Here is a 72089-nt window from a genome sequence, read left to right on the forward strand (position 1 = left end):
TTGGTGGGACCAACTGTACAATAACCAAGCACCCGCAGGGAAATGCAAGTCGTAATGGTAACGGTTAGCTTTTTGAAAAATTATATGATGAGGATTTTCAACCCTACCATCCACCTGGGATGGTCCCGATCACCAAGTCACCATCTCACTGCCAGATGAATGGCTTTTCATATATCCATTCACGAACATCATCTAATGCAGAATGTGACAGGCCATATACCAAAATTCAGAAAGGTATTATACAATTTCCAGCTGTTACATTCAACCATTATAGGAAAAGCATCACATGGTTAGCTGTTTTTAAAACTATTTATTTCCTCAACCAAAAAATATCAGGTGGAACGGTGGAAATTACTGTTTGTGTCATTTTATTATTATTATTATTTGGAGAATGGCCCATTAAAGGTAAGGCCCACTCCACATTCCACATATGGTTAGCCATTTCAATGAAAAGCTGTCTAACATTAAAAAAACATATGAACACCCTCTATCCATTCAATTGATGGTAATGATGCCCACCACAGAGACTTTCTTTTATGCCACTGAAATCAATATTTTCATTCGAAATTTCAATCACGAGGAGATTATCAAATGGAAAAAAAAAAAAAAAAAAACCATCAGATTCCATTATTAATTCTTCACTGAAGATCAACAGCTTGTCAAACTTGATTGCTAGGAAATGGTCCAGGCTCAAGGAAAATTTCCTGGATATAAAAAGAAAAAAATTTCACCCGGAATTCACCGACGATATCACACGCCCGCACCACTTTCTTTTTTTTTTTTTTTTCACAGCAACCACCCCTAACCTCCAATGTAAACAAATCAGATATGGCTGGAAGCCACTCAAAACTGCAGATTCAAACCCTGCACCAACCCTCATCTGTGTTGCATTCGCTATCTGCGGCTGGTTATATTAGTTTGAAGCTTGTGTTAAAGGCCTATGCAGGGCACTCGAGTCCATTCTCACCTTCACGGCACTTGTTGGCGAAGAGGCCAGGACGGTACTTGCCGTAGAAGTTGATGTAATAGAACATGGCCGAGGCACAGTCATTGGAGAGGTCGTTCAGTTCCTCCGTATAGGGGCAGGCAAAATCCTTGAAGGCCTTGCAGCAGAGATGAGCTGGGTACTTGGGCCCTTTGCATTGGCTAGTGATGATCTTGTAGTTCATCAACTCAAAGTTCACGGGGCAGCCTGTGGAGAAAGATAGACTGATGGAAGATCCAAATAGGGAGATCAAAAATCAATCCAATTTCGGACTTTTCTTGTGGGACCTCAGCTACATTTTTCTCTTAATAATCTATTCATAGGAAACGGATTGGCTACTCCCCCTGCCACCAGCCTGGTGGCTGGTGGTTGGTGCTCTGTAGGCCCTACCATGATGTATGTGTTTCATCCATTCCGTTCATCCATTTTTTAAGATCATTTTGGGGTTTAAACCCAAAAATTATAGGGATATAAATCTCAAGTGGACCACACCATGGGAAAATAATAGTGATTGGATATCCACCATTAAAATCGTCCTAAGGCCCACTGTACTGTTTATTTGACATCCAATCTTTTGATTAGGTCATCCAGGCCTAGAGCTAAAAACAAAAATAATCTTGATCCAAAACTTTTATGGCCCCAAAATGTTTGTAATGGTCGACGCTCATTCAACACTGTTTCCTGTAATGTGGTCTACTTGAGATTTTTATATAGCTCATTTTTGGTCTTTTAATATAAAATGATTTGTAAAAATAGATGGACAGCATGGATGAGGTGTTTTGTGGGGCCATCATTATATATGTGTTTCATCCATGCTGTCCATTTATTTTTCTAGATCATTTTATGGTATGAGACCAAAAATAAGTTATATCCCAATCTCAAGTGGACCACATTACAGAAAACATGGTTGAATGAATGTCGACCAGTGAAAACTTTTTAGGGGCCATAAAAGCTCTGGATCAAGCTGAAATTTGTTTTTTCCCTTCAACTGGGTCTGTATGATATAATCAACATATTTGGATGTCAAATAAACAGTACAGTGGACCTTAGTAGCATTTAAATGGTGGATATCCAATCACTGTTGTTTTCCAGTGGTGTGGTCCACCTGAGGTTTATATCCCTCTAATTTTTGGGATAAAGCCCTAAAATTATATGTAAAAATGGATGAAATAAATACATCATGATGGGGCCCACAGAGCACCGAAGTAGCCAATCCGTTTCCGATCGAAGGTTTGGAATCTCTCTCTGTGTGATTTTGATAGGTCCCCAATCAAATCACAGTACGGATCACAACTGATGATAAGTCCTCACCAAATAACAGAAATCAGGAAAATCAAAATCAAGAAATACCCTCGATTCCTTCCATCAAATTCTTCACTTTCCATAAAAATTAAGAATAAAGAACCAGATCTCAAAATTCAAATCGAATTGAGAGAAATCCCATAATTTTCGAAAAAAGAAATTCAAAAGAAAATCAGGACATACTCTTTACGGCATCGAGAAGGCTGCGACCACTCGTTCGATGGGAGTCCAAGACGTCGTCTGAAACAGAATCCGAGAAATAGATCATAAAACACGAAAAAAACAAGGGGATTCTTCAATTTCTCATGATATTCAAGAAATATAGGATGTGGGTTTTTTGGAATTTCACGTGAAATGAAGTCGGAAGCTGCTACCAAGCCCGTCGTAAGGAAGAAGAACAAGAGTCTCGTAAGAATGTATCGACCCGACGCCATTTCTCGCGAAAAAATTGAGAGAGGAGAGGGAGATTTTCCACCTTCGACAGAGCTCTCGAAAGCTAGATAGAAAGAGTCGGAAGGTTTTTAGATGAAAATGGGAAGAAATAGAGATCGTTGGGGAGAGAAAAACGCAGAATGAGAGGAAGAAATGGGAAGAAAGAAAGCTCGGTGGCGAGAGAAAAACGCTGAGAGAGAGAGAGAGACCGAATCGCACCGGCGACAGACGACAATGCGTTTTTGTAGGTTAGTGTACGACTGAGCTGGACCAGACTCTTGTACAACAGATGTGGTCCCCAGCAGTTAAAACGAGCCATCGCTGTAGGACCCACCATCTAAACCGTGTAACATCCATACCGTTCATTAAATTTTATACCAACTTTCATGTCTCCAAAAAAAAAAAAAAATCAGCTATACTACAGCACGTGGGAGATTTAAATTCACTGCTAAAATATATAAATTCTGTTTGTGTGGTCTACCTAGATTTTAATCAGAATATTTTCTTATAATTTTCATTAATCCGTGTATTAAAAACCGGATTAACGGTTCAGATGGAATATAAACTCTATTCTGGGTTCCATGTAGCATCTGAAAGTTTTCACCGTGTGTATCCACATCTCTATTATTTCTTGTGGTGAGGCCTATTTTAGATGTAGAACAATCTTATATATTTAAAAATAATCTAAACCTAGAGGATTCACTTGATGGACGGAATGGATTTTTAAAATATACGTAGTAGGTCCCACATAGGTCGGGTGCTGTATCTGACAATTACAACACCCGTGATACAGGCTTATGGCCAAACTTAGATGTGGGTCTACCAGTTTCGGTGAGGACATGGGCGTGGGGCTCACGTTGATTTTATTTTATTTTTTATCCATGCCGTCCATACATTTTTTCTAGATATTTTTAATCATGAGCCAAATATTAAGAAGATCCAAAGTTCACGTGGACCACACCACAAGAAACATTGGTGATTGATCATCCACCATTAAAAACCCCCCAGGGCCCACCGTCAGATTTATTTTCCATCCAACCTGTTTATAAGTTCAGATAAAACCAGATGAAGGTAAAATAAAAATATAAGCTTGATCCAAAATTTTGTGTCCCAAGAGAAGTTTTTAAGGGTAAGCATTACGTTGCCATTGTTTCCACGTAGGGGAGTACGATAATCGAGTTAGCTGGGTTAGCTCACTCGACTCAACTCCAAGAAGCTCGATTCGGCTCGGTTCACTGGAGCCTCATCAGGTTGATTTTTTTGAACTCGAAAAAAATTCAAACAGAGTTCAAACTCGTCGAAGCTGGACTCCACTCAGATTGAACCCCAACTCAAATCAAACTCAGATCAAACTCATTCGGTGACTCGGTTACTTTGGTATTGATGTTGCTCACTAAGTGTTTGATGAAATGACCTAACGAAGTGCCGACTAGTGGCAAAGAAGGTATGTATACGAAGTAAATATAATTTTTTCTTGATTTTGATGTTGCCTATAAGGTATTTGATGAAATACTTGTAAACATATATATAGTGGGGTCTACGGCCTCACATACAATATAATGGGACTCACACAAGAGCTTAATATACATCACGATGGGCCTCACTTATGGGTCATATATACATCACATTGGGCCTCACCAAATGGGCTTCTCATACATCATAATGGGCCTCACCAAATGGGCCACAAATACATCATAATGGGTCTCACAAAAGCACCTCACATACATCACGATGGGCCACAACCCATGGGCCTCAAATGCATCACGATGGGCCCTACATCACATAGGCCACATGGATGGACGGCCTGAATGAAACAGATAGATCAGTGGGTCCCGCGTCCGACCTTTGGACGACGCGAATATAACACGTACATCATGTGTGTCCAGCACTGTCCCAAACGGCTAGACGGTGTGGATGAAATATATAAATCATAGTAGGGTCCACGTCTAATGGACTGGACGGTGGGTAAAACACCACATCAAGGTGGGATCCACGTCCAATGGACTGGACAGTGGATAAAACACCACATCAGATGAGACCCACCGAACTTGCTGACGTCCATATAGATGGACAGTTGGAATAACACATACATCATGGGGTCCATGTGATGGATGGCTGAGATAAAACACATATACCAAGGTGGGCCCCACCATCCAGCAACTGCTAGACGGTGCTGATAAGACCCATACATCAAGGCAGGCCCCACGTAGCACTGTCCAGAAGTGGACAATATGGATATAGAATACGTACATCAAGGTGGGTCCCATCCCACACGTGTTGCACGTGTGGGGTGAGCCCCACACCACTGCCAAGTGGATGGACGGTATGGACAGAACACCTACCTCGTGATCATACTACAGAATTTGCTAACGTTAATGCAGTAGCTATGTTGCCGGGACCCACCGTCCCTCCCACGGACAACGTGAATACAAAACGCATACATCAATGTGGGCCCCACCCCCACACGTGCAGCACATGTGGGGTGGGTCCCACATCCTACCAAAAACGAGGATGGTATGGATATACACATACCTCATGGTCCATAGAACTTGCTGACGTTAATCCAGCAGCTATATAGCTGCTGGGCGGCGCGGATTGCATGGATGAAATATATATATTGGGGGGTCCACACGTGTGGGACCCACCAGATATAGGGTACAGCTGATATTTGTATTTTCCCTTCGTCCATGGCTGGCCTAAAAACGGGCAAGAAGGTGGACCCAAATGTGGATAGCGGGTTGGCCTGCTTAATGGACAGCGTGGATCATCATGCAATATCAATAGTGGGCCATCAAGTCAAGGGGGGAGAGAGAGGGAGAGAGAGAGAGAGAGAGAGAGAGAGAGAGAGAATCGAGTGGTGAAGGGAGCTTCGCTGCTATGAGCTCCCTTTATAAGATGCAACATGCATCAAATGGGTCCCACACAAGTGGACCCTCAAATCATACAAACCCATGGTGAAAATCCTAGATTACTCACCGATTGTTAATCTTCTAGGCTCCTTTGAATGCTAAGCTCCTTTACTTCAACTTTGATAGTGGAAGATGAGAATTGAAGGGTTGGATTGAGAGGTTTGAGGGTAGGAAGTATGCCACACCTAGGTTCTTTTTCTCTCCTTAGAGCTTGGATGGTCACTCTTTTTGAGTTGCTTGGGAGTGAAGAGAGAAATGAGAGAGGAGAAGGTGTTATAAGAGGAGGTGACATGGAGCGTATGGGTTGCCTTGACTTTTTGGTAAGAAATGAATGGGATAGGTATGGATTCATTAGACTTGGTGAAGAGAGAGGTATGGGTGAATGATGGGTTGTACTTGATTGATTGATTGATGTTTGGTATAGATTCTCTTAGATTTTGCAATGCACGGCATTTTTTCACGAAATAAACTCGGGCCCACAACTCCTGACCTGAGTATTGCATTAGTGCGCAAGACGCAGCGTTGGAACTGCGGCGACGGCGCGGTCGAAATGATACAAGTCTCGGGTTGAGTCGACTCAGATCGACAAAATGCGACTCAGGGTCGTGCGCAAATGCTATCTAAGCGTCACGGGTTGCCAGAATTCGACCAGGAAGACCGAGGGATCCTAAGAAACAGTAGGACTAGTTTACGGGCCTTGCAAAAATAAAATTTTAAGTATGGTTAATTTTAGGATATGTGGACAAATGTCCAAAAATCAATAGTTTCAAATAGATATTATTTCTGAAATTTTAATAATTTCTTTACAACTCAAAATGAAATAAAATTAGTAGGATGACTTTAAACTTAATGATAAACCGTCATGAAAATTTTAAAAATATTTCAGTAACTAAAAGTATGAAAAATGTTACGAGGAATAGAGACATTTTAGAATCATATAGAAAATCATTGTTTTGGATAGGTGATATTTCTGAAATTTTCATAACTTTTATGAAACTTCAAATGAAATGAAATTTGGTTAAATAAAGGTCAAATTAATATATATATATATATAATAAAATAAAATAAAATAAAATTATAGTAACTAAAAGTGACAAAAGATGTTACAAACAATAGACAAGTTGGACATGAATTAAAATGAGAATTTTCTTTAACTAACACCGAAAGACAACCTTATAAATGTAAAACTCGAACTTTTTAATAGATGTTGATATTCCCCAAATGTCTAGAATAATCGGACTACGAAATTATGGAACCATACACCTGCGAAGCTTTCGCGGCTTAACCCGATTATGAATCCTAGGCGACTACCAATGGATTAAATGCTTAGACCGAGCAGAAAATCAGGACTAGTAAGGGATACAACGAGCCTTCTACCTTGGTTAAGTAGATGATCAATGTATCAGGTTCAAGCCCACTACAACTGTCTCTCTGTATTGGTCGAACACTGAAAACATATATTTTTACTCTAAATAGATAGAAACCATCGTGAGGAATCCAAATCTTTTAAACAATTGTAGTAAACTATTAGGGTGAAAAGGTTTTATGGGAGGTAGACTACAATAAGTCAGACTCGCATACTTAGTATGCACCCTACCATACATATGAACGTGAAATTTATGAAACTTAGACGTGCGAAATTAGAATATCTTTACTTAATTATTTTTAAGGGGAGTAAATTGTAACGTCCTGGATTTTTGTCATTTTGAATTTCCAAAAACAATCTTAAATTATTTTTATATAACTAGCCTACGTCGTCTTACTGACCCTTAAAGTTCGAGGCGAGCCTATATGTAGGTGATACCAATAAAGAACCATACGAATCCGATTAATCAATCATAGGAAGCCAACGAATCCCCCCCATCACTTAAACCTCGAGTCTAGCCTCATGAATTATTCATCTAGGGCTCAAATCTAGCCAACCTATTACTGACCAATTGAGACAACCACAACTAAATTAAAGATCTATCCAAAGCCACGACAACTAAGGGTTAGATCTTAATTAACAAATCAAACTAACCCAATTATCCGTTTAGCCTAAGAACCGAAGGTTTAAAGTAATTATGACCGAATTACTATCTTCGCTAATTACGAATAGGCCACACTATGCACTTAGCTAATACAGACCTTAACCATTGCGTACAAAAAAAATCTCCCTGCTCAATTCATTCCAAAAATGCCCTGATTATTTGAACAAGCTCTAGGCCTCTTGTTAATGGGTTACTAGTACCGAAACTATAAAATAATGTCCGACTCACTGGGCTTGACGTCCATTGCGGGTGACAAATCAAGATAGTACCAAAAACTACACAACTTGGGCCAGAGGCCGTGTGCTTGAAATGGGCAAATACCCAATGCTGAAACCTGAAACTTAAGTAAAATAAACCTCCCACTATTTCGGGAAGTTGTGGCTTTCCAATCGTTAGATCGTGACCAAACTCGAAGTATGATTAAGGATATTTCCCTACTCATATCTGTATAACTGGGACTCTTATCAAACATCAGTGGTTGTCGATCGCAAATAAAGCATCCACGGTCAATCAAGACATCCAATTGCCGCCAAATTCGGACCAATCACTCATCCAGCAATGGGGCACCTAACCCATGACGTAGATGGGTCAGGGGGCCCCTGGAATAGCCATATAGGCCAAAATTCAACCCACTATGAGCATGCATGCTAGAAGAAGGGCCCCAGGGCCATTTGGACATAAAATTTGGGCTATATAAGGCCCAGAAATTCACTCTCTCACCCCATACTAATTTCCAACTGCATGGGAGAGAGGAAATGAGGAGTTGTAGAAGGAGCACCTTGGGGGAGCGGATTTGGAAAAAAATCTCCCTTCTCGCTGCCCATAACAGACCCCGCAACCGCGCACCACCATAGAGAGCAGCCCACTGACAATAGAAAGGTAAATCCTTCAGCCCTCTTCAAATTTCAACCTTGTAGGCCATTTGCATGTGCCCTTACAAGCTAATCTCATTAGTACAAGGCTTCGATACACCTATTCACTTACCTAAATCCTAATGGTGGTGCTAGAAACCCAACGGACTATTCCTAGGTACAGACCTTACCTCTAGGTTGCCAATTATTGAACCTATGTCATAAATAATGATTGTGTAGTGAAAATTATGAATTGCATGCTAACTAGTGACTAATCATTAGGCCTATTATCCTCCATGAAGTGAAATTTTCGTTTATGGTTGTCGATTATTGATTACATGCTAGAATAGACCGGATACATTGAAATTTCATGCCCACATGTTCTATATTTTTCCCAGATACATGCGCCTAATTAGCTGATTGTGGTAAATTGTACGATGATTGAATAATGCACTTGCATACCCATTTGTTTGTCCATATTAGCTAGAATATTCTGAAATATTGTTTAGTTGATTGCATATTCTTGAATAGAATTTATTGTGACATGCTGTAAAATATTAGTCTATTGGTAATTGGGTTGGCTAGCAAACCGGAAAAATTCACAATGGGAATAGACCGGATACACTGAAATTTCATGCCCACATGTTCCATATTTTTCTCTGATACATGCACTTAATTAGCTGATTGTGGTAAATTGTACGATGATTGAATAATGCACTTTCATACTCATTTGTTTGTCCATATTAGCTAGAATATCCTGAAATATTGTTTAGTTGGTTGCATATTCTTGAATAGAATTTATTGTAACATGCTGTAAAATATTAGTCTATTGGTAATTGGGTTGGCTAGTAAACCAGAAAAATTCACAATGGTAGCCCTACTGGATCAGCTGCCCTAAATTAATCTGACCGATTCAGGCCAAAGATAGACAACCAGTAATAATTGAACTACATAGGATGCTTGCGTCCAGTGCCAATTGTGCAGTAGTTCGCCTAAGTCAGGCGAATTAGTCCACTAGTTGGTCAACTATGTATGGTCACGCCTGCCTAAATCTAAAGCACCTCATACCTTTGAGGTGCCTACTATTAGCTGTTAGTGATACGATCCCCAAGTTTCGCGATCTGGGCATGATGGTATGCGATACTATGTCTGTGCTGTCGGCTTACGCTGGGGTGACGAGCCTTCTTGTAATGACCAACGAGCATAGGAGGTGGTATGTCCTTGTTCGAACAACCCGGGCATGAATGGAATTGGGTGATGAGCCCTTCCCTGTGCTGATTTGGTTATGTGTCAAGCCCGCACCTCGAAACTAAGTGATTACACTTGGTGTTTGGGTAACGACTCATACCGAGTTGATCCTCAGACCTTTGAGTATCATACTTTAACTTTAGAATTATTAATTTGTGAGACAGATAGATGATACTTAAATTTAGATCATGAATCGTAGGCTCGGAGCTGCTACGGCCACCCTGGGCCAAGTGATCTCGATAAGGCCATTAATTAAATAGAGGTGTTTCAGCTTCCTCAATCTTGCTGGATGAACGGACTTAATTAAATACTTGGTTAACATGAATATTCATAGCATTGCATTAGTATAGGTTGGTGACTCGGCAGTTGAAGTCGCATTGAGGGAGTGTCGATCATATGCGAACATATAGATAGTGTCACTTGAGGGAGTGTTGAATGGTGAGAAAATGCATCATATCATAATACCATGCATGTGCATTAACAAGAGTATCTAGGAATCGTATGCTTAGTTGCTTCTCATTATTCGCGCCTATGGAATTAATAACTTGCATAACTGAATGTTAATAGAACCACTAAGTTGATCACTCACTCTCACTCTGGGACAGAAACACCAATCAGACCCCATCTTAAATGCAGGTAGCACAGAGCTTGATGCGTTGGATGAGGCGACCATCGCATAATTTATTTTGCTTCTAGGAATTGCTCAAATGCCAAGTAAAATAAAGTATAAAACCCGGCTTCTGCAAAGCATAAATGGCACTCAGGATATCGGGAGTCGAGTATCTACTCAACCCCCAAAATCCGAGGCGTTACACCGACCCTGCTGGACAAGTTGGATGCCATAATCATGAGACCCAGATTCGGTACCGACCCCTCCAATACTAAGCTCGGTACGGGGAAAAAACTCTGTGGGCATCACGATGTATGTGTTTTATTCACCACCATTCATTTTGCAAGCACGTTTTAGGACATGAGCACTAAAATGAGGTAGATCCAAAGCAAGTGAACCACACCACAGGTATCAATGGGAACAATGACACCCACCGTTGAAACCTTCCTAGGGCCCACCATCTCATAAAGTCACGTAAACATGTATGAGGGGAAAAAAACAAAAACCAGCTTGATCCAAAATTCCCATGATCCATTCAATCGCCGTTGTTTACTATGGAGTGGTCCACTTTAGCTCTGGATTTGCCTTATTATGTTGGATTATGACCTAAAATAACCTGAAAAAATTTATAAAACACAAACATCATGAAGCGACCAAATCCAAGAAATCGAATTCCGTACTTGCTCAGTAGGGTTTTATTGTACAGAGTAAACTGTTGGGCCCACCGTGAATACATATGGTTTATCATTTTAGGGGTTGAGCCCAAAATTGAAGCACGTCAAGAGCACAAGTGGACCACACCACAGTGAGAATAATGTTTTCCACCATTGAAACATTACCAGAGCCCAGTACACAGGCATGGATGAAGGGAAAACACGAATATCAGACTGATCTAAAACATTTGGCCCCCAAGAACTTTTCAGCGGTGGACGTTCAATTCACACTATTTTCTGTGGTGTGGTCCAGTTTTGCTTTGGATACGCAAAATGTATGGACGTAGCAGATAAAATACATAACTCACAGTGGACACCATTAGTTTACTTGGAACGCTTCCCCAATCCAAATCCATAATAGCGTGTTGGTGGGACCCACTGTACAATAACCAAGGACTGGCAACGGTTGGGTTTATAATCAGGATTTTCAACCCTACCATCCACCTGGTATGGTCCCGGTCACCATCTCACTGCCAGATGAATGGCTTTTCATACATACATTCACGAACATCATCTAATGCATAATGTGATAGGCCATATATCAAAATTCAGTTAAGGGATCACACAATTCCAGCTGTTAGATTCAACCATTGTAGGAAAAGTATCATATGGTTGGCTGTTTTTAAAACCGTTTATTACCTTAACCAAAAGACCTCCAGTGGAACGGTGGAAATTACAGTTTGTGTTATTTTTTTGGAGAATAGCCCATTAAAGGTAGAGCCCACTCCACATTCCACGGATCCTTTAGCCATTTCTATGAAAAGCTGTCGAACGTTAAAACACACTTGAACATCATCTATCCATTCAATTCATGGTAATTATGTCACTGAAATCAATATTTACCTTGAAAATTCCATCATGAGGAGATTATCGAATTCGAGAAAATGCAAGAAACCATCAGATACCATTATTCTTCGCCGAAGATCAACAACTCGTTAGACTTGACTGCAAGGACCGGTCCAGGCTCAAGTTAAATTTTCTTGGATATAAAAAGAAAAAATTTCACCCGAAATTCACCAATGATAACACACGCACACACCACTTTTTTTTCTTTTTTTTTTTTCACATCAACCACCCTAACCTCCAATGTAAACAAATCAGATAGGCCTGGAAGCCACTCAAAACTGCAGATACAAACCCCCCACCAACCCACATCTGTGTCACATTAGCTATCTGCGGCTGGTTTCTATTAGTTTGAAGCTTGTATTAAAGCTGCTTACTGGCGATGGTGTCATCTCAAGATCCCCAGAACATCCTTCGCTGCAATAGAAATTTATACATGGTCAAAATAAGTACCTACTCTACAAAAATCAAACCATGAATTTTGAAGGATTTAGATTTTGATTGCTTTTAATTCCCTTCAAAGAGCCTTATTTGCTTTCCCACCTCAAAGCTGATTTGCAAAATCCATTGATTCTGGAGGATTTATCCACTCTACCAAAAAACCGTCAAACATAACATTACCCCTCTCCCTACTTAAGGGTGAAAGTCTTCTCCATGGTCAACAGCCTTCCATGACGCCTAGCCAATGCATGTTAACCACAATGTTGGCCAGAAATGGAAAAACAGAAGGGTTTATCCAGAACAACACAAATGGGAGTGTTATTTTGTCTTTGGGTTATTTTGTCTTTGGGCTAAAAGATAGGGTGCTGTATATCAGAACCCCAGACAGGTCTCCTAGTCAAGGTTATTCAATAACAGTAACAGTGGCTGTCACGGCCACCATAACTACCATTACAATACATGCCATAATGGCCGTGCAGCCAATTAAACCAAAAAAAAAAAAAAAAATGTATCATTGCCATAACGGCAATTACGGACCATTTTTTTCCATAACAATTAATGGTTACAACTGTTACCGTTACCTAAGGGCTCCCACCGTTACTGTTGCACAACGGCCATTAACCATTTTTTAATACCTTGCTCCTAGGTCAACACATACATTCTCTCCGCACATGAATGAGGTGCCAACCTGGCAAGTCTGTTAGACATCGAACCTGTGAAGAATACTCGATGAATTCAAAAGCAGATGCTTTTCAAACAAAAAAGGGAATGAAATTGTGTACATAATTAACAGTTTGGTACAGTGGCAATGTAAAATGCTTAGCCCTAGTTACATGTTTCCCCCCTTTCAGTGAAGCTCTGATCCAGATCATTCATCCGCTTTCACTCCACTGTGGACAGGGATGCACCAAAATTTCTTTCATCTAACCATCCCAGACATTTGACAGGTTGACTTCTTCCAAAGCCACATATATACCAAAGCCCAGAATTTTTTTAATACACCTATTTGCAAGCCAACTGCCAAATGCCTATGATGTACTATCGAAATTGTCTTTATCAATGGAGGGCCCAACCATGATACCAGCCTGGATCGCCCAAAATAACTGGCCACCTGGAACGGACATTTTATATTCCCCAACTGTTTAGTGCATGGTCACCTAAGGAACATGGAAACCAATTTCATCCCATCTCCCAAAGATGCATGTGAAGAAAAATAAGATGAATGCATATGACCATATGCAGGTGGCTTACCTGAGGTTTTGGCTCTTGTAGGCTCTCCAATGACTCTGTGATCTCTAGCTGCTTCATCACTGTCGCCTGCAACACCTGAGATCAAACAGGATCAGATCAGGGAAAATAATATCTAACAGACCTAACCTCAGGACACTTTTTTCTCATTGGGCATTTTATGCAAGACCCTGTAATACTGCTACAAGTGTAAACCATATTTATGCAATTATGCAATGAATTGGATGGCCTCTTAATTAAGTGTGAATAATTTATGTACTGAATCCAAACTCCAATTTTGTAAGAATATAAAGAAAGAAAGAAAATCCGGTCAACAACAGTGGGAAAGACCGAGTTGCAAGCCAGTTATGAGATTTCAAACGGTCTTCATTTCTTCATGTCCTAAGGCGAACAAGAGCCGAGTAGTGGCAATCGTGCTATTTTCAAAGGCTACTCGTGAAAAAATAAAAATAAAAAAATCAATAACTGGCCCCAAGAGAGATAGAGAGAGAGAAGCATACAAGCAAAGACAGGCTTACTTTCTTTGTTCTCTCAAGATCAAATTCAATGTTTTTTATCCGATCCAAGGACTCCAGGATCATATGCTCTTTATCCAAAGGAATCTCAATGGGCTTGGTACTGAGCTCGCCCACTATATTCTCAAGCCTCTGAAGGCGGTCTAAACATGGGAGGACTCTGTCTTCCCTGACAGCCTCTGCTGCAGGATGGCTGTCAGGATCGGGATCTGATGAGTTTGAGGGAAGGAGGCTATCCTTCTTACTTTCGAATGCTCCAAGTAAGATGCGGAAGAATACCAATACTTTGATCAGGAAAACAGTCAGCCACCTCAGAAGGCATGAGAAACTTTTCTCATCTGATTCGTCCTTGATGGTATTGAGTCTGCTGATGACCGAATTACCTGAACAGATCCATGAACATCAAAAGATAAATAAGTCAAGATGTAAAAGTGGCGTACACACACAGAGGTACACACAGATAAACATAAATACATATACACACATGTATGTGTGTTTGTGTGGAATGATCACATGGCAACGTGCTTTGTGGGGCCCACTGTAAATGTGCATTACGTCCCCCGACCAATGTAACTCAGGTGGGCCATGGACCACACAACGGGATACTGGTACATATGCAGCAATACTTTAAACCTTTGATGGGGATAGACACCATTCAAACTTTCCTCATAAGGTGGCCAACCTGATAGACTGTCTGTGGATGTCTGTGTTCAAGATGCTCGCATTCAAACAGTTGGACTGCATATTACCATCCAATTAGAGGATAATTTCCATTCTGTCCTATGTGTGGACTTTCCAACCCATCCGAAAAGTTGGCCCCAGCATGATCAGCTTGTGCAAAAATTGGTTCAATCCAATCATAAAGCGGACCAAGCCTGCATTTATTTCTTCATATTAGTGGCAATCCATTGCTTTCTATATTGTGGCCAACCTAATGAGTGAATAGTGCTGATTTTGGAAGTAGACGATCCTCAATGTAAGTGTGCATGCATGCATACGGACACGTAAATTTACAAATGTCCACGTGAAGCTAGTAGGGGGGCCGATTTTGCAAGTAAATTAGTTTTACAAGTTGCTAAAACTATCCATTATCAAAGACAGGGGAAGGTATTTTACTGCCATGCTCTCTAAATATGTATTTGCAACAGAACAAATAGAAACCAATACAGAAAGCAAGCATCACTGCTAATAGATGAAGATTGTAGAAGCATGATATATGGTACAACATCTGAACCTGTTCAGGTCATCATATGGAGATGGCATATGCCAGACATTGCAGATGAGCGTTACTATAAAGATATCCTGATAGTATGAACATGTAGTATCAGAACAAAGAAACCCTTGAGGAAAAAATATAAGAAAACGAGAAAATATTTGCGCGCATACTGCTTCCATCTGCATCCAACTACTTCCACACCATATTGATTTTCCAAGTGTTCAATGTCCAACATCCCGGGGCCAAATCTGATACTGACACATGGGCATGGCCAAGTTAACCTTTCCTCAGGGAGACGAATCAGAAATAGCAGGAGGACAGTTTAAGATTCTACGTGTTTCTCAAGTAACCAACAGAAATGGGTTCCAGCGCATATCCATATATAAAAGAACAAATTTCTTGATGTTCGTGTGGCTAATTGATGTACCTTCCAAACCAGACATCACACCTCTATATGGAGAGCCCTGATTTTGAGTGAAAAGTGCTGGTCTTTCTGTAGGTTCAGCTCCTCTTCGGCCATAGTCTACTGCTTTATCAACCACAGCAAAATGGTCATCACAGCTGTAGTACGCATTTGGATCTGTTACCTTGGCCTGTGTCAACTGGAAACAGAAATCAAAAGATATGCAAATATCAGGAGTCACATTGCGAGAGACGATTCCTTTTAGAATCAATACAAATACAGTGAGATGCAAAACCCTCATTCTTTCCCAAGACGTGTTAATAATCATGCATCAGTGGATTCCTTGCTGTTTTGAGCACCCAACTACTCAAGCATTGCCTCCTTGCGATACTTCCTACTTCGCAACTTATCTCGCAATTGCCATTCCATGACCTCAAAGGGCTTGCACATAATACATGGGCTGCAAATCAATACTGGGTGGGGTCATGTTGGAATGTAAGTGTCAATATGAACCTTTACCACGGGAGATTCCAAAAGACCAGCTGAAATATGAAGGTCAATGTCTTGTATCCAACCAATCGTAAATTTTTGGCCAATCAACCATATAAAAAGCCAATCCAAAACTGCTCAAAAGGCTAACACAAGGATGATGCTTATAGACATTAATATACAAACCAAAATTAAGGTGTTGGAAATTAATTAGGGTATTAACAACTATTGTTATGCACCATTCACCGGTATATGGCATATACGACATGATAAGTATCAATAAGTTATATACTTCAATTTTATATTCTTACAGCCACACTTACACAAATATTAAGGTGGTGGTGGCATATGAAATAGTTTGCAAGTTTAAGCATACTAAAGCATAAATTTCAAGTTAGCCTCAACTTCCCTTGATTTTAAAGAAATTACGACAATTTAGTTTCCTACATATTACAATGGCTGCATAATCCTCGTAGCCATATATCCCGCCATTATGAAAGGATCCTATGAGATACATCATGAGCAGGTAAACAGGTTTCCAACTGCTACATAAGCAACACAACAAGGCAAGCCAATATTTAATCATACAGTTGAAACTAAATGATAAAAGGCAGAACTCACTTCTTCACGAACAGGGGCCAATCGTGTAAACCCAGCACCCCTTAAAATAGCGGGAGAACCAAGATCATCGACGTCGGATCCTGATTCAGCTGTTGATGTATCACTACTTCTTCCCTGATAATAATTGAATTAATAGAATTAGTAAACCATAAAGCGTTGGAGAAGTAAATAATCAGCATCTTGGTATAATAGCTCGATAGAGTCTTGCCTTCAATGGTTTTAGCTTAGTATAGGAGTTGGTTCTCTGTTCTCCATCTGATATTAGTGTGACTTCCCTTACAAATGTTGCTTCCGCATTGTGTACAAGCTATGAGGAAACAGTATGCATCAGTACGTTTTCCTTTGTTAATCATGCCCAATAATTGATAGAAGTATGCATCCAATCACTCAACAGCATAACACAACTTACCTTCATAATTTCAGGATCTTTCCAAGGTCCTTTATTAGACCTAAGGCATGCTCCTTCAACAGAACAGGTGCATGACCCACCCAAGAAGTCTGGAAGTTGACTAAAAGAAGATACAATCTGAAAAATGAGAAAACATCCTACATTTTGGAAAACTCAACAGTAAAAGCACAAGGAAAAAATCAACATACCTCGAGTCAATGACTTCAAGTAATTTACTCTGGAATTTGGATCCTAACACCTGCAAATTTAGCACCCGAACATATTCACCCAAGGCGGCAGAAAGCTATAAAATCAGCAGAGTCCCCAAAGGAAGGTCTCTTACTTGTATCTTTTCCATAGTATTTGGATCAAGAAATTTCTTTACACTCATCCAAGCCATCTTGAAAGCAGTACCAGCATTAACAATGAACATCTGATGTAATGTCTGCATAAAATAAATTAATAGGTTAAATAATTCACCAAAAAACTTTTGGAGCATGAACATTCCTAGTGACACAAAGAATTAGGTACCTCAGGATAGTAATTCGAATCAATTTTCTGCATGCCAGCAAGGAGGTCCCAAGCACACTTGGTTAAATTTTTTGTCCCCTGTGTCTCACAAATGAACCCATGTGAGGTAAATGTGCCATCCATATTGATGCAAATGGACCCAAATCTCCAAGGAGACGAGAATCCCTCTAATGTAAAAGCTGACCCAAATCTCCAAGATACAAAGTGTATTCAAAATGCAAAAAGCTGACTGCAACAAAGGAACAAACATGCCACATACCAGGCCATGAACATCCAAGATCGTTGTTGTGGAATTAATGCGCCTTTTTGCCGCAATTGAACATGCAGGAAATTTCTCACGGAAGACCCTCTCATACTCCTGTACATGATACTTTAAGTAGCGATCTACTGTAGTGATGTGCATAAGCTTGTTTGGTTCAGCTTTACCAAGCCTCTCGATGTAGACAGGTCTCCCTTCTTTATCAACTCCATGGTACCCCTGAGGGTAAAAATGCAGGACTTCTTCCAGCTCTTCATACTCAAAGTCCTTATTTCAGATTAACATATCATTAGTGTCAGAAATTGAAAACTTCAATAATGTTTCTAGTGCAATAAATACAGGAACAATTGAGCTAAAAATTATAAAATAACACATGTAATTTTTATAATGCAAACATTTCTTTTCGTAAAAAAAAAATACACAAGCCAGGTGGTCTCTTCAATGTATATGGCATTTCAGATGTGCATCAAAGACAACTTACAAAAGTTGGGAGTAATGTGTTCTCAGTTTTCCTTTATGACAACATATTCTAGAATCTAGTGGTAGTAATGTGTGCTCAGATGAGCATGGCACTCAACTGACTATGCCATGGGCAGAACATGTCTAGATGTTCAAATGAGATAGCTTATTTCTGATGGTATAAAACCAGCAATGGTCATATGGCCTCACCTCAAATATTGTATCTGTTCCGAATTCTTTTCTCCACTGAAGCATTTCCACCCACATGTGAATTGCTTTCTCAACATCAAACTTTCTAGCTTTCAAGAATCTGCACCAACAAAAGGGATTGTTTATGGCCCAAAGGCACAAAAACAGTGGAAGTAATTGCAGATAAGGGGAAACTTTAATTACAGAAGTAGGAAGTAGAACTCTTGAAGAATGAAGACAATTTACAAGCCCAACCTCCATTTTAAACACCAGTGCATCAAACTTCATAGCATACTTTGAGTACTTAAATGCGAGATCGACTACATCTCAGTATCTCACTGAAACGGGCAATCAAACTAGCTGACCTTGCCATACAATGGGCTTACATGGAAATCTCTATATTTTGAAAATAATTTGAGAAACAAAATTCGAGGAATGGACAAAATGAACTGACCGCAACAATGTATGATAGTCATCATGCCTAGCCGGCAACAAATCCTTTGCAAGGAGCTCTTGGCGGAATGCATTGACAGCCCTCTCCTCTCCTGCATCTCTAATGTCCTCAATTGAAACTGAAGAAACTCGATAATCAATTTTCCTCTTTCCTCGTTTCTTGAGAGAATGTGTGAACTTGTTTGAAGCATTAATAGCTTTTTTCTTGAGAGCCCCTATTTTTGTTCGTCTTCTCTCATCTTCCGAGTTGTCAACATCTGATCTCCTCTCTTTTCTTTCGTCATGGATAACCACACCTTCAAGGCCTTCAAAAGTCCAGTATTAAAAATGAGCCTATGGTGTATCAAAGCTACAAAACAAAGAGTAACTGCAAATATTTCCTATTTCCATAGAAAAATTCCTACGTTGCCAAAAAACGCATCTGATCGCTCTCTTGCTATTTAAATTGCCCTCATTTCATTCCAAACATCAAAATTTGAAAAGACAAAAAGGAAGAGGATAAGAGTGTATCCTCTACATCCCTATCAATCCTCAATTCAAAGTAGACATACATTCTAGAAGATAAATAGAGTTACCTGACATTTCCTTCCACTGCAATCTCAAAACTCAAGCTTTGAAAGACAAACTGCGAACCAAACCATGCTCGTGGAAATCAATGGAAACTGCAATGAAAAAATCAACAGAAGCCCTCAAATTCAATCGAAACACTACGAGGTGCAAATCCCTAAGAACTCTAATGGCTGCCGAAAACATTGAAACAGTCCAAACCCACATTTCCTTCTATTTTCTAGAAAGAATTCTGGTGATCAATGGATAAAAGATACACTTCTGTTATTGATCTTTCTTCTGATGCGTTTATCCTTTTTTTCTCTTTAGAAAATAATTATAGATAATTTTCAAAAAAAAAAAAAAAATAACAGTTATCTACAACCTAAACCTCCAAATTCAGCAAAATTTTATGAATATGTCATGACAGCTGAAGGCAGTAACTAATCATAAGCTTCCACATGCAGCAAATTTATATAAAATCTACTGAATCACGAGCCTCAGTTATCATCTAGGCCAGCAGATCTGTCTGAAACCTGCATTTCTCCAAGCATTACTCGAATCAGCTCCCCATTAAATATCCAGACACAGATCCGTATCAAATATTAAAAATTCTAAAGAATGCTGACAATAAGAGTCAAGCAAAGGCATGCTTGGAAAAAACCCGGTAAACAAATTCTTGAAGCAAAAGAAATCTCCAAGGATGAACATCCCAAGCTTATTTTTCATGTAAAATGTCAAGTTTCAAAGTAAAATCTGCAGATTTTCTTCAAATAATCCTACAAAAACAGGGACGTTTTTAAAGATCTTCTAAAATATCCATAAACAGATGGTGTCAAATCTTAAAAAATCTACAGCAAAAAGTTCAGATCCGCACTGAGCGAAAGAATCAAAAGCCAAATTTGAACCGAAACCAAGAAAATCAAGAGCTATTCCTCAGAATCCAGAATCAGAGAACAGAATCACCAACTTTCAAAGCCATATCAGCAATATTACGGGCAAAAATCCTTCAAAAATGTAACGTTTAAAACCATTACTCACATTTTCCTTCACTAACAACGTCAGATTTTCTCAAAGAAAAAAAAAATCAAATCAAATCTTCTCCATCAAAAATAAAACTTCAGATCCGCATTTAACATTTCATCTCCAAAACGAAAGAATCTTCTCAGAAAGAGAATCAGAGGCTGAATTCCGAGCAGGAAAAGACAAGAACGGAAAGATTCCTCTCAGAAATCCTAATCGGACCAGCTAAAACCTCGATTTCGGAGCTGAATCTGCAACTTCTCTGCCAAACATCCTCGAAAAAACGGATATATCTCCAACCGTATAACCCCATCTACATTACCAGTAACTACATCAAATCTAACAAATACCTCTCAAAACCCGCAAAAAAATCAGCTCAGATCCGGATTTTCTCCAAATCAACGACTCCAGACGTAATATCAAGATCTCAAAACTTTAAAAAAAAATACATTGAGATCTTGAGCTGTATTTCCAGCAAAAACGACAAGATAATAGAAAAATACCTCTTGTAAACCCTAATCAGTGCACTAAAACCGTAGATTTCGGAGTGAATCTTTAACTCGCAGCAAGAAAATCGCTCGAGCTTGAAAAACGGAGATAGTCGGAGATTTTAAGAAGGAAAAATGGAAATTCTGCTTCTATATTGAGGATTCTTTTAGGTTAGGGTTTGTATTTTTTTTCTCCCCTCTTTTTTCCACTTCTCCGTTCGAACCCTTCTATCTCCGAAAGGATTCGAAGGTTCGAGCGCTGCTTCGCTTTGCTTTTGATTCTCTCTCTCTCTCTCCTCTCTTTCTCTCTCTCTCTTCGTACTGTTTTATACGCATACGTCTCCCATTTTTTCAACTAGTCGAAGTGCACCAGTGTGAGTAGTCTCTCAACAACACTTCCGAAGTGGCACACGAGTGAGAGATCGGAACCGTTCATCTTTCGGATTCAGAAAGAGAGCTAAATAAAGGTCTGATGACCTTTCCAGACCGTCTATCTGCCTTGATTCTGAATCGTTCATTTGTTTTGGCCGTTGATAGCCATGCTGATGAGCTCGAAGGCGCATTTTATGGAAAAATGATTGGCTACTCCCCCAGCCACCAGCCCCGTGGCTGGTGGTGAGTACTCTGTGGGCCCCGTCATGACGTATGTGTTTCATCCATTCCGGTCATCCATCTTTACAGATCATTTTAGGTGCTTTTCCTAAAAATGAAAGGGATATAAATCTCAGGAGTACCACACCACAGGAAAAACAATAGTGATTAGATATCCATGGTAAAATCCTCCTAAGGCCTACTCTAATGTTTATTAGACATCCAATCTATTAATTAGGTCATACATAATATACTTCATTTTTTATCTCATGCCATAAAATTATTTCGAAAATTAGATGGGCGGCCTGGATGAAAAAAAACCATCATGGTGGGTCCCAGGGAGCACCGATCACTAGCCATTGGCCGGTGGCAGGGGAGTAGCCAATCCGTTTCCTATTTTCTGGCCAAGGCATCTATCTGATGGGACACGTGTTAGCAGGTTGGATCTCTCACACGAGTGCGAATGTGACCCGTGAGAAACGAGAAGCTGAAAAGGCAACTCGCCTGTGCGTGTTTCCTTTTCTTATATTTCTACCCCTCTGCTTGCCATAACACGCCCCGACATATTGAATAGGATCCGTAGCCGTTAGATCGTTATCCATTTGTACGACTCAAACCGTTTATATGATGGGTCTCACGGATGAAAAGGACAACGAAAAACTGGAAACGGATTGGCTACTGCCCCTGCCCCGCCGATGGGTGGTCGGTGCTATGTGGCCCCACCATGATGTATGTGTTTCATCCATACCTTCCATCTATTTTCTTATATCATTTTACAGTATTAGACAAAAAATGAGGTATATCCACATCTCAAGAGGACTACATTAAAGGAAAAAGTGTTGAATGAACGTCGACGATGATATTTGTGTTTTCCATTCATATGAGTCTGTATGACTTAATCAACTGATTATTTGTGTTTTCCATTCATATGAGTCTGTATGACTTAATCAACTGATTGTATGTCAAATAAACAGTACAGTGGGCCTTAGATGATTTTAAGGGCGGAAATCAAATCACTATGTTCGTCTCATTTATTGGATCAGTGATCAGTCCCTGAAATGATCCGTAAAAATGAATGAAATACATACATCATGGTCGGCTCACAAAGCACCGACCACCAGCCACGCGGCTGGTGACGGGGGGAGTAGGGGTGGTTTTAAAAAAAAAACATCAAGCTTTCATGGGTGAGGGAAGCCGTCCATATTCAAAAAATAGAAATATTATAATTTCCCAATATCATGTTTTTGGATATCCTATCTAAGTTATGGTTCATTAAATAAACGGCCTGGATCATTTAAATTTGACCCAGATCTGATGGCAAAGGTCGCGCCGTATCCTAAAAAATACGCCTGGATGTATTGTAGCAACATCTTCCGCGGACTTGACAGCGACCGGGATCCGCGAGTTATTGGAGAAGCGACGCGCAAGTAATTAATTCAAGGAATTACATTCGTAGTGATATGACAGCTCCCTGCTCCCTATCCGTCGGTCGTTGTGAGTTACGTCCGTCGAGAGCAGATAGATGGGCGGGAGCCTTCAGAACACGTGCCTACATGAGGCACTAGAGCTAGATCTGGTCCATTCATGAGGTGGGACAGGCTTCGATCGAGCTAGATCTGGTCCTCTGAGAAAACTTGTGACTGTGATGCGGGTGCAAGTAACACTCTCCTCCCAAGGGTCCCACCTCGATGTATATGGTACATATCGGCGCATGAGGATAAAAAGAAAACATTACAACTCGATCCAAAACTATCTTGTCCTATGAAGTTTTTAACGGTGATGATACAATTCCCGTATGAAATTTGGATCTATTTTATTTTTTGATCCATGCCATGAATAATATGGGCATATAATAGATACATCAGGGACGAGCCATAATTGGCCACTATGGTGTATGTGTTTTATCCGTGTCATCCACCCATTTGGCCAACTTATTTTAGGCAGGAAATCAAAATTAAAGCATATCTAAATTTTAAGTGGACCACAATACAAATAAAAAAATGTAGCGATAATACTGCTCATTGTTAAAACATGCCCTTATACTTGGTGTTGTTTGGTAAAGTCAATGCATAGTGTATATTTTTGACAGTTAAGTAATTTTTTCTTCAAAGTTCCACCAATCATGCCAAAAACGGTTGGGGTTGGTTTTCAGCTGATACATGGTATATATTTTTTATAGTTAAGTAACTTTTCTTTTAAGATTTTACCAGCCATGCCAAAAATTATTGATGTTTGATATGAACAGTGCACAGTGAATATTATTAACAGTCAATTAGTTTTTTCTTCATATTATTACTAAGTGTGCCAAAAAACTTAAGTGGTTGTTTTTGACTATACGAATGCATGCGTACCAAAATTGAAATTACGGCTCAATTAAACAGAACGGCTATGACCCCAAGCGCCAAAATAGGTAGACACTTGGTGTATAACTGAGATCTGATGAGATCGGCCGCCGATTCAACCACTCGCTTAATGTGTAAACAGTATTTGGCGATATTAAGATGGCGGGATTCATCCTCTGATGATGGGTTATACATTTGTCTTATATATGAAAAAGATTTTTTTAATATACATAAAATGAAATGAAAAAAGGAATTCTTACCATCAGCTGCAAAGAATAACTGTAAAACACCTTCCCAATTGAAGAATTGAATCCAGCATATAGACATAGACTCAAATTACAACTAGAATTACGAGCTACTTGATTAGTGTCATGGATTACACTACAAATGTAAATAGGAAACTGAAAAGTAAAGGATTACACTATGAAATAAAAATTTAATGATAATTGAAAATTAATGTTTGGTTTAATTATGTTAGTATGGGACGTAATTTTTATGTTGAATTAATCTGCTATTTATAGCATTGATTTGACCATCTAAATATTCTCTCACATTCCTACAATTGTTATAACTGTTCATCACTATTTAGCAGATTAGTAAAAATCACACATAACCTGTTCTGATTGGATCTCATGAGAAATGATGATAATAGAGATAAACAACACTTATTTAACAAGGTTACGTATACTTGCACGGCAGTAAAATACAAATCTTAGTTCCATTCGAAACTTCTTTGGCCTGAAAGAAACTACTTGGTGGCATTTAATCTTCTTTCTTTCGCTTAGTATAGTCTAATTTAGTTTTCAATAATGCTTATTTTTAAGACTGTGACTTAAAATCAGCCGATAAAATGGGTGGACTGCATGCATCATGTATTCCGGTCACCAAAAGCATCCATGGTTGCAAGGTCACCTGACAATCCGGTAAGGGCCCGTTTGGCCGGGTGGATTGGAAGGGATTGAATGGTATTAGGGTGGATGGCATAGTTTTCTAGGTAATGATGATGTTGTCAGTGGATTGTCTTGAGATCCATGGGATTGCTATATCCCTGGATTACTATATCCAGTCTGTTTGGCACGACCGGCCAATCCCGAGATTAAACCTTCCCATACCTTCCAATCCCACAAACCAAACACGTCCCAAGAAAATTTGAACGGATGAGGGTGGATTGGATTGGGATTTAAAGGTAATGATGGTGGATTGTCTTAAGATCCATGGGATTGGGATCAAATCACGGACTATGTTTGGCACACCCGGCCAATCCCGGGATTTAACTTTCAATCCCTTCCAATACCAACCAGTCCCTTCCAATCCGACTGGCCAAACGGGCCCTAAATGGATTGGCTACTCCCCTAACACTAGCCCAGTGGCTGGTGATCAGTGCTTTGTGGGCCCCACCATGATGTATGTGTTTCATTAATGTCGTTCATCCATTTTTATAGATCATTTTTTTATAGATCATTTTATGGCTTGATCCCAAAAATGAGAGAGATATAAATCTTAGTTGGACCACACCACAAAAAAAAAACAATAGTAATTGGATATCCACCATTAAAATCCTCCTAAGGCCCATTGTACTGTTTATTTGACATCCGATCTGTTGATTAGGTTATACAAACCTAGATGAAGGGAAAAAATTAAAGATCAGTTTGACCCAAAACTTTTACGGCACTCAAAAAGTTTTTAATGGTCATCATTCTTTCAACACAGTTTCCTCTAACGTGGTCTACTTGACATTTGGATGTTATCATTTTTTTTGTCTTATATCTTAAAATGATCAAGCAAAACAGATGGAGAGCGTGAATGAAACACATACATCATGGTGAGGCCCACATAGCACCGACCACCAGCCAATGTAGCCAATCCGTTTTCGGCAATCTGCGCCGGGTGATTGCGTCTAGGTGGGACCCACCATTGTGGTGGTTCGTTGCAGTCCCGATGCCAGCAAAAACTCTCTTCGAATGCTGCTGAAGGAAACGACGAAAGAGACTGGAAGGAAACTTGTGAGAATACGAGAAATGGGCGTTCATGTGACATCCTCTGGCTAAGGTGGGCCCACCTATCTACAGGGTTAGGGAACGGACGGCAGCTTTGAGTGGCCTCAGCGATATATGGGTCTTATCAGCACCGTCTTTTTCCTATTCCTATCATTTCAATGAATAAGCCCAAGAATAAGGTAGAACCGAAGCACAAGCTCAAAAATAAGGTAGAACTTTTACTGTGGAACACTTCTTGAGAACCACGGAAATCTAAGATGGAGCCGATATTTGGAGTTTTCTCTTCATCCAAGTTATATAACTTTATTAATAAGTTATATGGCAAATAAATACCACCGTGGGCCCCAGAAAAGTTTCAACCGTGAGAATTATTATTACCACTACTTCAGTGTGGTCCACTTTAGCCTTGGATCTACCTCATTTTTGGGCGTATGTAGTAAAATGATACAAAAATGGATAGATGGTGTGAATAAGACCCGTACATCGGGCACTCAAAGTTGTTCGTTCCAAGGCAGGGGTAGGACACAATCCGGTCCACAGTTAAGGCCACAATTTCTCCATCCACGCCATTGATCAGATGGGGAATGGGGTGGCCCTATGCGGTGTTGGGTGCCATGGGGCCCACTTACATCCGTGCCGTACATTTGTTTTGCCAGCTAATTTTAAGATATCTCAAAATAAGTAAATCTAAAGCTTAAATGGACCACACCACAGACACGGTTGGGATAATAACACAAAGTTTGAAACATAGAAAACACAAATATCAGCTTCATCCAAAACTTCAGTGGCCCCACGAAGTTTCTATTGGTGTGGTCCACTTGAGCTTTCAATAGTCTTCATCCATGGGCAGATGAAAAATGAATGGATGACATAGATAAAAACACATAAACATAGTGGGCCCCACAAGTCACCACCCAATCCACTTCCCATGGACACGATCCCCAATATCTCAATGGGGCCATCCTAATCCTTTGATTACTGGGGCGCAAGTAGAAGAACCAAAAAAGCAATGACCATTACATTCCTTCTACTAGCTGTGTGGGGCCCACCGGATCAATACACATCTGCTTCTTAAACCATATTTTTCGGTTCTTGAAATTGTCAATCGAACGGTCACTAACTGATCATTCAATTTTTAGGGTTTTGGGTTGCCCCCTAATTTTCCATTGGTTGGTAGAAATACAATGATTGGATGATCCTGACCGTCCCATGGGTGGCCCACAAGCTAATGGGGAAAAGACAAATTACATTCCCGTCCAACAGCCCAAAGTAAATGGATCTTTTACAAAATTCGGAGAGCAGCATAGATAATGGCTCAAGCCAATTTTCCAATTTGGTTGCAATATCAGCATATACCTTGGAAGGCATCGGGAAGGAATCTAGGATGGTTAGGGTGGTAAGTCACTGTAATTTACTGATGGACGGCCCGGATCTCACCTCTGTTCGGATGGAAGATGTAAATTGTGTTGGTAATCTATGTGGAGCGCGCTATGGGAAGATGTGGGGCCCGTAATGCATTCATAAAATCAAACCCATCCATTATGAGTTCATCGTGAAGGAATTTTGGATGGTTAGTGTTATTGCTCGAATCTAGTTGAATCCGCGGCTTTCTAACAATATCTTTGATTTTGCCTTGATTAGCGTGATTTTCGGTGGGTATCTCATCAAATCAATCCTGGCCTAATGCGAGATTTTCTCCGGTCATTTTTATTTCGAGTTTGAGATTGGACTGTTAAGATAGCTCGGTCGAAATGACCACGTCGGTTGGTGAGTCTCATTACCGAAAATTCTGAACTTGACTAGTTTCCCTGGTTAGAGTTGTACATGACTCGAATTAGCCCGATCAATTCACTCGACTCGACTCGAAAAAGCTTAACTCGCAAGATCGTAATTGAATTTTAATTGAGTTTAGCTAGTTTTTGGAACTCGAAAAAATTTCAAGCTGAGTTCGAGCTTGCCCAAGCTCGACTTGACTCGGATCAAACCTCAACTCAATTCGACTCGGATGGAATCAACTCGGTGACTTGGTTATTTTGATATTGATGATGCTTCCCATGTGTTTGATGAAATAACTCAATGAAGTACTGTTTCGGTTGCATACATTCTCCACACAATCAGCCAGTAGAGAGGAAGTAATGGATATGAAACAAATCACCATTTTCCAGGTACCTAGATTCTCCTCATATCTTGATTTTAATGCTGCTCACTAAGTGTTCAATAAAATACATGTAGAATTTTGTTATTATTTTACATTCTCTAAGAATTTGAAGATGCAAAATGTGTCCACTTTGCCATTAGTATAGGAAAGATGTGGGCCCATGTAATGCATTAAAAAATCAAGCCCGTTCATTATATGATTCATCCCATGTTACTTCCGTGGCCCTAAAATCATTCTGATCCCTAAATTAGGTGGGCCACAATACAGGGAACTAAGTTGGGAGGGAACCTCCACTCTTGATTGGCGCAAAGTGTCCACCGTGCCCTGTATACAAAATCTAGGCCATTCAGACCCTTGATATTTCCCGGATGAAGAGTCAGGCCGAAAATTAGGCTGTTTCAAAATTCAAGTAGGCCATTGTGTAATTCAAAGGTAGCCGTCCAATGTCACATCGTGTCAGGCTGATTTTTTGGTAATGGGTAATGTAAGAAGCCACTTGGCACTGTGGATTGGAGGGGGTTTCCAATACGGTGGTTGTTTGGCAGCAAAAAGTAACCGAGGGTTTCAAATATGAGGGGTTTCCAATCCCCTCTTTGAGGGGGTCCGCAATCCACAAAGAGAGCTTAGATTATACTAAAAATTATTTTAATAATTGCAGGTGTAATATGTGTGTCATTATACATTATCATTCTATTGGGCACATGACCAACTAACAATGATCAGCACCGTCCAAACATTGTCCATGTAAATCAATGATTAAAAATCATTGGTTATCACTTAGACATGATCTTGTGCTTGTGGCCCATTCGAGACTTGGAATTTCATCATTTTCATCATCATTTTCAGCAAAGTATATATTTCAACAGGCTTATCACAATCATTATATAAAAAAATAACATTAACTAATTAGATATATTAAAGTTGATTTAGTAATTAAGTTCAAATCCCTGTAAATATACTACATAGAAGTACTTTTGGATTAAAGTTGATTCACCCTCTAGGGTGCCAAACACACTAGAAGGATTGCAAATCCAAGGGGTTTTTAATCCTAGGTTCCACATCCAGGGGTTTACAAATCCACACTCCCAAAGAGGCCCTAGTGAGTCATTCGGATGTACGAATTACATAGCCTTCGTACATCACATAGACCCCACATCTTATGGAGACCAGGAGCTTTGAGTGGCCACTGTGATGTTATGGGTCTTGTCCACACAGTCCATTCATTTTAGTGAATAAGCCTCAAAAATTAGTCCGATCCAAGGCTGGGACTACTAGATGGGGATTAAACTCTTACCTTTGAAAACCTCTTGGACCCATATAAGTTTCGGATGGAGCTAGTACTTGTGTTTTTCCATCATAAGGTTTATTTAGTTTCATGAATAGGTTGGATGGTAAATAAAAATCGCTGTGGGCCCTAGAAAAGTTTCAACGGTGAGAATCATTATCACCACTGCTTCCTGTGGTTTGGTCCACTTGAGCCTTGGATCTGCTTCATTTTTTGTCTTTTACCCTTAAATGATACGCAAAAAAATAAATTAGAAGTGTGGATAAGACCCATACATCATAGTAGCCATTCAAAGCTACTGCCATTTCTAATTGGAGAGGGACTGTAAGTAATGTTTGTGAGACACCTAGATCCATAGCTCAAGTGGCAGACTGAGTGAAAAATACCTCATTTCAACACTGAAGTATTGGTATCAATTCCACATAAGGGGTGGCCAAAAGTGAAGTGTGAACGAACAGCACGTGTCCTAACAAGCTAAACCAGGAAACCAAAAAATTAAGAAGGTAATGTTGGTAAGAAACTTATCTTTCCATCCATTCTGTGAGCTCACTTTAGTGATAAAAAATGAGTTAGACCCAATGCTCAAGTGGGCTACAAGAGGGAAAATTAGAGAAAGGAATCCCAACCATTGAAACTTTCCTTGGCTCCATCTAAATGATTATAAGCCATCCTAACCGTTTATAAGCTAATTCCCAATGGGATGAAACTTTCCTTGGCTCCATCTAAATGATTATAAGCCATCCTAACCATTTATAAGATAATTCCCAATGGGATGAAAATAGCTGTTGTCCAATCCTCGCTGTTTCCTCTCACGTGGCAAACTTTAGTCTTGAGTCAGGCTCATTTTTCTGTTGCTTGTCCCGAAATGAACACACATAACACAAACATCAGGGTGGACCCCACTTAGGTTTCCAGCTTAGGAGCGTTAAATCCGCGTCCGTATCTATTCGAGAAAAACTTTGATACTCTGCCAGACCATGATGGCTTATACACAGGCACTGGGATGAAATGTGGCATGCCACCTGTACAATTCTTCATCACCTGCAAGTAACTCCCCAAATCTGTTTTCCCATGGCCCAGCACATCGATGACATTTAAACGGTTCATTCGCCAGGCCATGTGAGATGGACGGGGATTACATACTCACCCTGCCTGTACCGATGTCCCTACTGGTGGGTGTTCTGTGGCCCCCACCATGATTATGTCTTTTATCCACGCAGTCCATTGATTTTTCCAGTACATTTTCGTGCTGGAGAACAAAAATAAAGCACATACAAATCTCAGATGGAACACACCGTAAGAAAATGTAGTGATTGAACGCCTACCGTTGAAAGCTTCTTACCGTCCACAAAAGTTTTTTTTTTTTTTTTTTTCAAGCTAATATTCGTGCTTTCCCTTCATCCAAACCTAATCAACGGACTGGATGACATGGTGAGCGACCAATCACCACTGCTTTCGTGTGGTGTGGTCAACCTAAGATTTTTATCTGACTCATTTTTGTCTGATGCACGAAAATGAGCTGGGAAAATGGATCAACGGCGTAGATACCGACATCTGTCGAATACACTGCTGGCAATATCAGCATCCGCGTCAATGCGAGATTCGAACCTTTCATTGGCCCGCCCGAATGCATGTAACACAGCGCAGATACCAGACCGTGTACAGAAAAAGGAAACGGATTGGCTAGTGACCCTGCTACTAGCCAATGGCTAGTGGTCACTGCTCTGTGAGCCCCACCATGAAGTATATTTTTCATTCATTCCGTTCATCCATTCTTTCAGATCATTCTATGTTATGATCCCAAAAATTAGGTTGACCCAAGTCTCAACTGGACCACAAGGTGTTGATTGAAATCCTACCGTTAAAAACTTCATGGGGGCCACATAAGTTTTGGATCAAGCTGATATTTGTTTTTCAGCCTTCATCCAGGTCTGTATGACCTAATCAACATGTTGGATGTCAAATAAACATTATATTGGGGTCTGTGAGGTTTTTAATGGTGGACAGTCAATCACTACATTTTTTTTTTCCCATGGTGTGGTCCACATGAGATTTATATATTCCTTATTTTTTGGTTCAGGAGCTAAAATTATCTTTCAAAATGGATGGACGGCATGGATAAAAGATATACATCATGGTGTGGTCCACATGGCACCGACCACTAGCCACCTGGCTAGTGGCAGCGTCACTACCAAACCGCGTCTAAAAACCATGGTAAGAAAAGGATAACGGGCTGGATTGAAAGTTCATGTGGTCCACTCATCATTTGTCACGCCCAACTGACGAACCGCTAGGATACTGCCACGTAGGCACGCATGAGTTGGCAGACGAGACATGCAGGTGCCATACCTACAGCTCAAAAGCCTGCTGCTTATTTCGTCTTTTTAATGGCCATTATCTGTGGCACGTGTCAACGGCTGGGATTAGAGGACTATCGTACATTGATATGTGGTCCATGGCAGGGCCCACCTGATGAACCGTCAATATCCATTCCAGGAATGACACCAGCCAACCCAGCTCGTCTGATCACCATCGAACGACGGACAGACCGGATTTATACGAGCGTGGGGTGAGACGTCGCTTTCAAGCTCATGGGGGCGTGCGCTGCTGGCCGTCCGTAACGTCGTTATCATAACGGACGGCCTCCTTTCTTTGCCCTTTTTGACGGGGGTGTCGGAATTTTTTCCGTGGTGACATTCCGACGGCTAGAGGAAAACGACAGAAGCGAGATCGTTGGAATGGACGTTTTCCCGTGATTCTCTGACGCGACTGTTTTGCGGTTTTGCGCGCGCGGGTAAAATCAGTTTTCTTCGCTTCGTCGCGATATATTAAACAGCGTTTGTCTCAGCACAATGGAGCCCACATGATGAGTGGGCCGATGATCGTGTCCGTCCATTTTGTAAAATAAATACTGTAATTTTCATTTGATAATTATAAATTATTATTATCTTAATTATCTCTAGATGAATTTTAGAAGATTTAAAAGAAAGTTTTCAAAGGCTCACATTCAACTCAAAAAATCAAAGTTAATGATCCTCACCGGAGATTAATTATTAAGGGAACATAGCTTTTTTATAATAGTAAAGAGAATATATATGGTTCAGATCATCTGATCATCTCAGCATGTGGACCCAAGTGAGTGGCGACACTCGCTTGATCTTGAGCCCCGACAGACACAAAAGAGAGCAGCGAGCGGATTGCATGTGCCCCGCAAACGAAGCAGCGGGAACGGAAACGTCCACCGTTGAAATATTCCTGAAGCTGACCATGATGTTTATACGCCATCCAAACCGTTCATATCGTTATTACCACTCAGATAAATTTCAGAACTACATATCATCCTAATACAAAATTTCTGTCACCCCCATGAATTCAATCTGCACTGTTTCATGGGATAGGGCCCACATGAGTTTTGAATATGATTGATTTTTGGAATCCTATACTATTGTGGTCTTTAAAAAGAGATGGACGGAGTGGATTTGTCACGGACATCTATTTGGGCCCCACACAACCGCTCTGAGAGGGAAAACGAACTCCACGCGAAAAGGCGGGTTATTTAATACTCTAGCTGCGTGTGACGCTTGATATGCAGTCACTTGGATGGCAAACGTAGCATACATAAACAAAAGTTAAACCGTATAAATGGCGTAGATTATTATTTCTAAGTTACTGGATAAGAATCAGATTGGTTGAATAATGGTAATCTCTGGTTCATGGAAACTTTCAAGATCATTATATGTTAACCGTCCAATAAGTGTCCATCAGTCTGACAGCTGGAAAAAGAAGTAAGCGTAATCGATTTCTCATTATGCATTTAAACTGATACACGTAATTTGGACGGTTTAAATTTAATTATAATATGATAAGTATACAAACTTAAAGGAATTTCTAAGTGCATGTGTATCGTTAACCAAGCTCTGCCAGAGTATCAAAGTTTTCTCTTAAAAAAAATATCTGCGCAGTAAGTTACCCACCTTTGACGCCTGGTTTTCGGGAGCGTCGCGTGGAAAACGGGCAATGATGTGATAGAGCAACCTTTACCGTACACGTGGCGTGAAGTCTGTGGATCGGAACCGTACATCTAATTGGTCGTTGCCTTGGACGGCCCATTGATTGAAAAAGGTAAAAGTAATCGGCCGATCCAATATATTCCTTTCATTGGACACGGTTTGGATGGTGACCCCGTCACCAGCGAGGAAGTGTCATAGATCTGTGGGCCACACCGGGATGGATGTATTTTATCCACGCCGTCCATCCATTTTTCCAGCACATTTTAGAGCGTGAACCTAAAAATGAGTCAGATGTAAAGCTCAAGTTGACCACACCACAAGAAACGGTGGAGGATTGAACTCTTACCGTTGAGAGCTTCTTATTGGCCGCGTAAGTTTTAGATCGTGATGATTTTTTATTTTTTATTTTTTCCCTTCATCAGATCTGTGTGACGTAGTGAATAGAATGGATGGCAAATAAATATGCTTTGTGGATCTTAGGAAGGTTTCAACGGTGGACGTTTTCTGTGGGGTGGTCATTTGAACTTTGGATGGCCTAATTTTTGACATGTGTGGTAAAATGAGCTGAAAAATGAATGGACGGTGTGGATGAAACAAATATACAACGGTAAGGCCTACAAGCTTTCAAACTTGCATGTGACCCCAGAGCACCCTAAGGCCCATATGAAATATAGGTCACGGATCCACTCCGTGCACATGCTTTGAAAGACAGTGATCACATGAAATTTAAAAGTTCCAATAAATCCAACCTAACAAAACAATGGGAATGTAAACTTCCAGAACCTTTTCTAAGATAACCATTGTCGCACTCCAAATTTGGAAACCGGGCTTATAAAATTTTCGATTGTTGAATCCGGCGCCGACAGCCTCTATAAAACCTCATTCTCGGCTTCCAGCGTCCACCGCCAGGTTCCGATCATGTGATGCTACGAAGAGGATTTTCAACATCAGCTTAATTCGTAATAAGCATAACTAAAGGCATAACCTACAAATAACAACAAAAAACTCTATCACATTTCCACTATGATCAAAATTTATAAGTAAAATGCGTATAAGGGAAATACAATGATAATAGACAAAAGCTCCAAAATGATCTGCTATGCACTCCTGCATCAGCGCTGCTGCGATCCAACGTCACCTGCACACAACGGTCGTGCATAAGTTTACGGAAAGCTTAGAGGGTGGTGAAAGTATATGCGCAATGTAATGATACAATTATGCAGTATTAGAGTAATGCGGAATATGCTGATAAATCCATGAATACTATTGTCCATACCAAGGCCATGCGATACAATGCATGAATGATGTCGGTCATACCAAGGCCATGCGATGCAAGATTCAATCCAAGCATACCAATCCTCATCTAAGTCCACATATCAATACAGCTTAACTCTAGAATATCACCAGGGTCTAGTACACTTCAAACCAGATTGCCGCCCCATTGCGCGCAATAAGGTGAGTAGAAGGGACCTCACTATCCGCCTGCCAATATTGGGCCCGGCTTGTCAATAGCGGACCATTCCTCGAGCTGGTCGAACTCAGTTTAGCTTTACCCCCTCCACTCGGGCGGGTAAGGCCGCACACCTTTCCAACCGACCACGACACAGTAGAAAGCGCGGTCTCTTAGTATTCGGCACTCGGCGCTCATGCATCCACTCATTCCGACGGCTAGAGGAAAACGACAGAAGCGAGATCGTTGGAATGGACGTTTTCCCGTGATTCTCTGACGCGACTGTTTTGCGGTTTTACGCGCGCGGGTAAAATCAGTTTTCTTCGCTCCGTCGCGATATATTAAACAGCGTTTGTACAAGCACAATGGAGCCCACATGATGAGTGGACCGATGATCGTGTCCGTCCATTTTGTAAAATAAATACTGTAATTTTCATTTGATAAATATAAATTATTATTATCTTAATTATCTCTAGATGAATTTTAGAAGATTTAAAAGAAAGTTTTCAAAGGCTCACATTCAACTCAAAAAATCAAAGTTAATGATCCTCACCGGAGATTAATTATTAAGGGAACATAGCTTTTTTATAATAGTAAAGAGAATATATATGGTTCAGATCATCTGATCATCTCAGCATGTGGACCCAAGTGAGTGGCGACACTCGCTTAATCTTGAGCCCCGACAGACACAAAAGAGAGCAGCGAGCGGATTGCATGTGCCCCGCAAACGAAGCAGCGGGAACGGAAACGTCCACCGTTGAAATATTCCTGAAGCTGACCATGATGTTTATACGCCATCCAAACCGTTCATATCGTTATTACCACTCAGATAAATTGCAGAACTACATATCATCCTAATACAAAATTTCTGTCACCCCCATGAATTCAATCTGCACTGTTTCATGGGATAGGGCCCACATGAGTTTTGAATATGATTGATTTTTGGAATCCTATACTATTGTGGTCTTTAAAAAGAGATGGACGGAGTGGATTTGTCACGGACATCTATTTGGGCCCCACACAACCGCTCTGAGAGGGAAAACGAACTCCACGCGAAAAGGCGGGTTATTTAATACTCTAGCTGCGTGTGACGCTTGATATGCAGTCACTTGGATGGCAAACGTAGCATACATAAACAAAAGTTAAACCGTATAAATGGCGTAGATTATTATTTCTAAGTTACTGGATAAGAATCAGATTGGTTGAATAATGGTAATCTCTGGGTCATGGAAACTTTCAAGATCATTATATGTTAACCGTCCAATAAGTGTCCATCAGTCTGACAGCTGGAAAAAGAAGTAAGCGTAATCGATTTCTCATTATGCATTTAAACTGATACACGTAATTTGGACGGTTTAAATTTAATTATAATATGATAAGTATACAAACTTAAAGGAATTTCTAAGTGCATGTGTATCGTTAACCAAGCTCTGCCAGAGTATCAAAGTTTTCTCTTAAAAAAAATATCTGCGCAGTAAGTTACCCACCTTTGACGCCTGGTTTTCGGGAGCGTCGCGTGGAAAACGGGCAATGATGTGATAGAGCAACCTTTACCGTACACGTGGCGTGAAGTCTGTGGATCGGAACCGTACATCTAATTGGTCGTTGCCTTGGACGGCCCATTGATTGAAAAAGGTAAAAGTAATCGGCCGATCCAATATATTCCTTTCATTGGACACGGTTTGGATGGTGACCCCGTCACCAGCGAGGAAGTGTCATAGATCTGTGGGCCACACCGGGATGGATGTATTTTATCCACGCCGTTCATGATTTTATATATACACACACACACATAATTTAAAACATTTAGTGTAGAGCACGTTAGTTGGACGGATCTGATTTGAGGATACAGTTCCACATTTAGTATAGGTTTCCACCTTCTCGGTTTCACCTATCTTCCTCTTATATCCACCATGACCCATTTTTAGCATCCTACCGTCCATTTGGGAACCACTGAAAGGATGAGTAGAATCCTCATTTTGTTCCACAAACCATCGACGGTGAGGGGTATCTTATCAACGGCTTGGATCACTGGATCTGTCCGACCAAACAGACCCTAAGGATCATTGGATGATGGAATTACATATATCAAAAGGCACTGTAGTGAGATATTCACTTCATCCATCCATTTTGCCAAAAAAAAATGGAGGATTAAAACTCAACTGGCCCACGCCATAGGAAAAGGTGGTGATTAAACACCCACTGTTGAAATATTTGTTAGGTTTTGGCTAAGGTGACATGTGGCACCAATTTGGGGAGATTTGAGGGTATTGGGAGTTAATAATTGTTTGACAAAGATAAATTAGAGGGTATTTTGAATTTGAAAGATTTCAATTCTTACCTTTGATATGTTAAATCCATCACAATTTTGAAATCTTTTACTTAAAATGCGGGGTGCTACATGTATCACTAGGCTAATAATCTATTATACATGTGACCCGCGATTGCCATCCCAAAACAATTAGTTATCAACTACATTACTAAAATCACATCAATAAATATAATCCGAGCAATCCAAACATTAGTCATATAAATTAATTGTTAAAAAATGTTGGTTCACGGTCATCATGATGGCACAATTGTGATAGCTTGGAAAATTCCATCATTTTTTGCTAAAGTGAATATTAAATGAATTTATTATAATCAACGCATCAAACTGATTAAGAATATTAAAATTAATTTAGTAATTAATTCAAACTCCTGTAAATATATTACGTAATTTAAGTTCATAGATATTTTTGAATTAAATGGGATTATTAATTAAGAATGTTTAACACAATCGTAAACCGGGAATTTGAAATTCAAGGTATTCCAAATTCAAGAGATTTCAAATTCAAGTATTTTCCTTCCAACTTTTTCATGCCGTGGGGTCTATTCAAGTCTTCTTTTTTGTTTTTTCTTCATATTATGTGGTCCACTTGAGTTTTCGACCAGCATTTCTCACAGCCATAGTGGTGGGCCCACCTAGCTTTTAAACTGCCTCCAATTGTACTTTGCAAGGTCCCACACTTAGATCTCAGAATCATCTATTGAGGGAGAGTCAACATGGATGGGCCAGATCCTTACTCTTGCTCCGGTGGTGGACTCTCAGGAGTTTCAACACAAAAACATGGATGGGCCAGATTGAAGTCGACTTTGATTAGGCGATGGATTCTTTACAGGTGGACAGATATTTCCATGATCCAAACCATGTATTGGATGGGTGTCCTAGAGGATTGAGGACTACCAAAAAATCTCCAACATTGTAAAAATCAAGGACCAAACGACACTAATAATTTAAATGTTCCTCCTATAATGGTCAACTTAAGCTTTGGATTGTCTCATTTTTGGAGTCGTGTTCTAAAATAATATGGAAAAATGAATGGACGGCGTGGATGAAACATATATATCATGGTGGGACCCACGTAGTCCATGGTGCCCTTAAATGCATCCAACCAAACATGCCTTTAGAACCAACGGTTCTTGATTAGACACATGTGAGTAACACATCGCGAAACTATCACTTGCAGGGCCAGCTACAAAAATTGCAAGATGACATGGATCACTTGATGTAACTAAAGCTAATAACTCTCCACACGAACGATAATTAAGGGACGGATTACATGTGCGAAACCCCACGTGGAACTGCCAAGGGAAGAAATGAGGCCCACCAGCCTAATAGTAGGGCCCACATGTCAGAGTTGTCAGACTCTGATGGTTGTTCAGGCTCTGCGTACCGTCCCATCGACCCGAGTTCCTATACAATGGCTAGGCCTGGGAACTCCTGATACAAGTAGGTTTTCCAGATTGTAAAGGTGTGGCCGTAGTTACATGATCGAAGCCGTTGATGTTATATGATCGTAGCCGTTGATACCATGGTGTACACTTTGGATGGTCCATGCATTAAAAAAATGCCCTGGTTCGAAAGACGAGGTTTGCGCCGACTGCATGGAGTTCCTGCTGCCGAAGCTAGGTGAGGCCCGCTGTGATGTTCGTGAGAAATCCATCCTGTCCTTCCATTTTGACAGCTTCTTTAATCCTGCCAAGAAGCTTGGAATAAGCTAATATTTTCAGTTCATCCAAGTGGCAAGGATCGGTTTGGATGGCATGCAAATGCAACCCTGTACTCTCCAGGTGGCAATGATCTTCCTAATTTTTTAAATCATCTACTAGCATAATGTAAAATGGATGGATGGTGTGGATTTCTTAAAAACATCACGGGCCCCACCAAGCTTATGACTGGTTGGATTTCATAGAAATATTAGGGTGGCCCAATTGAAGGATAAGCGGTCAAGGCATCGCAAAAGACGCATCATCTATCGGGGATGTAGCTCGTACTTATCTCTCCATGTAACTCGTCCTTATCTCTTCATGTAACTTGTCCTTATCTATTCACATATCTCATCTTTATCTCCTTATCTCTCTTTTATTAAAATTTTTTATCTTAATTTATTTTCTTCTTAGATAAGGGTTGCATTTTAGTATAAATAATATAGAGATTGAAGGCATTACTCAATTCTTTTTTTTCTCTCATCATTCAAAGTATTAATATAGTATTAGAGCAATTTCGATCCCTTGCTCCCTAAACCTTAATTTTTCAACCTCTCATCACTACCACCGTAGTCACCCCACCACCACCTACCTTCACAGCCTTTTTTTGTGTATTTTTTTATAGTTTGGCTGGCTGGTCATCCCTTATACGGCCAACATGGTGGTTCTTTAAAAAAAAAAACTCAATTTTTTTTCTTTAACTTATTTTCCCTAAACTCTTTATCTATTTTTTTTTCTCCGCAAGGCTCCATCGAAGGACTCTAACGATTCTACTTCGTCTCCTCTTAATATTGATCTCAAAAACTCTGAGAATCCAGGTCTGAAGATAACATTATCTCCTCTCATTGGTCCCAACTTTCTACAATGACAACAGGCTGTCCGTATCTTTATTGGGGGCAAGCGTAAACTCGGCCACATCACTGGGACCCTTCCTTGTCTAGCTGATGGAGACTCGAAGAAAGTAAAGTGGGAATCTGACGACATGATTTTCATGTCATGGTTATGGAACTCCATGGTCGACAATGTCCGGAGTAGCCTTCTTTTCTTAAAGACGGCGAAAGAAATATGGGACACAATCCACGAACTCTATAGCGATGCGTACAACCATACGCCAGATTTCGATCATGGGATCCTATAAGGAGGATTTTTAGTATGATTTTTTTTTTAATGGAGTATAACCACAAGCATAACTAAGTCATAAAACAACAACACCACATATCCACTATATTAAAAATTTTAAGTACAATGCGTATGAAAGGAAAATACAATATAATGAAAGTAAAAGAAACTCCAGCATAGCACGCTCCAAGCTCAACGCTCCTGCAACCAACGCCACCCGCACGCATCTATCGTGCATAAGCTTATAAGCTTAGAGGGTGGTGAAATGTGTGTAAGGCGAGTGCCCAGTGTATAATATCGAGTAATGCGGAAATATGCGTAAGTCCATGAATACTATCAACTATATCAAAGTTATGCGATGCGAGGCATGAATGCTATCACCATACCAAGGCTATGCGATGTGAGGCCTATGTAGCCAAATGTCATATGCGAGATGCAAAGCAAGCGTGCCAATACTCATCATCAATACCGTTCCTCTCTGGATATCACCGGGTCTAATACACCTCACACGACTGCCTCCTAGCTGCACAGACAAGCAAGTGGAAGAGACCACACTATTCGCCTGACCAGTCTGCCAATACCTACCGGCTCGTCGATAGCGGACTCATTTGCGAGCTTGTTCTCATCCTAGCTTATAGCCCCCTCACTCGGGCGGATAAGGCCACACCCCTTCCAACCGACTAGATACTTGGGAGACGCGGCCTACTAGTATTCGGCACTCGGGCGCTCGTGTATCCACTGGGGCTAGACGTTGGAGCATCTCCCGGTACCAAAAGGTTAGGACTTTCACCCAAGGACATCCTAAGTGCCCACAGCTTGAACCAAGCATTTTCGGTATCCAATCGGCCATCCACGATGTGTCAGTGGAGGCCACATGGCCCAGATGTCACTAGGGCGTGCAGTGTGATCAAGTCACACATATGTGAGATGCATGAGTCACACCTCATAATCATGCAACAATCCTGCGTGTACCACGCGATCATGTGGGGCACTCTTCTCATAAGGAGTCCGTAAATAATCGCACAACGGCTTATGCTATGATCTAAACATTCCTCATCTCAAGCATACATATGATGCGTATGGGCATGAATCATGAAAGTGCACTAAGCATGTTATAAAGTAATGAATTATCAACAAGTATGGGCCTATGGATTACCTCTATTAGGAGGCAAGTGGGACCTACCGTGCTGTTGTGAGATATTCACCTCATTTATCCATTTTGCTGAAAAATAGGGTGATTAAAACTCAAGTGGTCCACACCAAATAGGGCCTGCTTAACTTCCAATATGCCAAGCGAGCCAAACGAGCCTCCTAATCCTGTTCAATCGTGCTTGGGGTATGTTTGGTTGGACGAATTGGAAAGTAAAATCTTGGGATATGTCGGGCGTGCCAAACAGACTCGGTGAACTTGTCTCGGGATATAGCAATCCCATGGATAAATCATCATTACCATAAAATCCATCTCATCCCTCCTAATCCCATGGGATCTGTCCGACCAAACAGACCCTAAGGATCATTGGATGATGGAATTACATATATCAAAAGGCACTGTAGTGAGATATTCACTTCATCCATCCATTTTGCCAAAAAAAAATGGAGGATTAAAACTCAACTGGCCCACGCCATAGGAAAAGGTGGTGATTAAACACCCACTGTTGAAATATTTGTTAGGTTTTGGCTAAGGTGACATGTGGCACCAATTTGGGGAGATTTGAGGGTATTGGGAGTTAATAATTGTTTGACAAAGATAAATTAGAGGGTATTTTGAATTTGAAAGATTTCAATTCTTACCTTTGATATGTTAAATCCATCACAATTTTGAAATCTTTTACTTAAAATGCGGGGTGCTACATGTATCACTAGGCTAATAATCTATTATACATGTGACCCGCGATTGCCATCCCAAAACAATTAGTTATCAACTACATTACTAAAATCACATCAATAAATATAATCCGAGCAATCCAAACATTAGTCATATAAATTAATTGTTAAAAAATGTTGGTTCACGGTCATCATGATGGCACAATTGTGATAGCTTGGAAAATTCCATCATTTTTTGCTAAAGTGAATATTAAATGAATTATTATAATCAACGCATCAAACTGATTAAGAATATTAAAATTAATTTAGTAATTAATTCAAACTCCTGTAAATATATTACGTAATTTAAGTTCATAGATATTTTTGAATTAAATGGGATTATTAATTAAGAATGTTTAACACAATCGTAAACCGGGAATTTGAAATTCAAGGTATTCCAAATTCAAGAGATTTCAAATTCAAGTATTTTCCTTCCAACTTTTTCATGCCGTGGGGTCTATTCAAGTCTTCTTTTTTGTTTTTTCTTCATATTATGTGGTCCACTTGAGTTTTCGACCAGCATTTCTCACAGCCATAGTGGTGGGCCCACCTAGCTTTTAAACTGCCTCCAATTGTACTTTGCAAGGTCCCACACTTAGATCTCAGAATCATCTATTGAGGGAGAGTCAACATGGATGGGCCAGATCCTTACTCTTGCTCCGGTGGTGGACTCTCAGGAGTTTCAACACAAAAACATGGATGGGCCAGATTGAAGTCGACTTTGATTAGGCGATGGATTCTTTACAGGTGGACAGATATTTCCATGATCCAAACCATGTATTGGATGGGTGTCCTAGAGGATTGAGGACTACCAAAAAATCTCCAACATTGTAAAAATCAAGGACCAAACGACACTAATAATTTAAATGTTCCTCCTATAATGGTCAACTTAAGCTTTGGATTGTCTCATTTTTGGAGTCGTGTTCTAAAATAATATGGAAAAATGAATGGACGGCGTGGATGAAACATATATATCATGGTGGGACCCACGTAGTCCATGGTGCCCTTAAATGCATCCAACCAAACATGCCTTTAGAACCAACGGTTCTTGATTAGACACATGTGAGTAACACATCGCGAAACTATCACTTGCAGGGCCAGCTACAAAAATTGCAAGATGACATGGATCACTTGATGTAACTAAAGCTAATAACTCTCCACACGAACGATAATTAAGGGACGGATTACATGTGCGAAACCCCACGTGGAACTGCCAAGGGAAGAAATGAGGCCCACCAGCCTAATAGTAGGGCCCACATGTCAGAGTTGTCAGACTCTGATGGTTGTTCAGGCTCTGCGTACCGTCCCATCGACCCGAGTTCCTATACAATGGCTAGGCCTGGGAACTCCTGATACAAGTAGGTTTTCCAGATTGTAAAGGTGTGGCCGTAGTTACATGATCGAAGCCGTTGATGTTATATGATCGTAGCCGTTGATACCATGGTGTACACTTTGGATGGAGACGGATTGGCTACTCCCCCTGACACCAGCCCCCTGGCTGATGGTCGGTGCTCTGCCGAAGCTACGTGAGGCCCGCTGTGATGTTCGTGAGAAATCAATCCTGTCCTTCCATTTTGACAGCTTCTTTAATCCTGCCAAGAAGCTTGGAATAAGCTAATATTTTCAGTTCATCCAAGTGGCAAGGATCGGTTTGGATGGCATGCAAATGCAACCCTGTACTCTCCAGGTGGCAATGATCTTCCTAATTTTTTAAATCATCTACTAGCATAATGTAAAATGGATGGATGGTGTGGATTTCTTAAAAATATCACGGGCCCCACCAAGCTTATGACTGGTTGGATTTCATAGAAATATTAGGGTGGCCCAATTGAAGGATAAGCGGTCAAGGCATCGCAAAAGACGCATCATCCATCGGGGATGTAGCTCGTACTTATCTCTCCATGTAGCTCGTCCTTATCTCTTCACGTAACTCGTCCTTACCTATTCACATATCTCATCTTTATCTCCTTATCTCTCTTTTATTAAAATTTTTTCTTAAATAAGGGTTGCATTTTAGTATAAATAATATAGAGATTGAAGGCATTGCTCAACTCTTTTTTTTTCTCTCATCATTCAAAGTATTAACATAGTATTAGAGCAATTTCGATCCCTTGCTCCCTAAACCTTAATTTTTCATCCTCTCATCACTACCACCATAGTCACCCCACCACCACCTACCTTCACAACCTTTTTTTGTGTGTTTTTTTATAGTTTGGCTGGCTGGTCATCCCTTATACGGCCAACATGGTGGTTCTTTTAAAAAAAAAAAACTCAATTTTTTTCTTTAACTTCTTTTCCCTAAACTCTTTATCTTTTTTTTTTTTCTCCGCAAGGCTCCATCGAAGGACTCCAACGATTCTACTTCGTCTCCTCTTAATATTGATCTCAAAAACTCTGAGAATCTAGGTCTGAAGATAACATTATCTCCTCTCATTGGTCCCAACTTTCTACAATGACAACAGGCTGTCCGTATCTTTATTGGGGGCAAGCGTAAACTCGGCCACATCACTGGGACCCTTCCTCGTCTTGATGATGAAAATCCGAAACAGGCAGATTGGGAATCAGATGACATGATTATCATGTCAAGGCAATGAAACTCCATGGATGACAATGTCCAGAGTGGCCTTCTCTTCTTAAAGACGACAAAAGAAATTTGGGACACTGTTCGTGAACTCGTAGTACTCTCCATTCTCGGCTCCGTCCTTATCGCGATTCACGTAACTCGAGATCCTTACAGGAGGGTTTCGTATCAATCTTTATCTCCTTAATGGAGCATAACCACAAGCATAACCAAGTCACAAAACAACAACACCACATATCCACTATAACAAAAACTTTAAGTACAATGCGTATGAAAGGGAAATACAATATAATGAAAGTAAAAGAAATTCCACTTGCCGCTCAACGCTAAGCCTGTAACCTAACACCACCTGCATGCATCTATCATGCATAAGCTTATAGAAAGCTTAGAGGGTGGTGTAAGTGTGTGCGTAAGGCAACCGCCCAGTGTACAATATCAGAGTAATGTGAAAATATGCGGTAAGTCCATGAATGCTATCAGCTACACCAAAGATATATGATGCAAGGCATGAATGCTATCGGTCATACCAAGGCCATGCGATGCGAGGCCTATGTAACCAAATGTCATATGCGAGATGCAAAGCAAGCATGCCGGTCCTCATCAAGTTCCTCTTTGGATATTATCAGGGTCTAATACACCTCACACCGACTGCCTCTGCACACTCAAGCAAGTGGAAGAGACCACACTATTCGCCCGACCTCTCCCAATACCTACCCGGCTCGTCGATAGCGGACTCATTTGCGAGTTGGTCCAACCCAGCTTATAGCCCCTCACTCGGGCGGATAAGGCCACACCCCCTTCCAACCGACCACGAACTGGGAGACGCGGCCTACTAGTATTCGGCACTCGGGCGCTCGTGTATCCACTCCGTCTAGACGTTGGAGCACTCCTGGTACCAAAAGTTTTAGGACTTTCACCCAAGGACATCCTAAGTGCCCACAAGGCTAGAGCCAATATTTTCGGTATCCGAGACGGCCATCCACGATTGAGGCTATGGCCCCGATGTCACTAGGGCGTGCAGGATCAAGTCACACATATGTGAGATGCATGAGTCACACCGTACAATCATGCGGCAATCCTGCGTGTACCACGCGATCATGTGGGGCACTCCTCATAAGGAGTCGTAAATGTCTCAAAGGCTTATGCTATGATCAAACATTCCTCATCTCAAGCATACATATGATGCGTATGGGCATGAATCATGAAAGTGCACTAAGCATGTTATAAAGTAATGAACTATCAACAAGTATAGGCCTATCAATGGGCCCTAGGGAGAGTTATAATGCGGACATTTAACCAACATTATCCTTGCAACGTGGACGTCAAACCAACATTGCTCCCAAGGCAAGGCCGGCCATAAAATATCATTACCCAAACCATAGGGAATCACTCATTGCAATGGGCCTATATACGTCTTATTGGGCCTCGACCCATAGGCCTTAGTACGTCAAATGGGCCGCCTCATAAGGGCCTTACATAAATCAAGTGGGCCGCATCAATGGGCCTTATGTACATTGCAATGGGCCATGTCCCATGGGCCTTTGAAAACATCACAATGGGCCTTATAACATGGGCCTTATGCATGCCAAATGGGCCTAATCATGTGGGCCTTATGCATACCAAATGGGCCTAATCATATGGGCCCTAGATATATACCAAGGTGAGCCTTAATGGACGGCCATAAGTAAATCAAGATGGGCCCCAAACATATGCCAGGGTGGGGTCCATTTGAACTATAGATCTATCTTATTTTTAGTCTCAAGCCTTAAAAATGGACTTTCAAAATGATTGGACAGCTTGGATGCAGCACATGCATCATGGTGGAAGTCCACATGAAGGCCCACCATCAGGTATGTTATAAAATATAATATATTTAATATATTTAATATATATACAATGTAATATATATATATACACACACACACACACGCATGTGCACACACATATCAGCTATAGGGGTGGTTCCTACCATCCGGTGGACGGTGTGGATAAAACATATAGATCATGGTGGGGTCCACGTCGGAGAGTGGACGGTGTGGATAACCACATAAATCAGGGTGGGGTGGAGCTCACCGTCCACGGCCTGGAGAGAACACATACACGGTGGGTTCCACCGTCCTCGGGACGGTGTGAATAAAATACATTCATCTGGGTCCCACGTGGGGCCCACCATAACGTCTTTCCATCCAACTGTGATAAGGTCACACCCTGAATGAAAGGGAAAAAAACAAATTTAAGCTTGATCCAAACTTTCGTGGACCAAAAAGGGTTTTAATGATATACATTCAATCCCACTGTTTTCTATAATGTGGGCCACCTGAGTCTTGAATGTGGCTGAAATTCGAAGGAGGCCCGACTCAGGAGGTGGTCCATCGAATGAACGGATTGGATGACAAATGTGCATCATGGTGGGGCCCACGGCTGGAGCCGTGGGTCTGGCCGGCCGCTATGTCAGTGGCAGCAGACGCTGACCTTCTTTGCTTCCTTTTTTTTTTTTTGGAAAGAGGTATGATCATCTACCGTGTGGGTCCCGCTTCAAGATAATCCACTCTAACCATTAGATTTCATAGTTCATAACAAGTTTATCAAGCCCAATATTGGGCCTGTTCCAGCGTGTAGAAAAATTCAGGGAACTTTAAATGGTGGAGATCACTGTCTCAAATTGACCTCATTTTTCGGCTCAACGCCTAAAATGAGATGGTTAATAGGATGGACGGCGTGGATTGAATACATTCATCAAGGTGGGGCCTAAACAAGTGGGCCACCAAGAAGCTTGTGAACCAAGCTTATATTTGTGTTTTCACATGGACGTCCAGCATCCCTGGACGCTAGACGGTCTGGGCCTTTCACACGCATAATGTGGGCCCTGTTTAGGTGGGCCACCAAATGATGAGTGTTGTGGATATAATACAAATAAGGTGGGTCCCACCCATAGATGGTTTAGGATAAAATACAAGCCTTATGGTGGGGTCTATTCGGGCGAGCCACACAATCACACCAACATCACAAGAAAAGAAGAATAAAAGAAAGGGAGGGAGAGAGAGAGAGAGATATATACACGTGTGATAGAGGGACCCCGGCACTATGGGTCCTCCGTTTCAAGCATCCAATCATACATCAAGTGGGTCCCATTGCATATGGGCCCACCAAATTGAAAATCAACGGTGGAGATCCTTTCTCCACCAAACTAGAAGGTCTAGATGACCATATTCATGCATGAAAATAAACATCATGATGGGGTCCATGGAGAATGGCCCCATCATGGAATGATCTTAAGCATCAAGGTGGGCCATTGGCCACATCAAGGGTCCAAAGTGAGATCCATATCATTGATCGGTAGGCCTCACTTGGCCCATCATAAGAACATGAAAACCTCGTCTATAGAAGCACCCACCGTTGATCTTCTCGGTCCGTTGGAATGCCAATCTCCTTAAGCTTCACTTCAACGGTGGAAGATAGAAAATGAATGGCTAGGATGAGGAATTTTGGGATGGGAAAGTGGGCCACCAAAATCACATTTCTCTCACATGGAGAAGCTTGGACGTGAGCTCTCTTGTTTGCTTGGGATTGAGTTGAGAAATGAGAGAGAGAGAGATGGGATGTAAAGAGAGAGAGTGATGGGTGAGGTGATGTTGTACTTGACTAGCATGGGTGTGTAAGAGAGAGGGTGAGAAAGGGTTGACTTTGGAGAGAGAAAGCATGGGTTGCTTTGTACTTGACATGAGGTGATGGATGGGATTGATTGATGGGATTGATTTAACATATTGTAGAGATTCTCTTGGGATTGCAACCGTTCGGCATTTTTTTCGAAATAAACACCGGCTCACATCTTCCTGCCAGGGTATCAAATCGGTGCACGAGTCGCGGCGTTGGAACCGCGCGGCGGTGCGGTCGCAATGTAAACTCGGCCACATCACTGGGACCCTTCCTCGTCTTAATAATGAAAATCCGAAACAGGCAGATTGGGAATCAGATGACATGATTGTCATGTCAAGGTAATGAAACTCCATGGATGACAATGTCCAGAGTGGCCTTCTCTTTTTAAAGACGGCAAAAGAAATTTGGGACACTGTTCGTGAACTCTACAGTGATGCACACAACATGGCCCGTATCTTCCAGTTGGAGAAGGAGATTGCTTCTCTCCAACAAAATGACAAGAGCCTCACGGAGTATTATGTCAAACTTCGCAGTTTATGGGAGAAACTCGCCTAACATGACAAGGAGGATACATATTGTACTCGCGATGTGGTTCTTATCAAGAAATGGTTCGAGCAACAGCGGATCTTTAAGTTTTTAGACGGTCTGAATGATGAATAGACACACTCAGGTAATAAATTATCCATAATGTTGAGTCCGTGACATTGAATCATGCGTATGCTATTCTAGCCAGAGAAGAGAAGAGGAAGCGAGTTATAACTCCATCCATCTCGATCACTCAGTCTGCCTTACAGGCTGATGTTCGTACTTTTGTTGATCGAGGGCGTGGTCGCAATTCTCTTTTTTTGCACTCATTGTAAACACACCAATCACATGGTTGATACCTGCTGGATCCTTCATGGTAGACTTCTCATGTGTTGAGGTTTTTCTCATGAACGAGGTCGCTCGTCTAGTGGCCGTGGTGCATATTTTTCTACTACTGAATCTGAGGAGGTTCCATCTAATTCCTATCATAGTATGGTTCAAATTTCTCAAGAAGAATATGACAGTCTTGTCGCTCAGAAGGCTGGTTTATTTGTTTCGAAATGTTTAGCTACTTTCAGTTCTGTTGTGCAAGATACATCCACCATTACTCCCTTTTCCTAGCCCTGGGTCATTGACATGGGAGCCACTGACCACATGACTAGTATGTCTCACATTTTCTCCTCATTTACTCCCAGTTCTACTTTACGTTCTGTTAAGTTAGCAAATGGGAGACTGTAACGCTCTGAAAATCGGGGGTCGAGTAGAAGTTTAACTCCCGAGTTCCAACGCATCACTTATGCAACATATTTAATGATGATTAAATGTTGTCTGTATTAGTGCATAAAACATGAATAAAATTAAGCCAAATCAGCAAAACATAATCCAGAGACAGTTGTAATACGTAAGCGGAAGACTGAAACGAATATGTATAACTTTACAAATCAGTATAAGTCCCCAAAGTATGTATGCATTGCCAGGTCAATAATTACATGTATTGTTTCAAAATACAAAATGTCAAAAATGTAATAGTCCACTACAAGTACAACCCTGAAGCCCCGCCGATCAGAACGGTCTATGTAAACCTGCCAGAATATTGCATATATGAGAAGACATCCTCATTGTCTACGAAGTCCGCCTCCACCTCATCAGTCGGGTCTCCATCTGCAGCTAAGACAGAGTCTGGTTGGTGTTTAAAACGTCGTCCCGTAATGTGGGAGTGAGTGATCAACTCAGTGGAACAATAAAGCAAAGGTTAACATGTTATCAATTCAGTCAAGCAGTAATGATAAAGCAATACAATCGAACATCCCTAAGTACTCTGATTAATGCAAGAATGATATGTATAAATGATGCATGCCCTCGCCTGCACTCCCTCTGCGATCTTCATCTAAAGGTCGTGCATGTTAATCACTTCTTCAGTATTCTGCCCAACGCCAAATGGCACATGCAGTGCGGTGCATGAACGTCATTACCAAGTTCTTATTAGTCCTTTTCATACAGCAGGATTGGGAAGCTAAGGTACCTCCCTTATATCAATTCCCAAACAGTGATCCATTATAAGGTCGTCAATCCTAGTAAGTCTCATACGATGATACGGTTTTAGGTCGCTTCAAAGGGCTCGTCACCTTATTAGTGTAGGCCTAGTTTGTACTCTTATTGCTACGGAAAGGCTCGTCGCCTCTACATAGTCTTAGTGTACGCTCGAGGTCACTATAAAGGGCTCATCACCTTATCAGTGTAGGCCGACAGCTCGAATACAGTGTCTCATACCACTATATTCGGCTCACAAGACTGTGTTGCTCACTGGACATTATGGGGAGGCTCGTCACCCCAGCGTAGGCCGACAGCTCGACCACGGTATCCCATACCACCATGCCCAGCTCATGAGTCTTAGCGGATCGAGGTACCAAGGTTAAAGGGGTTTTCACTGGTGAGTTTGGTACCTTAGATTCAAGCAGTAGCGTCCATACATGGTAGACATACATCGGGTTAATCGGATTACTTGACAAGCTCGACTAGTACGAGCACACATCGAATTTGACCGACATGGAGTGCACGAGCACTCCATGTGGCCTAACCACTGTTGACAACTGAAGTATGACTCGAGTTCATCGAACGCGTCTTGTGTGGCGAAAACAACTTCAGCCACCTAATCAAGATCTGTTACCGATTGCCTGGACTAAGTCATAGTCCCAATCACACTCAGTTGCAGTTTATGTAGCACATATGATATGCATAGCAGCAATACACAACAGTTTAACCATTTCAAGCATTTAAGCATTTCATAAAACACATCGTACACATGTTATCTTACCTAGGCATTACTTCCATAAATCGGATCGTAGGAAGATAGGTTACATGAAGGAAACTATAGTTATAGAGAAGGGGATTAAGAATTCAATCTCAACACTCTTATTTCAAACATTTAAACAAGCATTTCCTCATACAGGCATTTTATCAAACACTTATACTACACATATCACATACATAGATTAATTTACTTAAAACGTATATTACAGCCAATCCTTTCACAAAGGAGTTGCAACACATACAATGATCATGTATTACCAAACATCCATCATAACAAGTACTAATCATAATTCCATATTCATTCAGACATTTCAACAAACACTTAGTCTATACACTTCAACATACATGATGTATGTTGGCCATAACATATACTGGACCAAATCCTTTCGCCAAGGAGTTGTTATACATACAACTAGTATAAACACACGACGATTAATCGTGGCAAACACACTTTCAAATTTCATATGTATACGATCCTTTCTACAAATACATGGAATACACTAAACTCCATATAGTTCATATATATCTGAAACACGAAACAAACATCGCTTTTGACATGTGAAATAACACCCACATTAGTAATAAACCATTAACCGACATTGAAAGCCTTGAAAATCATAACCTATACGTTTATAGTCCGCACCTTTCGCCGGTAGACTCATAACGAACTCAGTTTTAAAGCTAAGTCTTTGTCTACGACACCACAATAACCTATAACAGGGAATATGTTAGCTAATTCATCTAATACGCTAGTCGAAAACCCTAAGACAAGTTAGGGTTAGGTTTTCTTACCCAAGTAAGGAGTCGGAATCGCCTGTATAGCGATACAGAAATGGCGGTTGAGTGCGTGGAGTAGTGGGATCGAATCCCAGGAAGAATCGCGAACTGACTCTCTCACTTTCTCTCTTTTCCCTTCTCTTTTCTCTTCTTTCTCTCCTTGGGTTTCTCAAATTCGTATGGAATATGGGAGAGAGTGTTTAAGGTCCTTATATAGGCCCAGATTTGATGGGAATGGCCACAGGGTCAAGGTATACTTAGGTTATATCCAAAGGGCGTCTGTTTCAACCCAATGGAGCACTTCTGGTGGCCCATTTTTCACATGCGGTCGGACTTAAGCTCCCTGACATTAGATCTAGGTCAGGCTGAGTTTTCGTTCTGATTGGGTTTACTGATCAGCTATGGCAGACCAATTTCAGTTCAACAGTCGCGGGCACCCGATTAGGGCCACAAGTACACCGACATATGTGGGATATTTATCCTGATCTGAGGGTGTATTTAGGTCTGAATCTGATGGTCTGAATTCTTATATTTGGCACGTAAGCGACACGACTCAGATTATTTAAATTCGAAATTTACTTCTAAATATATTCACGTTTCTCACACACTTTGCTCCAGGCTCAAGTTGTGCATTTCTAGACGTAATTTAGACTTGATTTTTGAGGGAGTTGTCAAGTCCAGTAATGCGGTCATAACTGTATAGTTTTGCGGTTATCGGACTTTCGATGTGTGGTCCAAGTCCGATACGGAGTTTCGGTGTGCTCCCAAGAGCAACCGGGTTTAAGGATGGATTCTAGATTTCAGGGTAATGTAGCGTCAATGATACTGCACGGTTTGGGTCTTGCAGATCATATTTAAAGTGATTAGTGCTAATTTCACAAGTACTCTAGTTTAACACTTAATAATATTAACCTAATTTCTAAAGGTTTTGGTCCTGGGTGATTTCTGCCTGAGGTGGTACTCGGGTCCTTGCACGGATTTTTTTGAAACATTACAGAACCGTACCCCTATAACTGGGTCAGGTACCGTTCCTCTAATTTCTACTATGACTCTTGATAAGACCCTTCTTGTCTCAGGTCTTGCTTCTAGTTTACTTTCTATGGGCACCCTTACCAAACAACTTAACTATGCTGCCATATATCTTCCTTCTCATTGTATGTTTCAGAATCTCAGAACACGGAAGATGATTGGTTGTGGACGTGAAAGTGTTGGCCTATACCGGTTTGATGGGGGTGTTCAACCATGTGTTGCTGCTCATCTCATTTATGTCAATCATGGGGATATTTATCGATGGCATTATCATTATGGTCATCCTTCTTTTTCAGTTTTACGTAGTTTATTTTCCTCTTTATTTTCTCAGCATAACATTAAGAAATTTCAATGTAGTACTTGTGTTTTGTCAAAACAAAGACAGGTTTCTTTTCCTTTGGTTTTAAATAAACATCCAGTCCCTATGTTTTCTTTCATTTAATCCGATGTGTGGGGACCCTCTCCTGTTACCTCTTTCATGGGGTTTCGTTACTTTGTCTTTTTTATGGATGCCACTACCAAAATGACATATATCTATCTCCTCAAAAGTAAAAGTGAAGTTTTTGAAAATTTTAAGTCCTTTCATGTTTGGTTGATAAATCAATTTAGCGCCACCGTTAAGATGCTCCAATGTGACAATAGCGGAGAATATCTCTCTAATGATTTTCTTACCTATCTTCGTCAATATGGCCAACATAGCACTGAGTCAAACACTACCTGCGCTTCCACTCCTCAGCAGAATGGGGTAGCCAAGAGGAAAAATCAACAATTGTTAAATATTACTCAGTGTCTCCTTACTGAGATGCATGTTCCCAAATGATATTGGGGAGATGCTGTTTTCACTACATGCTACCTGGCCAATCGATTACCTCACTCTGCTCTTAATTTTTAAACTCATATTTTTTATTCAGGAAAGTGCATCATGTCACTGATATCCCTCCTAGGGTGTTTGGGTGCATCGCTTATGTGCATGACTTTTCTCCTTCTCGCACAAAGTTGTCTCATTGCTCCATTCCATGCATGTTTGTTGGGCATTCTCCCACCCAAAAGGGTTACAAATTTGTTAATCCTGATACTGGCCGACGTTATGTCACCCTTGATGCTTCCTTTTTTGAGTCTCTGAATTTCTTCTCTCCAAAGTCCTCAATTCTTTCATCATCCTCTCATGTCACTCCTATACCATTTTTAGATGCTTCATCCTCTACCCCATTACTGGTGGATCCCTCATCGCCTTTATCTCCTCCATCATCTATCACACCTTCATCTCCTCCTTCTCCTTTCTTACCACCCCCACCCCCACCACCACCTCGACATTCTACCTGTCCCAATACCAGACCAACTCACCTACAGGATTAGATTTGTTCTCAAGCATTGTTACCAGCACCATTACTTCCATCACCATCATCCGTGGCTCTGGGAACCATTTCTGCATTGGACCTTCCCACTTCTCTATAGAAAGGTACTCATCCTATCCATCACTTTGTTTCATATCACTTGACTTCTCCTTCCTACAAGTCATTTATTGCCAACATGGATTCCATATCTCCCTACCCAGGTGGATGTTGCCTTAGCACACTTAAACTAGAAGCATGCCATGATGGATGAGATGACTGCCTTGGAGAAAAATCAGACATGGGAGCCTGTTGATTTACCTGCAGGAAAACAGGCAGTGAGTTGTAAATGGGTGTACACTCTCAAGCATAAGCCCGATGGTACTGTTGATCAGTATAAAGCTCGCCTTGTTGTAAAAGGCGTTACTCAGACTTATGATACCGATTACAACGAGACGTTCACCCTTGTTATCAAAATGAATTCCATTCATGTCCTTTTATCTCTTGAAGTAAATTTAGGTTACCCACTTCATCAACTTGATTTTAAAAATGCATTTTTACGTGGTGATATTCATGAGGAAGTCTATATGAGCCAACCACCCAGTTTTCACCGAAAGGGGGAGGAAAAGAAAGTGTGCCGCCTTCGCAAGTCTATATATGGCCTCAAGCAGTTGCCGCGTGCATGATTTGACAAATTTACTCATGTATTGAGAGATGCATTTTTTCATCAGTGCAGCTCAGATCATTCTATCTTCTGGAAATCCTTGATAAATGGGATTACAATTGTTTCTATTTATGTCGATGATATTATTATCATGGGTGACAATTCTCTTGCAATCTTTAGCATCAAATCCTACCTTTCTCGCATTTTTTAGGTCAGAGACTTGGGCTCTTTACGTTATTTCTTGGGCATTGAGATAGCTAGTTCTCGGCATGGAATCTCCTTATGTCAGCGTAAATATGCGCTGGACTTACTCACTAAGACTAGAATGATTGGCTATAAGCCACTTGACACTCCTCTTGAGGTCATCCATTAACTCACTTCATTGGATGGTGAGACCCTCTCTGATCCTGGACCTTATCAATGCCTCATTGGGAGGCTTATTTACCTCATTATTATCAGGTTGGATATTTCTCATGCTGTGAGTGTCCTCAGTCAATTCATGCATTCGCCTCGAGTACCCATATGGATGATGCATACCGCGTGCTTCGTTATATCAAAGGCTCTCCTAGCAAGGGTTTCCTTTATTCCAAGTTTGGTCACCTAAATATTTTTGTTTTTTCTAATGCTGATTGGGCCGGTTCCAAAGATGACTAGAAATCTATAACCAGCTATTGTTCTTTCGTTGGCTATAATTTGGTGACTTGGAAGAGCAAAAAGCAAACGGTTGTGTTACGCTCCAGTGCCGAAGCCGAGTACAGAGCTATGGCACAGACCACCTGTGAATTACTTTGGCTGAAGAAATTTTCTCTCATTCTACACCAATGCAGATGATGTATGATAACCAGGTTGCTATTCATATCTCTTGCAATTCTGTATTCCATGAGCACACAAAGCATATAGAAGTCAATTGCCACTTTATTCGAGAAAAAATCAAGGCTCAGGAGATTGTTACTCCACGTGTTCGCACAACGGACCAACTTGCCGACATATTTACTAAAACTTTACCAAGAAATCGGCATATGACTATTTCTTCTAAGCTTAGCCTATCCGACATTTTTGGGCCAAGCTCGAGGGGAAGTATTGAAGGAGAAGCGGTCAAAGGATCGCAAAAGACGCATCATTCATCGGAGATGTAGCTCGTCCTTATCTCTCCACGTAGCTTGTCCTTATCTTCTTATCTCTCCACGTAGCTCGTCATTATCTCTCTACATAGTTCATCATTATCTCCTTATATCTCCTTCATTAGAATTTTTTATCTTAGTTTATTTCCTTCTTGGATAATAGTTATATTTTAGTATAAATAATATAGACATTGATGGCATTACTCAATTTTCTTTTTTCTCTTCTCATTTAAAATATCAACAGGCCCACCTAACTTATGACCATTAGGGCCTATTTGGGAGCGTGGATTTGAAACCCCCTGCATTCAGAACCGGCTAAATTTTAGATCCTCTGGATTTAGAATCTTATCGCTGTGTTTGGCACCCAGAATTTAGAATTCCCTTTAATCAAGAAATAAAGGGTTTTAATTTAATTACTAAATCAACTTTAACATCTCTAATAAGTGTATATATGTAATGATTGACACAATGGTTGTAATATGCCAGTTGACATTTATACCTTGCCTAAAAATGATAAAATTCCGAGTATTGAATGGGCCATAAGCACGGGATTACATCCGAGTGACTAACCAACAATTTTTAACCATTGATTTACATAGATAAGGTTTGGACAGCACAAATTGGCATATTAAATTAATTACAGCGATGTAATTGATAATATAATTGTTTCGAGATATCATCATCGTCCATGTGCCTAATAGATTAATAGTCTAGTGACACATATGTTACACATGCAACTATTAGGAAGATTTTATATATAATCCAAACTTTTAATGTGGATTTCAAACCCCAATTTAAAACCTTTTAAACTCTTATAAAACCCTACCTAAGTGGACCACATAGTTGGAAATAGTGTCATTTAAAAGCCTAAGGGCCTGTTTGGCCGGGCAGATCCCACGGTATTAGGAAGGATGGGATTGGCAATATCCTGGGATAGCCATGACGAGCCATTTAATCCCCGGATTGGCCAGGTGTGCCAAACATACTGGATATAGCAATCCAGGGATATAGCAATCCTAAGGGCCCGTTTGGACGGGTGGATTGAAAGGGATTGTCATGGCTTTGGATGGATTGCACATATCCCAAGGCTCTTTAATGCTTGGCAGTGGATTGTCCCTGATCCCATTGACTTCCTTGATCCTACGCCCATTACCTGTACGTGTTTGGACGGTCAGGGTAATCCAGGGATTGCAACAATCCATCCTGTTTGGACAGGCATGAGATTAGGCTTCAATCCCATTCATTCCAGGATAATACACCATAATAGGTGTTTGGAATTGGCAAATGTGCACCCAGCTGTTTGATGACCCTCATGCCTTGTTACTCCTGCAGGGGATTCCGTACGGCCTCCCCACTGTGGGGTCCACCAGGATGCATGCATTGTATCCACTCCGTCCATCCTTTGTAGTAGTTCATTTCGGGTTTTCGGAAGAAATCATTTGCTGAAAAACCATTACCTTGGGGGCAACCTCCATGTACGGATTATATATCTCCGTTATCCATCAGTTTTGCCAGATCATTTTATAGCATGAGTCCAAGAGTGAAGCAACTCCAAATCTCTGGCGCACCACACCACAGGAAATAGTCGTTGCAAGGCAACCACTAGCATTTAGTATAATGTTTATTTGTCATCCAAACTGTTGCTAAGTTCATACAGACCTGGATGTATCAACCCCATCCATTTTTCTTTTGTGCATCGTGGCCCACAGAGTTTTAACGGTCAATTACCACTGTTTCTGTAGAAGTAAGATATGAAGGATGATATTAATTTTTTTTTCCTTTATCCATGGTAATTTTATCCTACGACTATTTGGTAGTAAAATAATTATCAGAATAGTCCTGATTAATGGTTTCAATGGTGGAGATCATTATTCTGTGTTGCAGACTAAGTTATGGTTCACATGATCAAAATTTCAGCGGTGCAAATCATTATTCCATTGGTTCGCCTATTTGATGGTTTCCATCCAAAAAATAAGATGCAAAAAATTTGGTGGTAAGTCTAAACAGAGTTAACTCAGTACGGTAGCATACTGAGTAAGTCAGTATGCTAAAAAAAATCCAGTAGAACCTAAAAAATCCATAATGTGCGATACTCAATAGTACAACACTAATAATTTCTAAAATTTGAAAATTATAAGCAACGAAAAGAAAACAACCAACACGCCAACCAAAAGGGCCACGAGTTTCTCGCTGTCCGATAGCCCAAGATCGTCAGTCGACGTTGCCCTCTCCACCACAACCGTGGTTGGTTGTGTCATCTGTCGAATAGAGGAGGTGGTCGTGTGATGGATGTCCACCTCAGCAGATGAAGCAGCAACCTGACGAATAGGATAATCTGTAACAGGTCTGGACGGTTCCCTAGCCTTTCCGAAATAACTTTCCCAGCATGCCATAGCCTCTTTCCAATTCTTGAAGGCCCTGTGTCTGCCCCCACTGAATCCCTCCACTTCTACTCGTGCATCGTCCCATGTGACGTATATACCAGGATGACGTCCAACGAGGACAACATAATACTTCTCTTTACCCATCTGCATTGAAATGTGAGGGTTAGTGATGACAAACGTTTCAAATTGTTGATTATGGTAGCAACTTGATGCTATGGAGAAACATAAGAAATCCAAATATGAATTATTTACCCTGAACAAGAATTGAAAAGGTCGTTATACGTACCATCCTCCAGTAAATCAAGTGTGTGCTCCGTTCCGGCTTAACGTGCATAATGCATGCATTTTGGTAGATATACGAAAAGACAAGTAACAAATAATCTGATATAGTCATAATCACAAAAGTCATAGTGGTAATGATAATCCCAGAAAATCAGTACATCAAAGTCCAAAGTAGCAGTTTAAAAAAAAACGTCACTCAAAAAAAAAAAAAAACAAACCAAGCACACCAACAGTAGAAAGTTATTACATGCCCAGTTTTAAAAGCAGATTAAGACAACCATTCATTCAATGTCAAACAGGTCCAACACCTCCATCACCAAAGTGATCACGGAGTGTTTTCTTTAACCACTCCATTTGGCGCTCGGGTCGGAGACTGACAAAGAACGATGCAAGTGACTTGTCCTTACTCAAGATCTGACCAACTTCAAGAAATTCAGAGCTGGTCAGGCCTTTCACCTCTTCTAGCACATCAAGAACCTTGCTTGTGCGATTAACCTCTTCGCCAAGCCCAAATTTCATCATTGAGTCGGCTACGGTCTGCAGAGAGGTCCCCAGTACATCACAGGGACAAGGAGGGCGCGAACGTTTTCGTGTACCTGTCCCTCCTCGGTTAACATCAGAATCAGAAGTGTGAGTGGGATTACTGCGGGAGTCATGATGTCCCATCACAGGACTGTCCGATGGTAATGGAATGGTCCCTGTGGAGTCTGTTACATAATTCTCTGATAGGTCAATAGTATCATCCATATCATCAACCTCTCTCCATGCTTCATTAAGATCTCACTGAAGACGAGAAGATGATGCTGATGCAGCCATACTCCTACTGCCTTGCACATAGCGTTCGGTGGCCTGGTCAGATCCGCAAATTACTGTAAGGTCATCCATCCTTTCGATGCGTTTCCCTCGGAGTCGTTCGGCACGTGAGTGAGACTGCCATATGAATAAGTCAGTTGTAATTAAGGGCTAAAACTACATAGAGATATATGATGGGATTTTAAAAATCAGTAAAACTTACCCTAAAATACTCCTTCCAGACTTCATCTAGAGCCATGACCACCATCCTCTCATTGTCCCAACCAAACCCACTCGCTGCTAGCATGTCTTTCACTGCATTATACTCTCTTTTATAATATCTCAACCGATTCGACATGTTTTGCCACTGGACGGCTACGTCAGTATGCTTCGTAACTTCTTTAGCCGCAATTTGGTATGCCTCTCGCTTGAAACCATTATCAGCTCTATGCCCTAATGCAACCTGTTCGATAAATGTGTCGAACAGAATCTGATCCATAGTAGTAGTCCATTTGATCTTTGCGGCTCTGGATAGAGGCTCCGCTAGAGATTTCACCGTCTTCCCACGTGGAGAACTTCGAGTGGGAACCGGCGATGTTCTTAAGGGTGATTGGGTCGGTGTTGATGTAACATTAAAGGAGTCTGTTATTTCACATGAATCTGGGGTATGTATGATATTTTACCAATGTCAATCATAATCGTCAAAATAACATCTATTAACATATACGCCAAAAAGGAATAAATTCATTGATCATTATCAATATACTATCATCCAACTAATGTAACTGGGTGATTATATTTTCTAAAATTTAAAGTTAAGTAAACTTGAAATATACTATCATCCAACTAATGTAATGTAAATGACACATGAAGTATCGACTATCGACTCCTACTATTGTGCTGAGCATCTGCCCACATTCTAGCTGCAATGTCATCGCGTACTCGATTCCAAGCATCTTTTTCACGCCGAGTTACTCGAATGGACCATTGACGCTCATCATTAGTTGATACCTCTACAGGTGTCGGGATAGCCACCCCATCGGCTGCAGATATACCAACGAAATCGCTATCTAGTCAAGACTCATTTTCGGTACGTATATAATTGTGTAGGACACAACATGCTATCACAATTTGGACTTGTGTTTGAAATTCATACTACATAGCGCTCTTCAATATGGGAAATTTACCTTTCAAAACACCAAAACAACGCTCGATTGCATTGCACAATTGTGCATGTCGATAATTAAACAGCTCCTTCATGTTTACAGGCGCTCTCCCGGTTCGATACTCCTGTAAGTGATATCGAACGCCCCGGTATGGAGCCATGAAACTAGGTGAATGAGCGTATCCAACATCGACAACGTAATATTTTTCTACACATTCGAATCATAGTTCCCTTAAGTGAAAAATCGGATGCAATCATAGTTATAAATTAGACTGACACTGTTTTAACATATAAGCAGTACCGTTTGGGACAATCAAGGGATCATCTGATCGAGTCATTGCGTTGTGTAGCACCCTCGCATCCGAAGCAGAACCCTCCCAACCGGCCAATACATATGTAAATTTCATATCGAATGAACACGTTGCCAGGACATTCTGGGAGAGGACCCCTTTACGATTGCGAAAACTCGCCTGGTCAACCGCTAGAACATGTGCAGGAATGTGTGTTCCATCAATTGCACCAAGGCAATCCTAAACCATGCGAACCAATTATCATGAAAGGACCACACATTGAATTGAAGTGAAAATTACAAACTTGGAAGACAGACCTACTGGAAAATTACCTGAAAGTAAGCAGACCAATTTAGATTTGTTTGGATCTCCAACGGCGTCTCTGTTCCGGCTGATTTAACTAAATCGGGGTATAGTGATACAATTGCCGTTAGAACACGGTGAAAGTGCCGACTGACAGTCTCTCCTGATCGAATAAATCTGTGACCTAAAACTCGGTTGCGAACATTGTGCCCCAATGTGTGTAGGAAAATAACTACTTGTTCTTCAAGACTAACATTACGAGTATCACGGAGTCTTGTCTTCTCGCGTATCAGCGTACATAGTTCAAAAAATGAATCTCGATTCATCCTAAGTTGATCTAGACAATCTCCATCGCTAGCCCGAATAATAGAATTGATGAACTTCGCTCGCTCATCATCCCCATGACGCGCCGGTTGTTTGAACATGTAGTAGCGACAATATTCCCCAACAGCCTGTACACAAGCTGACACCGCTTGAGACATAATTACCCTCTTCATCTCATCCTCATCTGAAGAATCCATATGTTTGATGCCTATATTTTGTAGGGAGAATTCCAATATGTTTGGAATGCAATTGTACGAAGCACAATTCAAAGCAGCCAGCTGCCTATCCTAGATCTTCCCATTTCCAAGAAGATCCCCAGCTCGATGCGATTTAGTATCAAGGTGTCCGTTCCTATATATATGTGTCCGTGCAGATTTAGGTTTGGAGGTGAGGAAACATCTGTTTAAAAATGTTAGCAAGTATCAACAGTTAGAAAGCAGGAATGGGGCATGAGTCTAAAGCATGATTTGGAGTGGAAGTGCCACCTAGTTACAAGGATCATACAACTAATATTTGGAACTTACATGCACATAGCATAAGATGGGTAATGGTGGTTCTCAAAATGTCAAGTCTGTTTGGACTAGTGGAAGGAATCCCAAAAAGTAGATCTGGAAAGAAAAATGTCATGTTGGAGCAAATTTGTGGAAAAGAATCATAAATAACCTTTTTGTTTTAGCATATGTGATTTTCATGGAAATACATAAAGGTCACTTCTGATGAAAAGCTCAGATCTGGTACAGTACCATGTTGCACCTACTTGTAGCGTGTAGATGATGAGCAGCACTATACAGGTGTGTGGGCCTAGCAAACCCCTCCCACTATTTGTATGTATGTATATTGCTCATAAAAAATGGACATTTGTAACAAAATGCCAACCAGAGCAGAATGGCTGACCCACATTTTGATGGTCTGGATTGACAACTGGCCAAACTGGGGACATTAGCATTTCCCATATATATACATAGGAATGCTAGCATCCCCACCTTCACAGGGACATTAGCAATGCCCCCAAAACATTAAACTGATATATGGGATGGCCAATCGTCAATTTGGACCATCCATTCAAGTATACAAATACAGGAATGATCCTAATCATCAGATCAATGGTTTGAAAATGAAGAGTCAAGATTGATGGAGAAACAAAGTGGGAACAGGTCCAATCATTATCTCAAACATCTACCATAGGCCCCATCATGGATTGCTTATGATGTCAAAGAAGTGCTCTAGCTTGTGATGCTAACCACCTAATCTATGGCTTGTAAAAAACAGATGGCTGTAACAAAATGGCCCACATTTAGAGAGTTAGGATCATCTGGCCAGTATGATTTTTTAGACATGGCATGCACATAATGGCACAAACAAATGGAATGAACAGTCCTGATCAATGATTGGCTGTGATGGGAAGTAAGCATTTCCAATAGACACCCACAGCCACACCCACCCACAAGCGCGGGCATATAGTTATTGAAGATTATAAAAATATGCAATATAAAAGAGCATGAGATGATTAAAATATTGATGCGGACACAAGCGCATTCAAGGTGTACCAACGAAGAAAGCGCCAACCACAAGTGCCGTCCTTGTGGATAGGCGACTATTGAGGAGCTGAAGACCTTTCACATGTGATTGGACATATAGAAGACCCCACTCAGGGAAGACACATGTGAAGGAAGATTGGAGAAAGAAGACCGAGCGCCCAAACTTTCCCGTACTTATGTTATTTGCCTGTTTTTGACTTAGTTAGGGGTCTTTTAGTAATTTTATATCTTTATTTGCTTATTCTAGGGGTATTTTAGTAATTTTATGTCTTTATTTGCTTATTTAAGTGGGCTAAAGCCCTAAACTCAAATTTTAACTATTGATTAATGAAAAGCAAACCCTTTGGTTGCCTCCTTCCTCTCTTCTCTCTAATGGTGCTTCTTCTCTTCCCTTGATCTTCTTCTTCTAATTTCTTCTTGTGCCCCTCCAACTTCTTCAAGGTAATAATTTTCTTCCTTCTATTTTTCAGTTTTGGCTAATCCTTCTTCGATCAAAATCTTGAGAACCGATCTAAACCCTAAACCCCCAAATTCTCAAATCCCTAATCCGAGAAACTTCTTGGTTCTTCGAACTAGTGATCTTCGTTGATCGATTGGGTGTGACCATGCAAGATCGGGAGGTCTCATCCCTCGCCGGATCCAACCTAAGTAGTAATTGAATTCCATAATCCATGGTTGTGGTGATGGCCCGCTCCATTGCATGTTTCCTTTATGATTTTCTTAGTTATGATGATTACTATTAGAATTTTAGATCATTTATTCCTTTTATTTCCACTGTTTAATTATGTCCATGAGCATGCATCATAATTAGGGCTGTCCTGCGTCAAATTTGGTATCAGAGACTAGGCTTGCATGGTTTTTGTCTAGATCGAGTTAGCAAATTAGGGTTTTGATTTTTTAGGTTTAACTTAGGAAAGTTCCAGGTTTAGAAAGTTTTCAATTTTAGAAACTTTTCAATTTTAGAAAGTTCCTAATCTGGAAAATTTTCAGATTTGAGTTGTTTCCTGTTTCAACTTAATTGTGTCAGTTCATAGTAGTTTTGCATTCATCGCATTCATCTTGAAAGTCATAACACCTAGTAGTCTAGTTAGGCAGAGTTTGGTTCAAGTCTTCATTGTATGCCCACGAGAAGAGGTAGAGGTTTCAGACTTCAACCTACCATGAATAACGAGCAGTTATCTGAGCAACTTGCTCAATTGATACAAAAGATAACCGCCCTAGAAGCGGGTCAAAGGCGTGAGTTTGCCCACCTTGAGAACCAAATTACCACTACCATGACTAAGGTGGCGCAACTAGAGGCGTCCCATAAGGAAAACCCTGTTGTAGGGGAAGATGCGCACTCCCAAGTGCAAGAAATCATTGAAGAACGCGCTGCCACACGTGGTGGTAGTGAGGATAGAGATTGTGGTAACGGTCGTGGTGTGGTGCGAGAGGCACGAGCCACATGTGGTCATCAAGACCGCTATGATCCAGATGAGCGTGCGATGAAGAGTGTGAGAGTTGAGGCCCCGAGTTTTGATGGGCGCTTGGATCCCAAGGCATTCCTTGACTGGGTTGCTGACATGGACCACTACTTTGAGTGGTATGGCATGTCAGAAAATCGTCAAATGCGGTTTGCTAAGATGAAGCTTGTGGGTCAAGCCAAGCTCTTCTGGACCAACACCGAGCGTAGGATAGAGAGAGTTGGTAGAGCCCCTATCACACATTGGTATGAGATGAAAGAGAAGTTGAAGGAGAAGTACCTTCCTCTCTCATACCGTCAGAAGCTCCTTGACCAATGGCAATCCTTACGCCAAGGGTCAATGCCTGCCGCTGACTACATCGCTAAATTTGAAGAGTATGTGATGCAATGTGATATCCGAGAAGACCCTCTAGTAACGCTCTCGCGTTTCAAGACGGGCCTTTGTGCGGATCTTCAGCGCGAGCTTATTACTCGGCCCTTAACGGACTTAGATGAAGCATATCAAGTCGTGCAGGAGTTAGAGCAATATCTGAAGGCTCCTGTCGTTCGTCGTTTTGAGTCCCGAGACTCCAGTGCTAGATCTAGTTCCCAAGGAACTAGACCTAATATTGGTAGTCAACCTAGGGCACAGGCGACCATTCCGCCTAGGCCTAGGGAGGACAAGGGCAAAGGGGTTCTTGGTGCCGGTCCTAGTAACATGAGCCAAGTGAGGTGCTATGAGTGTGGCAACATTGGCCACATGTCTAATCAGTGTCCTACAAAGAATCGTGGGAGAGCCTTAGCTATAGGCGAGTCCCACGAAGGTGGAGATGACCGGGGTGATTATGAAGTTGAAGAGTATCACCCGAAGGAGGACTTACCGATGAAGAAGAAGTGGATGGAGAAGTAACGCTTGCAGTAGTCAGGCATGTGTTAGCAGTCTAGAAGTAGTGCTGACTGGCGTCGAAGCACTATCTTCTACACTATTGTCAAGTGTGGTGAAAAGAATTGTAAGGTGATAGTGGACAGTGGAAGTTGTTAGAATGTGATTTCCACTAGCACCTTAGATCGCTTAAAACTGAAATCCACACCTCATCCAGACCCGTATAAAGTGTCTTGGGTTGACAAGACATCCCTACCTGTCACCCAGCAATGTCTAGTCCCCATCGAGTTTGGGTCATACAAAGAGTCCCTGTGGTGTGATGTTTTACCTATGGATGTGGGACATGTTATCCTAGGTAGACCGTGGCTATTCGATAATGATGTCACAATCTTTGGCCATTCGAATGTGTGTACTTTTATGTATAATGGTAAAAAGATCAAACTTAATCCCATGCCACCTGAGAATACACTAGGGAAGAAGAAGGATGAGAAGGCAAGTGAGCCTAGAGAAATGGAGAAATCCAAACCTAAGTCTTTACATATAATCGCGTAAGAGAGTTTGAAAAAGAGGCTAAGGAGGATTCTATGGTGTATGCCCTTGTGGCTAGAGAAATTACACCTGAGGTCCATCAGAGTTGCCTTGTGAGGTGACCTCGGTCTGAAGGAATACAGTGATGTATTTCCTAAAGACTTACCGAATGAGTTGCCACATATGAGGGACATACAAGATGCCATTGATCTTGTCCCGTGGTCTACTCTCTCGAACCTTCCTCACTACAGATGAACCTGCGGCGCATGCGAGTTGAAGAAGCAAGTTGATGAGCTTCGCAAAAGGGTTTCATCCAAGAGAGTATGAGCCTATGTGCCGTGCCTGTATTGTTGATGCTAAAGAAAGACGGCACGTGGCGCATGTGTGTGGACAGCCGTGCCATAAACAAAATTACTGTCAAGTATAGGTTCCCTATACCTAGACTTGATGATATGCTTGACATGTTGGCTAGGTCCACTATATTCTCTAAGATAAACCTCAAGAGTGGACATCACCAAATCCGTATACGCCCAGGAGATGAGTGGAAGACGGCGTTTAAGACGAAAGATGGGCTGGATGAGTGGTTGGTTATGCCCTTCGGCTTGACTAACACACCCAGTACTTTCATGCGGGTGATGACACAAGCTTTGAGGCCGTTCATGAAAAAATTCCTAGTGGTGTACCTTGACGATATTCTTATTTATAGTACCACTAAGGAATCACACCTTAAACATTTAAAGAATGTTTGTAGTGTCCTTAGGGAGGAAAAATTGTACGCTAATCTTAAGAAATGTGCATTCATGTCTAGCCAAGTTGTGTTCTTAGGATTTATAGTGTCATCTGAAGGGATGCGCGCAGACCCTGAAAAAGTCAGGGCTATAGTTGAGTGGCCAGAACCAAGGAACATTCATGAGGTGCGAAGTTTTCACGGCCTAGCAACTTTTTATCGTTGGTTCATTAGGGGTTTTAGCATGATCATGGCTCTCATTACCGAGTGCATGAAAAGGGAGAGTTCGTGTGGTCTAAAGCCGCCGTCAAGACTTTTAAAGAAATTAAGGGCAAAATGGTGGAAGCTCCTGTCATGCGTCTACCTGACTTTTCTAAAGTCTTTGTAGTAGCGTGCGATGCGTCTGGTGTCGGTATTGGTAGAGTGTTGAGTCAAGAAGGACACCCAGTGACCTATTTCAGTGAGAAACTGAATGAGGCAAAGCAAAAATACTTCACTTACGACAAAGAATTTAATGCGGTAGTGCAATCCCTGAGACATTGGCGACACTACCTCCTACCGCAAGAATTCGTTTTGTTTTCTAACCATGAGGCTTTGAGATATTTGCATTCTCAGAAGAAACTCAACCCAAGGCATGCCAAGTGGGTAGCGTTTCTTCAGGAATATTCGCTTGTTTTGAAACACAAGGCCGGGGTTGAAAACAAACCAGCGGATGCCCTTAGTAGGAGAGTGGCATTGCTCAACTCCTTGAGTGTAGAGGTAGTTGGATTTGAGCAACTGAAAGATGAACACCCCATATGTCCTGATTTTGGGGTTACTTACGCGTCGCTCTCTAGTGACCAGCATATTATGGGTGAATATGTTCTTAAAGATGGCTTTCTTTTCAAGGGAGACAGACTTTGTATTCCCCGTATGTCCCTTCGTGAATTCCTCATCTGGGAGCTTCATTCAGGAGGGATAGCTGGCCATTTTGGTCGTGATAAGACCATTGCCCTCGTGGAAGATCGTTTCTATTGGCCAAGCCTCAAGAGAGATGTAGCCAAAGTTTTAGGGCAGTGTCGAACATGTCAGCTAGCAAAGCAAAGAAAGCAAAATGCTGGGCTGTACACGCCATTGCTAGTGCCACATGCTTCGTGGTAGGACATTAGTATGGACTTCGTGCTCAGGCTTCCCAAGACTATAAAAAAGCACGATTCCGTTTTTGTCGTTGTGGACCGCTTTTCTAAAATGGCGTATTTCCTCCCATGTTTAAAGACGTCAGATGCGTCTCATGTTGCTCGTCTTTTTTTTTTATGGTGTAGTGCGTCTCCATGGGTTACCTAAAACCATAGTGTCTGATCGTGATGTTCGATTTACTAGCTATTTTTGGAAGACACTGTGGCACATTATGGGAACTCGTTTGTAATTTTCTACTGCTTACCACCCACAAACAGATGGTCAAACTGAGGTGGTAAACTGTAGCCTTGGAAATCTTCTACGTTGTCTAGTGGGTGAACATGTTAAGACTTGGGACCTAATTTTACCAACTGCTGAACTTGCTTATAATGGGTCAGTTAATAGATCTACAGGGTTGAGTCCTTTTGAAATTGTAAGTGGTTATAAACCTAGAATGCCCATAGATCTCTTACCTATGTCTATTACCCAAAGGTCTTTTGAGTCAGCCGATGCATTCGCACGTCATATTCATGATTTGCATACACATATTAGACAGCGGTTAAATAAGAGCAATGATGATTATAAAGTTTCAGCTGATTCTCATTGTAGAGTGCAAGAATTTCAAGAAGGAGACTATGTAATGGTGCGAATAAGGCCAGAGCGATTCTCTCAAGGATCTGCAAAGAAATTACAAGCGCGTAGTGCTGGACCATTCAAGATATTACAAAAGGTTGGGTCCAACGCGTATCGGGTTGACCTTCCACCTGAAATGAGCATTAATCCAACTTTTAATGTGGAAGATCTAGTCCGTGCCTATACTCCCATTGTTGATACATCGTCCCTTTCATGGCCTTTTTCTGAGTTTGCTACTCAACCCCTTCCACCCCCTCCTCTACCCATTACCCATAAAGAAGCAATTAAAGAAATCTTGGATGACGAGATAGTATCTACGAGAGATGGAGGTTTCCAAAGGTATCTTGTCAAGTGGAAAAACAAACCATCGTCTGAATCTACGTGGCTGTCGGGCGACGCATTGCAGGGTATTGATCCAGATCTACTTGAACGTTACAAAAGTTTCAACTCGTCGGAGTCGAGTTTTTCTCACCCGAGGGGAATTGATGCGGACACAAGCACATTCAAGGTGTACTAACGAAGAAAGCGCTAACCACAAGTGCCGTCCTTATGGATAGGCGACTATTGAGGAGCTGAAGACCTTTCACATGTGATTGGACATATAGAAGACCTCACTCAGGGAAGACACATGTGAAGGAAGATTGGAGAAAGAAGACCGAGGGCCCAAACTTTCTCATACTTATGTTATTTGCGCATTTTTGACTTAGTTAGGGGTCTTTTAGTAATTTTATGTCTTTATTTGCTTATTTAAGTGGGCTAAAGTCATAAACTCAAATTTTAACTATTGATTAATGAAAAGCAAACCCTTTGGTTGCCTCCTTCCTCTCTTCTCTCTAATGGTGCTTCTTCTCTTCCCTTGTTCTTCTTCTTCTAATTTCTTCTCGTGCCTCTCCAACTTCTTTAAGGTAATAATTTTCTTCCTTCTATTTTTCAGTTTTGGCTAATCCTTCTTCGATCAAAATCTTGAGAACCGATTTAAACCCTAAACCCCCAAATTCTCAAATCCCTAATCCGAGAAACTTCTTGGTTCTTCGGATTAGTGATCTTCGTTGATCGATTGGGTGTGACCATGCAAGATCAGGAGGTCTCATCCCTCACCGGATCCAACCTAAGTAGTAATTGAATTCCATAATCCATGGTTGTGGTGATGGCCCGCTCCATTGCATGTTTCCTTTATGATTTTCTCAGTTATGATGATTACTGTTAGAATTTTAGATCATTTATTCCTTTTATTTCATATAGTTATTGAAGATTATAAAAATATGCAATATAAAAGAGCATGAGATGATTAAAATATGCAATATAAAAGGACATGAGATGGGTGTTAAGCAAAGTAAAAGGCATTTTATGTAAATTAGGAAGCCTCGTATTAAACCACACCAAAAGATGAGATTTGCTGTGACACGTACAGAAATATTGTTATAAGATAAGTCAGGACTATAGCAAATAAAAATAAAAACAATGAAACCATTCAAACACAAGTCTATAGATTCCAAGATATCAAGCAGATCTCTCAAGCAAGATTCACATAATAACAATCAAACAGGCCAAAAAAAAACTTTAGACCACTGCCCCCACTTCACCTACACCCATTTTACCTTTTATATCCATCTCCATTTCTTCCCTTTAGTGTGTGATCATTACCTGTCTTATTTATAAATTTGTACTAAGTCTGCTTGCATTGCAGTATTGTTCGAATAAGGAGAAAATGGTGGATAGCAGTGGAGGAAACGATGCGGTTACAGGCAGAATGCTAGGGGACATAATGGAAGAATCGATGAGGATTTTTTGGGAATTCATCAAGGCTGACAGAGATGAAGCTCATGTCATTTTGAATGGGCTGCTGAGCTCTCAAGCAGAGGTTCAAGACCCTTCAGACCCACAGCTCTTGGCCAACATCCGAGCAGATCTTCAAAAGGTTATGTGGGAATAACCACCTTTCCTTTCCACCAATCCAGAAAGTTATTCCAATATTTTGAAGGGTTAAAGAAAGAATATAAATTTAGATTGGGGCTACATGTAACTGGTTGTAGGTGATCATTTCTCCTGTCAAGTATTCATCCCAAGATTTAAACAGATTTTTATGATGTTCTGTAACCATACATGTGTGTGTGCATGTACCTCATGAATCACGTTCTGTAGTAGTCCTAGCCCAAAAATCAGACCTGCCAATAGGTTCCCAAAACAAATGGATGATTGAATAAAATCTACAAACATTCTATCTCTTCAATGAGCGAATCACTTAAATTTTGGACCAGGGCATCTACAAAGTGGAACCTGCACAATGTAGTGCTTGGAAGCTCACAAGTGTGCCACATGGGCACATGTGGTCTCTAGATGGCCCACCTTAATGTTGCGTGCCAGATCAGCATATCTCATATTTTTTTCCTACATTTACATGAAAATACGAACAAAATTCAATAGAGAAAATAGTGCTTAAGCTCCTTTTTGTTATTATGTTGTTGAAACAATTTGAAACCATCATTTAATTGTCTTGCATTGCAGAAGGAGAAGAATCTGAAAGACATATAGAGAAGTGGAAACTGTATGAATCCTACAGTCATGCATAGTGCTCAAACCTCATGTCAATGGATGGGTCCTGATTCAATGAGGTAGTGAATGTAGACTGCCTCTATCAAGAATTTAAGTGCAAGCTCCAAGATGAAATTTAAGCTTCTAGCCTACAGCATGAATTCAATACACTGGTGAAAGTGGACTGGTTGGGCTCTATCCTGACCTTTGACATGTTAAAAAAAACTTCCAATGCACTTTCATGTTTAACGTTTGAGCCATAACCAGTTAAAAGAGCTGTCCATACAACCATATTTCTCTTCTTGTTTTCTTCAAAAAGCTTGCAGGAAGAAAAAAGGATTTAACAAAATAGCTAAATGTTTGCTCAGCTGTCTTTTTCCCTACTAAAAAGTTTCAGCTGTACAAACAGGACCTGCTTTAAGGAAAATTCATCATTTCTTCTAGTAAAAGACACGGTGGCCTATTTCATTGGTCTTTCACTTCTTACCACAGGTAACAGTGAAAATAATGGTAACGGTGGATTTCATGATGTAAGAGAAGAATCCTTACTCAAGAATTTAAAACAGGCTTTACCGGTAATATATGATCATAGCCAACATATATGCAAAGCCCAACTATTGCAAACAAGTCCAGAATGAAATTAAAGAGAAAGCTCAGCTCAATACCATTACATTAACATCCATTGACAGAATCAGACATGAATAGCAAATGCAATTAATCAGACAGAAATAAAGTAAGATAGTTGAAAGGAACATACCAGAGATCCTTATCAAATGTAAGGTTCGAGATCAATGACCTTCTATTCAGTAAAACCAGGCTGCGAGTTAGCAACAAATTTACAAAAAAAAAACTCAAAGCATTAGGCGTCGAAAGACACTATGTAGTTGAAGGAATCCAACTGTGTATATGTATTTAGAATCCAATAGTATTGAAGAACTAAAAACACTACAGGCTATAGATAAATTCATTGATGGACATGGAGGATAATGTAGACTCCATGGACTGAAAAATCTGTGCAATCCCAAGTTAATCATCTTTACCCATGCTTCAGTTGAAATCTATAAGTTTTAAATAAAAAATA

At 40.9% G+C, this 72089-nt stretch overlaps 4 protein-coding genes and 1 long non-coding RNA gene across 8 annotated transcripts; all 5 read right to left on the bottom strand.

Moving 5' to 3' along the window:
- Positions 1–776: 776 nt before the first annotated feature.
- LOC131257317 (GPI-anchored protein LLG1-like) lies at positions 777–2942 on the bottom strand. Its single transcript, XM_058258224.1, has 3 exons — positions 2637–2942; positions 2471–2527; positions 777–1192 (listed from the first exon to the last, which is right to left on the bottom strand). The coding sequence occupies exons 1-3, from the start codon at positions 2719–2721 to the stop codon at positions 939–941; spliced, it is 396 nt and encodes a 131-aa protein (XP_058114207.1). The 5' UTR covers positions 2722–2942; the 3' UTR covers positions 777–938.
- An 8653-nt stretch (positions 2943–11595) lies between these two features.
- Positions 11596–12295, bottom strand: LOC131257747 (uncharacterized). Its single transcript, XR_009177614.1, has 2 exons — positions 11924–12295; positions 11596–11844 (listed from the first exon to the last, which is right to left on the bottom strand). It is a non-coding gene; the product is annotated as an uncharacterized LOC131257747 (long non-coding RNA).
- On the bottom strand, positions 12295–21497 carry LOC131257746 (phosphatidylinositol/phosphatidylcholine transfer protein SFH13-like). Of its 4 annotated transcripts, none has more exons than XM_058258574.1 (15): positions 21208–21496; positions 19711–19797; positions 19137–19440; positions 18704–18803; positions 18035–18301; positions 17776–17853; positions 17588–17689; positions 17454–17503; positions 17266–17365; positions 17065–17163; positions 16857–16970; positions 15771–15945; positions 14131–14510; positions 13616–13690; positions 12295–12340 (listed from the first exon to the last, which is right to left on the bottom strand). In XM_058258574.1, the coding sequence occupies exons 2-15, from the start codon at positions 19715–19717 to the stop codon at positions 12317–12319; spliced, it is 1875 nt and encodes a 624-aa protein (XP_058114557.1). In that variant the 5' UTR covers positions 19718–19797; positions 21208–21496; the 3' UTR covers positions 12295–12316. The 4 variants fall into 4 exon arrangements, with proteins under 4 accessions (XP_058114557.1, XP_058114558.1, XP_058114559.1 ...); XM_058258575.1 differs by having other exon boundaries at positions 12296–12340; positions 15792–15945; positions 21208–21497; XM_058258576.1 differs by lacking the exon at positions 17776–17853 and having other exon boundaries at positions 12296–12340.
- A 37980-nt stretch (positions 21498–59477) lies between these two features.
- Positions 59478–59988, bottom strand: LOC131257607 (uncharacterized). The gene is made up of 2 exons (XM_058258388.1): positions 59713–59988; positions 59478–59627 (listed from the first exon to the last, which is right to left on the bottom strand). Exons 1-2 carry the CDS (start codon positions 59986–59988, stop codon positions 59478–59480), a joined length of 426 nt encoding a protein of 141 aa, XP_058114371.1.
- Positions 59989–60827: 839 nt separating this feature from the next.
- On the bottom strand, positions 60828–61762 carry LOC131257748 (uncharacterized). The gene is made up of 2 exons (XM_058258578.1): positions 61277–61762; positions 60828–61184 (listed from the first exon to the last, which is right to left on the bottom strand). The coding sequence occupies exons 1-2, from the start codon at positions 61742–61744 to the stop codon at positions 60915–60917; spliced, it is 738 nt and encodes a 245-aa protein (XP_058114561.1). The 5' UTR covers positions 61745–61762; the 3' UTR covers positions 60828–60914.
- Between the last annotated feature and the right edge of the window lie 10327 nt (positions 61763–72089).

This window comes from Magnolia sinica, chromosome 10 (assembly GCF_029962835.1).
Source record: "Magnolia sinica isolate HGM2019 chromosome 10, MsV1, whole genome shotgun sequence".
NCBI lineage: Eukaryota > Viridiplantae > Streptophyta > Magnoliopsida > Magnoliales > Magnoliaceae > Magnolia > Magnolia sinica.

What these genes read in the sequence shown, in the direction of transcription:
- LOC131257317 (XM_058258224.1), bottom strand. Translation starts at nt 2,721, where the DNA reads ATGGCGTCGGGTCGATACATTCTTACGAGACTCTTGTTCTTCTTCCTT. An exon ending in AGCTTCCGACTTCATTTCAC is followed by an intron (nt 2,528 to 2,636) that starts GTGAAATTCCAA and finishes ATTCTGTTTCAG; the next exon opens with ACGACGTCTTGGACTCCCAT. An exon ending in CCTTCTCGATGCCGTAAAGA is followed by an intron (nt 1,193 to 2,470) that starts GTATGTCCTGAT and finishes CTTTCTCCACAG; the next exon opens with GCTGCCCCGTGAACTTTGAG.
- LOC131257746 (XM_058258574.1), bottom strand. An exon ending in CTAAGCTAAAACCATTGAAG is followed by an intron (nt 16,971 to 17,064) that starts GCAAGACTCTAT and finishes AATTATTATCAG; the next exon opens with GGAAGAAGTAGTGATACATC. An exon ending in TACAAGAGCCAAAACCTCAG is followed by an intron (nt 12,341 to 13,615) that starts GTAAGCCACCTG and finishes TTTCTATTGCAG; the next exon opens with CGAAGGATGTTCTGGGGATC.
- LOC131257607 (XM_058258388.1), bottom strand. Translation starts at nt 59,988, where the DNA reads ATGGATCAGATTCTGTTCGACACATTTATCGAACAGGTTGCATTAGGG. An exon ending in TCTGGAAGGAGTATTTTAGG is followed by an intron (nt 59,628 to 59,712) that starts GTAAGTTTTACT and finishes TTCATATGGCAG; the next exon opens with TCTCACTCACGTGCCGAACG.
- LOC131257748 (XM_058258578.1), bottom strand. Translation starts at nt 61,744, where the DNA reads ATGAAGAGGGTAATTATGTCTCAAGCGGTGTCAGCTTGTGTACAGGCT. An exon ending in ATTGGTCTGCTTACTTTCAG is followed by an intron (nt 61,185 to 61,276) that starts GTAATTTTCCAG and finishes CGCATGGTTTAG; the next exon opens with GATTGCCTTGGTGCAATTGA.